The following is a 72,089-nucleotide window of genomic DNA, read 5'->3' on the forward strand; positions in this document are numbered from 1 at the left end:
CAAGATAGAGAGGTATATCGCCTAGACGCAAAACCTACTCTTGTTAAGTTAGAGAGGTTTCACCTATATGGAAATCCTACCCTTTACATATTTCTTAGTTATTCTGTGTCTAGGCCGTAGTTGACCATTTAAAAACTTTCATGGTACTTTAATCCCAGTAAACTATAACCTTTTAATATATTCCTTACTTATTCCAGGGAAATGAAACTTAACCCTTTTTTTTTATTTACTCAGGAACTTTTCTCTCTGCTTGGCTGGCTGTGTTGTTAATCGTAGCAGCTCCGCTTGCCTACTTAGAAGCAGGACTCTCCCAGTTCAGCAGTTCGGCAGCCCTGGCCGTGTGGAGGCTTGTTCCTATAGCGAGAGGTAACAGATCCTGTTTTATACTTTTCCTGTAATCTTGATATTTACAAGTAACAGTACTGTACTTGTTTTTTCATTGATTTAACCACAGAGTTTGAATTGATAAGGGTCTTTTTCTCAGCAGGTAATTTATGGTTGTAGGCCCATGTATGCCAATCCACCAACATGTCCGGGTAGTTACCAAGTATTTTGGTGATTGCAGAATACAAATTTGCAATTCAAATTGCAGCTTGAAAGACGAAGAGATTATTGAATTAACTGTATTTCAAGGATTTTGTAGGGCTAAAATAATGATTCAGTTTTAATTAGCAGTATATCTCATAGTTTATTCTCTTAGAAGTAGAAAACAAAAAAGTTTAACAGCTTCCGTTTTTGTAACCTGCACATTCACATTGGTACATCTTCCTTCACTGCTGTGTCTTCTATTCGCAAATGAGCTTGTTGGCACACTACACACACTGGAACTCGGCGCTGCTGTCTCCCCCCCAATCCCCTGATCCCCTCCACTCGGGGTGGACAAACAGGTTTGCAGGGGGATGGTGGATGACTCCCATACCCTCCCATTCCCCTATCTACCCAGCCCCACCTGGGGCAGACAAACCGGTTTGCAGGGGGTGGGTGGCTGGGTCATGCCATTCCCCCATCTACCCAGCCCCCACCCAGGGCAGACAAACTGGTTTGCAGGGGGTGGGTGGTTGTGTCATGTCTCCCTTACTGTCACCTGGGGAAGGACAAACAAGATCAGAGCCACTCAGATTTTATTATTGTAGAATTCCTCTGCGATCTTCCTTACCTGACCTAGCTGTGTCGTTTTTAATTATCAGGTTTAATAGTAATCAGTTTTCGAGGAGTTTTATCTAGGCTACAACTAAGAATGTGGAATAGTTAACCTAGTTGTGGAATCTTCTAATCTCCAAATATTTAAGCGAGGAGTAAAAATTCACTCCTGCTGACGTCATGCCTTTGCTGCAGACATCTCCTGTATTTCATTGTATTGGTTATATTTTCCATGTTCCCTCATATTGATTGATTGATTTATCACCTTTTCCTCTCTCTCTCTCTCTCTCTTTCTCTCTCTCTCTCTCTCTCTCTCTCTCTCTCTCTCTCTCTCTCTCTCTCTCTCTCTCTGCAGGCTGATATTTCCCTTTGGGAGCCCTCTTGGGTTTATTTAGTCTGTTGTTGACTGTCCACAAGGGTTTTCAGGGGAAGATTTAAAGAATGAAGCAGAGATAAGTAATAATTTATGACCTATATGTAATTTTCTGCATTATAATTCATGTTTTCAGTGACTTTAACTATTTCCATACCTTTCCATCCAGGTGTGGGCTGGTCGTCAGTTGTGGTATGTTTTTACTGGATTGTGATTGTCATAGGATACCTGGCCCCACTGGTCCATTATATCCTCATAGGAATCGAATCTGATGTTCTGCGGGTGAGCCCCTTTATAATTATTTTGCAGAAGTCTTCTCAGTGATTTCAAACTACTGTATATTTTGTCTAAAATACATGATTTCTGAAGCCTACCTTCTACTGAGATGAATAAAGTAGTATTAGACCATGAGGATGAACTCTAAGCAGTCACAGTATATGTGACCAGAAGGTTGAGAAATGCCATAAACTTTGAAATTTATATTTGTGAATGCATTTAAATTTGCAATGTACTTTGCAGGATGCAATCTCTGACCAGTGCAGTGAGAGCATAGACAGCAATTTCACAAACAATGGAGACTGGGCTGTTGACTATTTTAGGTAAGCAGTGGAAGAGATTGTTAAGGAGTGAAGGCCAGTTTTCTTTTTGATGAAATGATGATTGTTTAGAATGAGTGCCTATCTTATTAATGATTCATAGTGAAAGGTAAATTGTCATATTTAATTGTTATGGATATACAAGTAAACTTTCTTAAGACATGCCCTGCAAAAATGTCTTTTAAGACATGTCTTCAATATACTAAATTCTCAGGTAAACAGCCAGGATTTATGTTAGCTAGATTTTCCGTACAAATCAGTAATGACTTTTCCATAATAAAATATGGAGAAAAAAATTGCATAATTGTTCCTAATTCACTTGGTGTAAGTCAGGAGTTTGTGTGACAACAGGAAAAGTAGATGTAATCGTCTTTTGAGCCATTCTGTATAAAATTTCCCCTTTGTTTGGCAAACGTAGCAGAGTAAGTACCCATTTCTTTATCCATATCTTGCGTTTTGTGTTTAGCAACAAGAGTCATTCTACAGTATATAACACTTCCAATTTTTTGGCAAAAGTAGCAGAATGAAGTAGCCATTTCTCTGTGTATCCATATTTTGAGAATTGTGTTTATCAGCAAGAGCCATTCTGTATAAAATTTTCTCTTTTTTGGGAAAAGCAGCAGAGTAAAGTATCCATTTCTCTGTATCAATTTCTTGAGTTTTGTGTTTAGCAACAAGAGTCATTCTGTATAACACTTCCATTTTTTTTTTGGCAAAGTCCGCCTATCTATATTCTGAGTTTCGTGTTTATCAACATAATCCTCATTTTCCTCTGTTATATTCCTGTAAACATTGCATTTATTTTGATAATATATGTATTTTCACATCCATCTTTCAGAGTTTGTGTATACAGTTTGCCCCAGACGTGGGAAATGGACCTCGACATGATGTTTACCTGGCCATTACCTGCTGGTGTAGCTGCAGTAGTGATTGTAGTAACGTTTATGTGAGTTTTAATTGGTCATGACCTTGCTTATCTGACCTGTAAGGTATAATTTAAATACGTTTTTTTGGATTTGGAACAGTAATATTCTATTTTTGTTTTATCCTTTTTATATGAGATTTTAGACAATTCAGACCTCCAATTTTATTATTATTATTATTGGTATGCAAGCAGTTAGCCTGCCAGGTAAAGCCTTAGGTACAGTGGTACTCAGGTTCCAACTTCTTTTATAACTTGTGTGGCTTGGTTGGAAACGGTCTTGTCTTTCAGTTGAAAGACCTGGGCTTGTTCCTGCTGTGAGTCAGAAATTTATTATCTGTTCCACACGTGATTATTATTATTATTATTATTATTATTATTATTATTATTATTATTATTATTATTATTATTATTATTATTCAGAAGATAAACCCCAATTCATATGAGACAAGCCGACAAGGGGCCAAATGACTTGAAATTCAAGCTTCCAAAGAATATTGAGTTCATTATTATTATTATTATTATTATTATTATTATTATTATTATTATTATTATTATTATTATTATTATTATTATTATTATTCAGAAGATGAACCCCTACAGATATTGAACAAGCCCACAGGGGCCATTGACTTAGAATTGAAGCTTCCAAAGAATATGGTGTTCATTTGAAATAAGCAACAGAAGATGATAGGAAACAGAAAGAAGAGATCAGTTGTTAGGAAAGAAAAAAAAAAGATAAATTGATAGGGCAATAAATAAGTATATAAAAATATAGATAAATTAGTAAAATACAAGGAATGCATTATTGGTCTAGAAGATGACCATATATATATATATATATATATATTATATATATATATATATATATATATATATATATATATATATATATATATATATATATATATATATATATATATATATTGTATTTATTTCAGATATAAATATATTCAAATATTTCCTGTCTCTGTATACAAGATATATTGTGAAAATTTTGTTATTGCTGTATTCTGCTCTGCTAATTCTCATGTATCTCTTAATTCTGTTGATTTATTTTTCTCTGCCGTATTTTATAACAAATACATCATATTACATATTAATATATTTTGCAATATAATCTTTCAACATAATTTTTTTTTTACCATTTTTATGAGATACTGAAAATATTTCGTTTATAATTTCAGTTCTATATGTGGCACCCGTGTCCTCGCTAGTATCACGGGCGTTATGACCATAATAGCTGTGTTAGGTAAGTCAGTACTGTATTTTATTTAAAAAATACGCAATTTTTAAATCTCTCATTAACTTAATAAAGCGTTGGAAGATGTTTTAATCTGCATTTTACACTCGGCAGGTTCCAGCCTCCAGTTAGCCATGAGTTTGACTGAGATATTCAGGAGAGACGTCGATGCAATTTGGAAGTTGGTTCAACCTTTCGTCATTCCCCAAGTTGATATCCTGTTGCAGCCGTGGGTGAGAGCCTGTTCCTTCAGTTTTCCCAATTATTTAGCAGCCAGTTTCAGTTAATTTTCAAATTATATACATCCTTTAGAGTCTGTTATAGTTTTTTTATTGTAGGCCTAAGCTTCATTTGTTTTATTTTGTGAGTTTGTTTGGATAATCCTAGCGTAATTTTTATTGTAGGCCTAAGCTTCATTTGTTTTATTTTGTGAGTATGTTTGGATAAGCCTAGCGTAAACTTACTATTTGAGAATACGTAGGTAACAGGGGCCTAGTGCCTGTTCGATCTGTTATGCTAAAATATCCTTTTATTATCGAAGGATATGCTTCGTCCATATGTCCCTGGGGACCGATAAACCGCGGGATAAAGTGAAAATAAAAAAGTTTAAATTTAATTGTGGATGTAGGACCTTCTTTTAGGTTCCCCTTTCAAGAATCGGGTTTTCTTTCGCTTAAAAGTCTCGTTTTCTTTACTTTCAGCCTAAGCTAATCCTTGTTCTTATTTTTTCTGTTGTTTCGTAGTGTTTACTCCTGTTATGTGTTTATTTTTTTTATCAAAGAAAATGCCCAGAGTATCAGAAAATAAGAAAATACTTCAAGAAATCGGCAGAAGAGTAAATAAAACCAGAAAATCTCCTAAATAGGAGACACACTGCATCTGGGAAGTTCACCACCTGTCTTTTGCCTGAAGCTTTGCAACCAGATACAGTTTTATCATTATGTCCAGGATTGCAGAAAAATTAGACTGAAGTGGAGATACAGGTCATACCGGCCCCAAATGTAAATTTCACCGTAATCTCCATCAGAATGAGAATGAAGGCTGAAGACTTGTATTAACGGAGTCGATTCAGTCCCAAAATTTAAAGAAGCTTACTTTTGTCTTTGAACTTTTTTATTTTCCTTGCATTCAGCAACCATTTAGCTCTTGATTTTTCAGTGTAAACTGTATAATGAATACAAGTTATTGAGAGCTGTAAATTTTTTGTGTGATGGGTACTTGTCTTTGACCTTTCATGAAGTGAAAGCATATATACAGGTGAGATAGGTGGCCCCCACTAGCAAGAAAACTTGTTTACATTTAAATTCCTTGTAATTAACAGGTATTTAGTACGTATAAAGAATATAAGTTATTCACAACTGTACAAAGTCGGATTTGCAGGTTTGGTGTGCAGCACTGGCCCACGTCTTTCTGTCCCTGGGCCTGGGTATTGGACTCCTCATGAATTTTTCATCGAGAGGGGCGTTCAGATTTACGCTAAGAAGGTAGAAAGTGTATATTTTACTTTGCCACATCATTACTTAATTGTGTTGTACTTGTGGTTTTCATACTTTTACATTCAAGTCTCTGATGTGCGCATAACAGTTGTCACTTGAAATCTCTGATGTACACATAACACTTTAAACTTGAAATCTCAGATGTGCACTCAATACTTTGAACTTAAGTCTCTGATGTGCACATAACACTTTTGACTTAAAATCTGATATGCACATAACACTTTGAACCTGAAATCTGTGAGGTACACATAACACTTTAAACTTGAAATCTCAGATGTGCACACAACACTTTGAACTTGAAATCTCTTTTGTGCACATGTAACACTTTGACCTTGAAATCTCTGATGTACATATAACACCTTGAACTTGAAATCTCTGATGTGCACATAACACTTTTGACTTAAAATCTGGTGTGCACACGACATTTTGAACTTGAAATCTCTTATGTGCACATAACACTTTGAACTTGAAATCTCTGATGTGCACATAAATACTAAATGTTTCTTGACGGTGCTTTTCACTGTTAAATTATGTAAAAACTTCTACTTATGACTGCAGTTTGTCATTTATAAAGTAATTTGTCAATACATATATTACAGCATTTAAAGGATAACTGTTTGTAACACGGCACTTTTTCGTAGGCACTTGTGGGGTCTGATTATATTATTAGCCGTGATAACAGCACTGGTATCTGCTGTCATCGTCCTTCAGCTCACTTTACTGGCCGATGACCGAGGTCTCAAAGTTGCCCAGGCTCTTTCTACTGTCATGTAAGTAGAGTCATGTTGATCCCACTCTTATATGTTATGGTGGTTATTTCAGCAGGTTGAAATAGCCCTTCTTAATTTGTCTCTGTCTTCCAAAAATTGTCAGATTTTTGGTCACTGATTTAGTCACTCTATCTTAAACTAAAACATAATGAGTTTTCCTGCACAATGGTATATCATTCCTAGTGCTATGCATTATTTACTTGCTTTGTTCATTTAAAAAATATATTGTTTAGTGCCATAAAACAATTCACCTTGTATTTTAATAATTTATTTATATTTTCACTGGTTTATTGATTTATTTATTAATTTGTCTACTTTTTTCAAGTGATTGATCTCTTCCTTTTGTGTTTCCTACTATCCTCTGCTACTTCTTTCATATGAACACCATATTCTTGTGAAGAGTGAGTTTTAAGTCAGTGGGCACATGCCATATGAATAAGAGTTTATCTTCTGTATAATAATAATAATAATAATAGAAATAATAATAATAATAATAATAATAATAATAATAATAATAATGATATATTCTTCTAATGAAGGCAATATACAGTATTCATAAGATCAATGTTTTCCTAGATACACTAAGCAATTGTTCACTTTGCATACCATTTTCGTTCAGTATGTGTATTCTCCCATATTTCTTGAATCCAGGAATATGCTTGGCGCAGATCTGGACTTACTTGACATTACAGAACACAGATGACCAATGTTTTGGAAATATGATAGAATTGCCTCCTCAGTATCAGGTTTTCTGATATGTTACGTGGGCTGTACACAGTCTTGACATCGGGATATTCACTATTTTCTGGGAAAAAAAAAAAAAAAAAAAATCCTTGGTCATGAATGCCTATGTTTGTCGTGCCCTCTCACACTGCTCTTGGAATACCTTTCTGATGAGCTCGAACACTTCGCCCAAACCCTGGTGGATAATGGATACTCTCTGTCCGGTCACCAGGGTTTTTGAGAATGGCTGTTGATAGTTGGTATCGTCAGGAGAACCAAGCCCCCGTGAGAATGAGAGAACCATCAGACTGTACTACAGGGGCTACATGAACACCAAGTATAAGAAAGACGAGGCACCCCTGAAGAAAATCATTGGCACCCATATAAACCCACCAATGCAGACAAAAAAGTTGACCTTATGATCTACTCCAAGGATGGGGAGACTGCTCAGTAGTATCTCATGAGGAACAGCTTTGTCTCTAGCGAGGATATCATGAAGAGGAGAGGATTGGTTTACCAAATATTGTGCCCTGAGAATGGATGCTGCCATTCGTACATTGGTATGACTACGACTTGACTCACCAAGAAGATCACCGTTCATGTACGACAAGGGGTTGGACACCAGCACCACATGAGGGAACATGGCAGTGCCTCCCAACACCAGCAGATCATACGGAGTGCAAAAATTCTGGATGGCGACAATGACCAGCGCTGCCTCCGATATAAGGAGGCCCTCACCATCCTCTGATGGAGACTGTCGCTAAATGTTACCCAGGAGACCCTTCTTCTCCCTACCATGGTTAGGAGAATGGCAAGATGGGCCCCTGGGATAACATTTCAGCATGCCCCATGACCAGAACTCCCAAGACCTGGTGCCAGCCAATTAGTGCCTACATCAGTCAGCCAGACTCTCAGCTCCCAGCCAATAAGAGGAGCCCCCCACCAAGCCCTTTGACAACCTATAGAAAAAATTGCCAAAAATTTTTGTAAGTCTGTTTGCGGGTAGAGATATGGCAGGCATAGTTGTACCTGTGGCTTCATTAACCTTTTGAACAAGTAAAATATGCGCCAAAGTTTCTTTGGTGCAATCGAGTTTTCTGCACAGCTGCTGCAGTGTATAATCAAGGCCACCGAAAATAGATCTATCTTTCAGTGGTCTAGGTGTAATGCTGTATGAGCCGCAGCCCATGAAATTTTAACCATGGCCTCCTAGCCTATATCGTTGCTAAAGGCACGATTTTGGCTAACTTTAACCTTAAATAAAATAAAAACTACTGAGCCTAGAGGGCTGCAATTTGGTATATTTGATGATTGGAGGGTGGATGATCAACATTTCAATTTGCAGCTCTCTAGCCTCAGTAGTTTTTAAGATCTGAGCGTGGACAGAAAAAGTGCGGGCGGACAGACAAAGCCGGCACAATAATTCTCTCTACAGACAACTAAAAATGGTAGAAAACTCTACCGAAACATCAAGAAACAAATGAATGTTGGCAGCTGCTGTATAATTTACCTGCTGCTATAAGGAAACTCATTTGGGAGACTGAGAAACCACGATACAAACTCAACGGCATCCAGAGGGCCACTTTATTCAATGGAATTTATTTAAGATAGGGTCTTCTAAGATATTATTATTATTATTATTATTATTATTATTATTATTATTATTATTATTATTATTATTAATGAAGAAACAAATCCACAGGTATTCATGGGTACATATATTTAAAAATAAATCTCTACAGAGAGCTTTCAGGAATCTGTTCAATTCCCTGTTTCTCCATTTCAAGACTTATGCCACTTAGAGTAATTTTTAATTATTATTATAATTATTCAGAAGATGAACCCTATTCATATAGAGTAATTTTTAATTATTATTATAATTATTCGGAAGATGAACCCTATTCATATATAACAGGCCCACGGGGACCATTGACTTGAGATTCAGGCTTCCAAAGAATAAGGTGTTCAGATGCAAGAAATTACAGAAGATAATAGGAAATACAGAAAGAGGAGATTAGTTATTTCATTTGTAACCTAATCTAAAGGTTCCAGCCCTATGCAAGTCAGTGTTTTGACTCAGTGGCCTGGTTAAACTGAATAATAATAATAATAACTAAAGTAAAGATAATTTCTATGTTTAAAATATTTCCACAATTAATTTTTAATTGTTTTATGTCTCTTGCAGCTCAGAGTTTAATTCAACAGGCAATACCTCGGACCTGATTATAACAGTAGTTCCTGAAGACGTTGGTGTGAGCATAGGAACTGCAGTGATTACTGCCTCACACTTGATAGCCATTTTTGTTCTGCCTTACAAGTGGCTTCAACAAGTTGTATCAACAATTGTGTACTTAGGTTAGTTAGAAACATTTCAAAAAAGCATTGTCTGAAATGAAATGACTGTTTCTTGTGTCACAAAGATTTTATATTGTCACAAAGATATTTTACATTGTGTCACAAAATTTTACCTTGTCACAAAGATTTTGTCTTGAGCCACAGATTTTATCTTGTGTCACAGAGATTGATGAATGTTTTATTTACAAATTACAGTACTGTTGATGTCTCAGTTCATCTACAGAGTTTGATGACGTTATGTCCTGTTATTTTTGTTATCAATTTTCATTTTGAGGTGTGCTTGTGTAGTGTCACAGTATTTATAATTAGCTTGATATTTATGCACAGACATTGTTCCAAGATTAGGTTAGAAATGGCAGTTACTGAAGGTATTCAAGTAAAGTATATTAAATTTTTAAATGTATTTTAAATAATATATTTCTTTCAGTGCCAACCTAATAACTGCAAATTTTCAAACTATATACAAGAAAGAAATCTTTAAAGGGAAAAAAGACAGAAGCTAATGTAATATTTATCAACTGGTCAAAACTGCTGATTCTCTCTTAATTCCAGAATCGAGATTGATTTTATTAGCAACACTTCAGCTTAGCAGACTTATGTACTTATCAGCTGTGATATTTTTATTATTTTTTTTATGTGCTACCATCATGGATCTGATGCGTTCTTGAATAAATCTCTCTTCAAATCAGTGTTAAATGTACAACACAAGTTAGTTTAGGTTATCAACTTTGTGGAATTGCTATTAACTGTAAGATATCTACAAAATATTCAAGTGCAGCCTATGATATATGATCTTTGTTACATAATGAACTTTGTTACTTATCAGAAGCCAGATCCCTAAAGTGCCTGTTAAGTTGAGGTGCTGTATTTCGGATTATTTCAAATTCCCACAAGAAAGGAGAATAATGAACCATTCTCTCTTTGAAGGGCTTTGGTGTGGAGGAGTGACGACTGCAACTATATGTATCCACGCCCTGATCGTGGCACTCAAGGATATCAGCGACTGTCTTCCAAGAGCTGTGGCCGCTATCATTCTGGCCCCTTTAATATTAGCTGGTGCTGTAGCCACGTCCATCAAGGTAGAGGTTCATGTTACAGTATTTCAGATTCTCAATGAGGGATAGCCTATAGATATTTATTTATTTATATATCAGTCTATTATTGTCTGCTAGATTGAGACTTAGATAACATTTCTTGACTGGTCAGAATGTGGGATTTTTCTTTTTGAAACGATTAAGACAAATAACCAAGTCTCAGTTTTGACTCAGAAGGCACAAGAGCTGTCCATTATTGTTATAAATATTATTTCATAATAATTCAAAGCTTTATCAAGAAAGAGAGAGAGGTAAACTAAGCATAAAAGCTTAATGAAAGTCAAAAGTAAAATGAGTAAAAAATAAGTTTGAGATTGAAAAACCAGGAAAGGATTCACTGGTGTTCTTTGTATGGCTTACTGCTGGCGCTGATGATTTTATTATTTGTGCAATAGTTTTATTTATTTATTTTTTTATTTATTTATTCATCAGAGAGGTAGAAATATAAGTGGTCTTTTAAATTATTTCCGAACATTAGCAGTTATTACTTGGACCATGGACGGATGGTCTCTTGTTTGTCAGTTTTTCATAAGTTGTATTTTACCAGAGATCTTTCACATTCACCATTGATCTCTGATCCTCTTTTCTGGTGAGAATGATCAGATTTGCTGAACAGCAGCACCAATATGCAGTAAATGTGCCATGCATTCAAACTTCTCAGTTCCAGAGGTCTTTTATTCTCATGTCATTTGACTGTGGAACAGTCTCCCTATGACTGTTGTGCAATTGGAACCTCAAAATTTCAAGTGAAGATGCAATGCGTAACTACCCTAAAACAATTCTCCTTGTATATTAATACTTTAATTACAATCATATCTATTTATTTATTAATTCATTTTTCCTTTTTTAATAACTGACTGCTTCTTTCTGCATTTCCTGTTACCTTCTGTTACTTCTTTCAAATGAACACCCCATTCTTTGGAAGCTTGAATTTGAAGTTAATGGCCCCTGTGAGTTTGATCCATATGGGTATAAGTTTGTCTCCTGAATAATAATAATAATAATGATATCATTAATGCTCAGGGCTAACACTGCACTACAATTTAATCTCTTTCTTTACCAGGGTGGAGCTGCAGTATTAACTTTGTTAGATTCCAGCGTATTAACCCCTGTAGTACTGTGGCCTCCCTTCACTCTCACCTTAGCCGTGACCTCTGTATACGGTAAGTAAAATGTTTTTTGTGTACAGTAAGTAAAATATTGTCTGTGGTGTTGGGAAACTGAAAATTTACTTGTAATGTAAGGCTCCTTTTCAGTTGGAAGTTTAGTATTTGAAGGCCTCAAATGGACACAGCTCTGACACCATATCTTAGATTTATGTGGCAAATTACAGTGGTTAGCATCACAACCACAGCTGTTACTAAAGATGTGTCCTCTGTAGTTGTATTTAACTCCAGCATCCAACTCATGACATACCTGTCTTTAGATATTGCCAGCATTTTTGTCTTTACTACTGCTGTTTCAAGATACAAAGTAATCTCTGCTGCTGTTTAAAGATGCAAAGTAATCTCTATTGCTGTGTAAAGATACAAAGTAATCTCTATTGCTGTTTAAAGATACAAAGTAATCTCTATTGCTGTGTAAAGATACAAAGTAATCTCTGCTTCTGTTTAAAGATTCAAAGTAATTTCTGCTGCTGTTTAAAGATACAAAGTAATCTCTGCTGCTGTTTAAAGATACAACTAACCTCCCGATGGATTCTATGCTCCTACTTTTTGCTGAAGCACAACTGGATTGTATCCCTTAATTCACTCTCCATATTATGTAAAATATTAGGATCTGTAATTGTATACAGTAAAGTTATGTCTAGTTTCCTAAAGCTTTCAAAGTTTTTCATGAAATACAAACCTGATTCCAATCTTTAATATGTCTGACTCTGCAGATTGGATTCAGACACAGCAGTAAACCTCTGCTGGTATGCCGTCTATGGTTTATTGTTTGAAACATTTTCAAGAATTTTATTCATTACAAAGAAAGGGCTCAGAATTTGAAGAGGTGATTATGGAATTTACATAAATTTTAATAGTATTTTTATAATGGCATTAATGCCCAATAATTGAATTATCTCTGTTTTTCAGGTATACACAAAGTAAGGAAGGATTTCACCTTCATGCTTGAAGCCACAGTTAGTCTACTTTGGATCCCAATATGGGGTTTCTTCATTCCTGCTGCCCTCTTGGTATGTATGGGAACCCAAAATTTGATTTTTTCGTGTGAATAACAGAGCTTTTAATCGTGTTAATGCTTTTCACTCTATTCCTCACACCGTTGGACTGTGAACAGTCTCCCTGAGGATGTTGTGCAGTTTGAATTGAAAAAGTTAAAGTGATGTTGCAATGCATTACTACCCCTAAAGCAATTCTCCTTGTATTTTATAATTTACTTACATTTTTATCTACTTATTCATTATTTTGTTAATTTATTTTGTACCTTTCTAGTATCTGATCTCTTTATGTATTTCCTGTTGCCCCCTGTTACCTTTTAAATGAACACCACATTCTTTGGAAGCTAGAATTTCAAGTCAGTAGCTCCTGTGGGCTTTTCCATATTCATCTACTGAGTAATAATAATAATAATAATAATAATAATAATAATAATAATAATAATAATAATAATAATAATAATTCAGGTTATGAAAAGTGAAGAAGTATTGGGTGCCTGGGGAGAGACCCTACACTGTATTTGACCTTGTGCTTCTAAGACATATTACTAGTTATGTGGGCCATTTTAATCTAACATTCCTATATTTTCTTTAGTCATTCACACCCTGTATAAATGAACTTGAAACATGTAGGATTATCGTCCATGTATGAAATAATTACCTTAGAAAAACACCTCAACTTAACAGACTTATGTACTTATCAGCTACATTATGATTATTTTTTGCTATGCTTCCGTTTTAGATGAGGTGCATTTTTAGATAAATCTCTTAAACTGAATGTTAAGTATAAAGTAAAGGTAAGTTTAGGTAAGGAACTGTGTGGAATTGCTGTTAGCTATAAGATATCCAGAAAATATTAAAGTATAGGCTGTAGCATGGGGTCTTTGTTACTCAAGAGACTTTGTTACACATGGAAAAGTCAGATTCCTAAAGCATCTGATCAGTTGAGGTGCTTCTGGATTGAAAGTATAATGAGAGGTAATAATTTCACGGGTATTTTCATGTTGGTGATTTTGTCAGTCAGGTAACATTATTATAGCATAAAACAGTAATTTTGAAACTAGTGTAAGAATCGTGAATGTTTGTGAAAATGTGTCCTCTTGATACGTCTCTTCCACTTTCAGGGTGTTGTCATCTGGGCGTGTGTTATCAATTGGGCTGAGATCATTGTTGCAGATGGTCCTGTCTGGAGAACAGCCTTGATCTGGGGACTGAGAGCCTTGGTTTTACTGCCAGTACCCATCACTGCTATATATGTTGTCAAGTCACAGTTAGCCTATGGTATTATGGATGTAAGTAAGAGTGCAAGGGAATTATTTTATATTTTATTTGTTACTGTTTTGTATGTCATTGTTGCATTGTCAGGTGTTATCAGAAATCCTTATTTTTGGTACTTTTAACATTAATTTTTAGTTTCATGTTCACGTTTTACTGCATTCATACTTTTTTTATTAGTTTGGATGAGAAATTTGTTTCCAAATGTTTGTTAAATAATAAAAAAAAAAGGTAAAATTTATGAAACTAAAAAATGACTTGTAATCTTAAGTGGTTTTGCATGGGATTCCCATTTTTCTTAGTAAGTAAGTAAGTTAAAGTATGACCAAGCAGTATGAGAACAGCAAAGTAAAATTGAAACTGTACCTAAACTTAGTCACCACAGTGGGAAAAGAGGATCATATCTGATCATCCAGCGTGCAGCCACCATTTGGTTTAGAGAATAAGTTTTTAGGTATTTTTGTGAGATCTCTTTGCATCAGAAGCAAAAGGGGGACTGGCATTACCATTTTGCCAAAGGAAACCATTAAAGAATAATTAGTATTGGCTAAGTGTACACAAGAGCAGGGGGGTTAGACTTCAAGTTAGTATTCAAAGCTGTTGTGGAAACTATAACCAAAATTACAAAGAGAATGATCCCACAAAAGGATGGATACAGAAGCCTTTGTCTTGCTAGATTGAAGGGTGATACTTGGGGTGTTCAGCTGAATAGTTTGGTACTCTTGCCCCTACTGATAGTAGGTTCAGTTAGGCAATAGTTTGCCTGACACGTATATTTTTTATATTGTACCCACCCAGAAGTGAACTGTTATATGTGAAAAAATTGACATACATTTGATGAGGAAATTCTCTATTGCATTATGAATTTGTATATTACTGTATATGCTGTATTATTTTTTGCTTTTGATTAGTTGTATAAAAAGCCTTTCAGGTATTGACTTATTTATATTTATTCCATATCCATCAAACAGAAAGTGGCATCATCTTTGCAATCGTCAAGAGAATGGGGCGACTGGGGTCCACAAGACCCCATCGAGCACCACAACTGGAGAAGGTGGAGGGAGGACGAAACCCGTCCCATCACCTCCCTGAAACGGCGCTTCGCAAACCGCCCCCTAACCTACACCCATTCCACCCTCAGCAGCGAGTCTTCCTCGACCCTAACGAGGCTTCGCAACAAGTACCAAAGGAATGGCACTGCAAGTATCCTTTGATCTCCTCCTTTCATTGTATCTGACATTAAAAAATGTTTTTTGTCACTTGAACAGAAATGTCTCAGTAAGTTCACAGGCAGAATTGTACGTCATGTCACTTGTTTTTGGTTTTTATGTCTATAAGACAACTCACAAGAGAGAGTACAGTACTTCTACTTGTTCATGTTGACTGTTTTTAAGCTTCGACACAAATCTTTATCTGGAATTTTTTGAGTTTTAAAAATCCTGGCTGGAAAATGACCACCATAATACTTTCCCCTTTTTTCTTCAGGTCTCTTCAAGATTTCCAATTGATATAAAAGAGTACACTGATCTCAACTTAGGTTATATTTGAGTTTTCTTCACCCATCTTTCTTGGGAACTATAAATATATTTCCTGTATTGGTAGTGGCCAACATCTACATCAGTTGGCTTTCATAATCAAAGTACTGTAAAATGTATAATTTTTCTTCGTACATCTATCTGTCTCGCGAGAGTACATATGATATTCTGTGTATATATATAAGCTGAAGTGATCAAATTCTCATTTTGCTATCTTTCAATGTAAATAGATAATAACATTTTTTTGTGCAGAGTAATTATTTTGTAGCTTCAGAAGAATTTTCATGTGCAGAAAATATATACAGTATACAAGCTCAGAATTCTAATGTAGTGGCTAAAGGCAACATATCTGAAAATAAGGACCATGAAATACCCAGGAACAAAAAATGCACCATATCAATTTTTCCCCTTTTTATCTGAGTTTTAAAAACAAACTTGTGAGGTCAAAACATATTTTGGAAAACTGTTAGATGTTTGTTTATGAGAAAACAACAATGTAATTTCTTTGCAACACAGGCATAGTTTATATCCATTAAATAATAATGTATAATCTTCAAGAAACATTGACTTAATTTCATGTACACAATTTTTTTCAAGTGGTAAATTCTGTAAGACAAATCCTGTAGGTGTCTGTAATCTCACTGATGGGAAATAAAATTGATGTTTACCAGTTTCAGTGGACTGAGCAGAGAATACCTGTGATCACTGGTATAAAAGGCGAGTTACAGCAATTAAAATAGAGGTTCGTACTTTTTGTAACATGGCCAGAATATTATATTGAGTAGCAGAGAACACAAGAATGTCTAAGTATGAAATCAGCATTTGACAGATAGCCAAGAAGTTTTCCAAAAAAACAAATTTGAGGAAAGTGTCATTTGCAAGATACTGAGTTAAAATCAGTGCAGTTAAAAGACAAAAAAATTGTATAAGAATAAGTCAGCATTTTGTGTCTCAATATTTATAATTTTCCAGTAACATTCCTTTTGAAAGGAGAATGTAAAATAATTTAGGAATTAGGAGAAATGCTTAGTTGTAAATAGGAGTTACAGAGTCTTGTTGTCTTTTTAGACGATAGAAAAGCCACTACTGAAAATAATGGAGTAAAGTTTTTAATTTTGCATAATTTTTCATTCTAGCTTTTCATGATATTGTGCGAGAAAAAGACCATTGTTATTTTCTCCTTGAATTGCTTTCAGTCTTATGAATTTTATTTCACCGGACATTTTCCAAACTAGATCCACTCTCTGGCTTCAGATAACTTGATAGCTTTAACTCCTGATGGTACGTGCATCTTCAGGCAGTGCTCATCCGTGATCCTATGCTTTTAATGTTTGGCCAATATAGAATTGGAACCACAGAGAACCTCAGTAATACAGAAGATTCAAAAGAAGGGATTCTTTATTTCCAAGTTTTCAGAGGCTCGTCTGTCTCCGTCTTCAAGGAACCATCTTCCTTGAATATGGAGGCAGACAATCCTCTTAAAACTTGGAAATAAAGAGCTCCTCTTTTGAACCTCCATATTATTGAGGTCCTCAGTGGAAGTAATAACTTTATACACTGAATTTGTGTTGTTTGGAGTATAGCACTGGAATTTATCTATCCCTCTGGGCTGCTGAGCAACATATTCGAAGGCATTTCGGAGGAAGCATCCAAATTTTTTTTTTTTTTGCATTGTCTCTGCTCCAACTCCTTGAGTTTCCCCGAGATAGTTCCATTCCCCCCTCACTGTCTTATAAGTTCCACTATTGTGTATAAGCTTAAACTCAGGTTGTATTTTTCACATTATCCAGCAAAAAAATTGAAAAAGTTGTTTTATGAAGCATGACGAAGCCGCATGAATGCAATTGCCTTATATTGTGCCCCCTTAAAAATTAAGTTATTTTGCTTGCAGTGTATTATTATAAAATGCTGAATCTGTGATGTGTTTTATTACAAGTATTCCAAGTGTGAGACGGGTTATACTTAAGTCACAGCTCAAGAGAGAAGCCATGTTTGCATCGTTCATAAGTATTGTAGGTTGAGTGAAGATTTTGGTTTTGTTGCCATAATATGCATTGTATGCAGAGCAATATTTGCATGAAGTTGTAAGGAATCCCCCCCTCCCCCAAAAGAAAATCAGTGATGCATGAGTATATCTTGAATTCACACAAAGAGAATTTTGTTAGCTAAACAAAGAAGTATGAACACTACATTTTAGAATTACAGGTAAGAGCTGCATTTTTAAAAGGTCGTTTGAGTATTAACAGAGCTAATAAATTGCCTACTGCAGCATATAGGCTTGGCTGTTCCAGTATACATGCTAGATCTTCCCAGGTTAGAGTCTTACCGTACAAATTTTGGCCTTTGCAAAGGTGTCCTGCTTCTTAACTGAGTTTCATTGGGCTTTACCCAGAAGTAATTACAGTACTTTGCAGTCACTGATTTTAACGCTTATTTCATCCCTTGTTGTATAGAATATTTTTTAAGTGAAGAGATTGAGTTCACTTCCTTTTTGCAATACACATTTCAGTTGTCGTTTCTCTGTATTACTGGCTAATATTGAGAAACAACTATTACTGTGCAGTGTTGTCACATTTCAGCTGCATTTTGTACCATATGTATGTGAATGTTGTTTTACACAGCAGAATGGAACGCAAGGATTGTAAATTTTGTGCATTGTACATAAATAATGTATATATAATATTCCTGAAATGAAGAATTAGTGTTATGTGCTTGTATAATCATAATGTATAGTGTTTCATTAGTATTTGGACTGTATAGTTGAATATACATCCTGTTTTTCAGCAATGTTATTTTAAGAAAGTTTTGTGAACCAGAGCTGCGATTAAAAAAAAAAAGTACTAGTAATTATATTCAGTTTTTACTTGGAAATGCACCAGCAGTAATATAAGTTTGGAAGTCATATCCTGTAAACTTTATTTCAAATACTTGGCTAATTTTTAACTACAACTGAATCTTTAAAAAAGGATTTCAAAACATACAGTATTCAAACAGACATATTTTATGACAGTAGTATTGGTAACTGCAAATAATGTTTGAGAGTTCAGTTATCAGATTTCATTATGTTCACATTTTTTTGATACTTGAGGTCGAAACTAGATAAGTTTTTTGTGTTTGAAATTGTTGTTCTCAGATCTTTCTTTCGTATTGTGTCATCTTAGTTCATTCACGAAAGTTCAAAGTTTATTCAAATCTGATATTTTACCATTTTTTTCCAGCACTTGTAAATTGTTAAATAACTTTGACAAACTAAGCTAACCACATTGTAACACCTGATTCATGGAAATTTGGGCATACTTTTAATATTGTTTAGAAATTTTATGCAAAGTAAATTTGAAGTGGTTGAAGATGTTATTGAAACTATACAAATCTGGGATACATCTTCTCACACCAGCCTTACAGATCTAGAAATCTTTGAAAAACAGTAAAAAAATAAATTTTTCATTTAACATGTTTAATATTCAGATGTTTTACTGGCCCTCTCTGACATGAAATAATTGTTTGCTCAATTTTGTCCCAGTATCACTGTGATACGTATGTTTTCCTTCTTAGCTGTTGCTAAAACACTGTCCCTTGAGCTGTGTGTAGATATTTGCATCAGATCCTGTCTAAAGAATTTGTATTGTTTGAGCAAAATCCACTTGAAAGTCCTAAGTGACATATTTAACGTTACAGCTTCTGTGCCTCTGAAAAGGCCAGGCATTGGCTCACATGATGCAAAGATTTTTTGGGGGGAATTAAAATTTTGTTATACAAAGTAAGAACTTATGAAATGCCATCATTGCTCGGTATAAATTACTGTACAACGATAGTCTGGCTTAATTAGGTAACAGTAAAACATTACTCCTGTGAGGGAGCAAGAAATGTAGTTATCTCTTATTAACTATAAGTGACATTTGTTGAAGGACAAGTGATTTCCACCTGTGTTTTTTTAATCAGTGCTTTAAAATGTGTATATGATTCTACCAGTCATTGGTTACCTGCTTTAGTTATAGGCATCTGTTGTTTATGCTGTGTATTTAGTGTCGTGTATGAGTTCCATTACACACTAACCTGTGGAAGTCATATGAATCCACACTTACAAGCCTGTGATAACCAGTTTAAAAGGATGTACTGTATAGGTTGTTTCATCTCTTCCAGAAGAAAGTTGCACTTTCCTTTTTGTGCGTAGATATTGTCTCTGGCCTCGGTATGATTCAGAAGTGTTTTAGCACTGTTGTCTATTTGTCTCTTACTTAAAGTACATATATATTATATATATAATATATATATATTGTATATATATATATATATATATATATATATATATATATATATATATATATATATATATATATATATATATATATATATATATATATATATATATATATATATATATATATATATATATATATATATATATATATATATATATATATATATATATATATATATATATATATATATATATATATATATATATATATATATATATATATATATATATATATATATATATATATATATATATATATATATATATCTCCACACACACACAATATTAGGCTAGATAAAAGGGAAGTAATATTCAGTACCTAATTTAAATAGTTTCTTTGTTTATGTACTTAGAGTGAAGAGAAGAATGCTTTTTTTTTAATAGAGGTCAGTATTTGACTTTGGCGAGAAGAAGGGCATTACCCCTCATGAATACAGCTGTACATAGTATTATTACTTGCCACTTTTTACAGATACAGGGCAGAAAAGTATATTGCAGTAAGATAAAAGTATTACACCTCAGTTGGTTCTACTGATTAATCAGATTTTTCTGAGAATAGTACAGTATTTCTCAGATAGTGGGGTGTCTTGAAAAGTCCCCGGACAGAAGTGGTAAATTTGCGAGTACCTCTCTGACCTTTTGAACCATGATGTGATGGGCAGAGTATGAGTGAGCTTCAGATTTGTAAATTTGCTTACCTGTCAGAACTTCACTATTGCACTGACATACAGAAACAAAACCTTTTCCATGAAATTAGTAAAATATTTTCTGTTCTACTTTATTGAGGTCATTGTTATGAGAGGTTCTGCTATTTCCTTTCTGTCCCTGTGGACCCTGTTATATGTACTAGTTGTTTGGGCGTACATTTCTAGAGAAGATCGTACCCAGCTTCGTGTATATAAGTGACTAGATACGTAATAGACTTTGATGTTGCTGAGGACATATTCGGATAAAGTGGATATAAATGTGTATTGCTTGCTAAAATTTATACTTGTATAAAAAAATGTTTGAGGTTATTTTGAATTTCCGTATATTTCTTAAATAACAAGATATTTGTAAGGGTTATTTTATTATAAAAAATACAGTATATTGTTGACACTGCACTGGTATAGCGTAGACGATTGTAATTACTGTACTGTATCTTCTGAAGGAAACTTCTTTGGACATTGAGAGAGAGAGAGAGTTTGCTAGATTTTTAAGTTAACTGCATTATTGTAAAGATATCGAGAATTATGATGTACTTACAGTAGGATATGGTCATATGAAATTTAAATTATTGTCATTCAAGTTGCTTTCTTTACTGGTCTTGCCTTGATTTATTAGACCAATTCCAAGAATCATGCCGCCTCTGTGATAATGGTTTGTTGCAAGTGAGGCATCATGCTGAGAGCCCCTTCTGACATCTTTACTTTTTGCTTCATTTTAGGGAAGACACATTTCTTTGTTGCTGTATCTGACCACACCTTTCTTTAAGGACCTAGTAACTAATAAACAGATAATGATACATTTTCCCAGTGACAGAAGTACAGTTCCATATGGTTATAAAACTATCATATTTTTGTGACCATCCAAATTCTCTGGAAGATTTCCAGTTTCCTTAAGTGACCAAAGAGTGATATGGGACAGCTCTCTGTTCAAATTCCTATAGAGTTCTTTAATCTTGAAAGAATATACTATGGATTCAGCCTACTCAGGTGAAAATACTTCAGAACACAAATATATTACAAAAATTTCATGAAGACTGCTGTTACCTCATAACAGGCCATGGCCTGTGACTTGTTGGAGGACGAAGTCAAGTTAAACAGTACCAAGGTCATTGCCATGCTATATTACAAAGGATTTCAATTATGAGATTGTGAATTTGACAGTGTTCAGGCTGAGACCAGGAGTTTTACCAGTGATGGGCCATCACACGGACTGTAAATGAAGACCATGGGCTGAATGGACACCATATCAGTCAGTAGATCTGAAGATTCTGGTTAGTTACTAAAGAGATTTCCTATTCCTTTGTTCCTTAGTCTAGAGATAGCAGGCACTGTCTCAGGACCAAAGATGATTCCCCTTCAGTTTTTACACAAAATGGATTCTTCTCTGCACCCCCAAACTATTGTTGAGCTTGTTAAGCTTGTGTCTACATATTCTGAGTTTTAACCCATCAGAAACTTATATAATTGCCATTTTTAAACCAGTGATTTGTTTTTCACATGCGACCATAAAAATATAGAAACTATTTATGGCACCATCGACGTAAACCATTGCTTTTCCAAATTCGCTTTCACATGCCCTACAAAGCGACAGTAGTATATCTGAATCCCCAATTGCAAGAAATGATATAAGTGGCTTCTACCCTTGTTATGCCCCACTGAATGTCTACATGACGGCTTGAATTCTGGAACTGGTCAGTCCTGGCAAGAACAGAGTTAGAAAGGCATTTGTTTAAGCAACAGTTTATACTTGTGAAACAACAGTTGTTTTGATTTTTTATATGATTATATTTATTATTGCTTTATTTTCTTTGAGATTGCTTGTTATCGAAAAGTATTTTATTCTTAGGCTATACGATAATAATGTACTCTGAATTACATACAAAAAGTATTCAACGAATTTTATCAAAGGCACAATAAATGTGTAAGTTTATGCTCAAGTAGCTTTTTTGTTTTATTAAACCTTAAATATGCTTTACTAACTTGCAAAGTTAATTTTAGTATTCATAACTTAATTGTTCGTTGCAAAACTTGAGAGTCTTAAGGTAATTAGTGGAAGAAATATTAGCTGTGAAAATTGTTATAAAAAGGTAGATGTGGCCCAGACATATATATAAAAAATAAAAATATATTAATATTCAAAGATTGGGACAGTTTAGATGATGTGGAAGGCGTGAAATACACGAATAGTGAAGCAAACACAGTGTCTGAGTCTTGAAGTCGGTACAGTAACTCGAAAGATTGCTTGGGAGAACAAGTGAAAATGGCTCAGATTAAGGCAAAACAGATGGAAAAAACATGGCTAACCCAATCATACTTAATATCTGCAGCAAGTTGACGATTGTGAAGTAAAAAAAAAAAAAGAATAAAAAAACATAACTAAGTTCATAGCGGAATAGGCCGACTGAAAGTCCCAAAGTGCAAAGGCCGCCATGTTTTGAGTTATGGAATAGGGGCTTCAACCAGCCACTTAACGGATATAAAGTAGATTTAGAGTCAACGCTGAAAAGTTAATGAAAAATAAGAGAAGAATATGAGAACTATTATAAGCAATCAACTGATTTCTGAAACCAACTTGAGAACCGTTACAGGTTTTCTTACTAATCTCTTAAGCCCTCTGTTGAACTGGCATTCGCACAGTTTACTGAGATTTTTATGAGCCCCACCAACCGCCATCTTTGTGTATGAAGAAGCTTCGGACTTTGTACCACTGATTTTCATGTTTATTTCTTCGTACTCTACCGAGAAATTTCTCCCGTGGGTGGACTGGAGAGTCATTTATCTATACCGAGTGAAAAATGCAGCTTCCTGCACAATTTGGGTCATTTTTGGCTAATTAGCCAGCTCAACCTGTGTTACTCGACGTCATTGTTTTAGTTCGTGACACCCAAGCTTTCAAGGTCTGTTCTGTGTTGCATATTTACGGCATTTGTTTACATACCAACGTATTTGAGCTACTTTTTGCTGATATATTCATTTATTCTGTGGATACTTATAAGCCAACTCAATGTTTGTACATTTCAAAATAATCAGCATAGTAATATACTCGCACAATTTGGTCTTGATAAACGTATGTATATGGCGACAATTCCCAATTTCCCAGTGATGTGTAGAACTTTGCCAACAATGCATTCAAGCAAACACCATGATATGCATAATGTATCCCTTATCATTCACATTAAAATGCATGAAAATACACTGAATTACACAATTCTCGTATAGTCTACTTACTGCACGCTCATGCGCGCGTTTGCAAATACACTCACACGCTTTGAGTGAAAAAATTAAATAAATAATATAACTGGCAACGCTCCTATAGTCTTTGGTGAGGGTGAGGGCAAGTGGATCTTCCATGACTTCCCTCCGTATTAAGGTATGATTTGATAATTATTTCATAATTGGTTTACTATTAATTGGATTATTGTAGTCGTATGTTGTAGGTCTAGCCAAGAAAAGGCATATTTCCCCCCCAAAAAATCAGAGACAGTCTTGAAAAGCGAAAATGAAGGCCGGGTATAGGCTACCGGTAGTAGGTTGGCAGGGATTGGCCATCTTATTTTGGTAATTGATATTTTAAACCGACAGTTTTAAGTGAAATTAATTACCGTTAGTAATACGTATCAGTTTGCTATTGCTTTGCGTGTTAAGTAACCTTTATTAACCGCCTTGTATCCTATTTTATAAAAAGCAAATGGCCGTTGGGATGGGATTGATATCAATTAAGATGTACGAGGAGTAATTATGGCCGTATTTTTTACCCGATTTTTTACCCCCATTTTTGGCATAATTTTTTTTTTTTTTATTAAATATTGACCCCAGTCTTTGTGCAATATTGCATACACAGGTACAATATTGCGTACACAGGTGTGTTGTATGTACACAGGTACAGTATTGCATAAGCAGGTGTAAAATTACATAAGTATCATATTGCACACACGTGTCGTATTGCATGCACAGGTGAAGTATTGCCTTCACAGGTCCAATATTACATACACAGGTGTGATATTGCATACATAGGTACAATATTACATACACAGGTGTCATATTGTATATACATGGGTACAGTATTGCATAAGCAGGTGTAAAATTGCATACACAAGTGTCATCTTGCACACACAGGTGTCATATTATGCATGCAGGTGTCATATTGCATGCACAGGTGTAATATTGCCTTCACAGGTCCAATATTGCATACACAGGTGTGATAGTGCATACACAGGTGTAATACTGCATACATGGGTGTAATATTGTGCATATGGGTGTAATATTGCAGGCAGATGTAAACTGCATATGTTGCATTCACAGTGGCATATTGTATATGCAAGTGTAATACTGCATACACTGGTGTAATATTGCATACATAGGTACAGTATTGCTTACACAGGTGTCCTATTGCATATACAGGTGTCCTATTACATATACAGGTGTCATATAGTATAAAAAGGTGTAATGCATCCACAAGTGTAATAATGCATACACAGACATAATATTGGATACGCAGGTACAATATTGCATGCACAGGTGTCCTATTGTATAGACAGGTGTCATATTGAATACACAGGTGTCATATTGCATAGACATGTATAATATTGCATACATGGGTACAATATTGCATACATGGGCACAGTATTGCATATACAGGTATCACATTGTATACACAGGGTCTTTATTATATACACAGATGTCATATTGCATACACAAGTATAATATTGTATAGACAGGTATAATATTGCATACACAGGAACAATATTACATACACAAGTACAGTATTGGATTTTGACCTGCTACAGTTAAGGGGTAGCCTAGGTCAGTCCACAGCTCTGAAAGAAGCCTTCCTTCCCCCATCCCCCCCTTCCCTTTGGAACTTATGAGGTAACTGTTAGGCCGATCTAGACAAAATTTGGAAGGTGGCCATCATTTGACCTAACTTGGATAACAGGGTAGGTTTCAAACCTGTACACCCTTTCCTCCCCTTCTCCCATCCCCTTTTCCCATCCCCCTTCCCTTTGTAACTTATGTGGTAAAAGCTTGACTGATTTAGACAAAATTTAACATGTGGCCATCATTTGACCCAACATGGACAATAGGGTAGGTTTCAAACCTGTACCCCCTTCCCTTTCCCCATCCCCCTTCCCCCTTCCCTTTGTAATTTATATCATAACCAGTTGACCAATCTAGACAAATTTGGTATGTGGCCATCATTTGACCCAACTTAGATAATAGGGTAAGTTTCAAACCTGTACCCCCTTCCCTTCCCCTCCTCCCATCCCCCTTCCCCCTTCCCTTTGTAACTTATGTGGTAACTGCTAGACCAAGCTACACAAAATTTGTGATGTGGGCATCATTAGACCCAACTTTGATAATAGGATAGTTTTCAAACCTGTACCCACTTCCCCTTCCCCTTCCCCTTCCCCTTCCCCCTTCCCTTTGTAACTTATATGGAAACCACTAGACCAAGCTACACAAAATTTGGGATGTGAGCATCATTAGACCCAACTTAGATAGAAGGGCAGGTTTCAAACCTGTACCCTCTTCCCCTTCCCCTCCTCCCACCCCCTTTCCCCTTCCCTTTGTAACTTATATAGTAACCGGTTGACCAATCTAGACAAATTTGGGACTTGGCCATCATTTGACCCAGCTTAGATAATAGGGTAGGTTCCAAACCCATACCCAATTCCCCTTCCCCCATTTCCCCATCCCCTTCCCATTTCTCCCTTCCCCCTTCCCCTTCCCTTTGTAACTAATATGGTAACTGCTTGACTTATCTAGACAAAATTTGGCATGTGGCCATCATTTGACCCAACCTAGATAATAGGGTAGGTTTCAAACCTGTACCCCCTTCCCCTTCCCCTTCTCCCATTCCCCTTCCCCTTGTAACTTATGTGGCAACCGCTAGACCAAACTTTTCAAAATTTGGCATGTGGGCATCATTAGACCCAACTTAGATAATAGTTTAGTTTTAAAACCCATACCCCCTTCCCCTTCCCCATCCTCATCCCCTTCCCCTTCCCCTTCCCCTTCCCTTCCCCCCCATCCCCTTCCCTTCCCCTTCCCCATCCCCATCCCCATCCCCATCCCCATCCCCATCCCCATCCCCTCCTTTTGTAACTGATGTGGTAACCACTTGACCAATCTAGACAGAATTTGGCACGTGGCCATCATTTAACCCAACTTAGATAATAGGGTAGGTTTCAAACCTGTACCCCCTTCCCCTTCCCCTCACCCCATCCCCCTTCCCTTTGTAACTTATGTGGTAACCGCTTGACCAATCTATACAAAATTTGGCACATGGCCATCATTTGACCCAATTTAACTAAGAGGGTAGGTTTCAAACCTGTACCCCCTTCCCCTTCCTCATCCCCCCCTTCCCCCTTCCCTCATCCCCCTTCCCCTTCCTCATCCCCTTCCCCTTCCCTTTGTAACTTATGTGGTAACCGCTTGACTGATGTAGACAAAATCTGGGACGTGGCCATCATTTGACCCAACTTAGCTAATAGGGAGGTTTCAAACCCAAACCCCCACAACTTCCCCTTCTCCCTTCGCTTTGTAACTAATGCTAAGTAAATTCTATGGGTTTATCATTCCTCATTTCATGTACTCACTCGATACCAAGAATTATATAATTGAAAATGTTTTTCTTTCCTGTGATTAACAATTCTGTAACAAGGTTTGTGTTTAAGTTTAGTGGGGGTGTGTGTTTAGGTTTGGTGGGGATATGAATAGGTTTAGCAGGGGTGTTTTTAGGTTTAGTGGGGCTTGTGTTTAGGCTTAGTGGGGTTGTTTCAGTTAAGGGGGGGTTGTTGAGTTTAGGTTCAGTCGAGGTAAATGTTACCGTCACCACAGTAATACCTGGATGAAAGGGACAGTCACCACAGTAATGTCTGGATAAAATGGACAGTCAGCATGGTAATTCTTGGATAAAAGGAACAGATCAGTGCAGTAATACCTGGATAAATGGCACAGTCACCACAGTAATACCACCTAGATAAAAGAGACAGTCAGCACAGTAATACCTGGATAAATGGGCAGGAACCTCAGTAATATCTGGATAAAATGGACAGTCACAACAGTAATACCTGGATAAAAGGGACAGTCACAATGGTAAGTAATACCTGGATAAATGGACAGGGACAATCATCCGATAAAATGTAATACCGGTAATGCCACCTAGATAAAAGAGACAGTCAGCACAGTAATACCTGGATAAATGGACAGGAACCACAGTAATATCTGGATAAAATGGACAGTCACAACGGTAATACCTGGATAAAAGGGACAGTCAGCACAGTAATACCTGGATGAAAGGGACAGACAGGACAGCAGTGCATGGATAAATGGGACAGTCACCACAGTAATGTCTGGATAAAATAGACAGTCACCACAGTAATATCTGGATAAAAGAGGCAGTCAGCACAGTAATACCTGGATAAAATGGACAGCCAGCACAGTAATACCTGGATAAAATGGACAGCCAGCACAGTAATACCTGGATAAAAGGGACAGCCAGCACAGTAATACCTGGATAAAAGGGACAGTCACCACAGTAATATCTGGATAAAAGAGGCAGTCAGCACAGTAATACCTGGATAAAATGGACAGCCAGCACAGTAATACCTGGATAAAATGGACAGCCAGCACAGTAATATCTGGATAAAAGGGACAGTCAGCACAGTAATACTTGGATAAAAGGGACAGTCACCACAGTAATATCTGGATAAAAGAGGCAGTCAGCACAGTAATACCTGGATAAAAGGGACAGCCAGCACAGTAATACTTGGATAAAAGGGACAGTCACCACAGTAATACCTGGATAAAAGGGACAGTCACCACAGTAATATCTGGATAAAAGAGGCAGTCAGCACAGTAATACCTGGATAAAAGGGACAGTCACCACAGTAATATCTGGATAAAAGGGGCAGTCAGCACAGTAATACCTGGACAGAAAGGACAGCCAGCACAGTAAAAGTAATGCCTGGATAAAATGGACAGTCACCACAGTAATATCTGGATAAAGGGACAGTCAGCACAGTAATGTTGGATAAAATGGACAGTCACCACAGTAATACCTGGATAAAATGGACAGCCAGCACAGTAATACCTGGATAAAATGGACAGCCACCACAGTAATACCTGGATAAATGGACAGCCAGCACAGTAATACCTGGATAAAATGGAAAGGGACAGTAATGTCTGGATGAAATGCACAGTAATACATGGATAAAATGGGGACAGACGGATAAAATGGACAGTCAGTGCATAATGTCTGGATGAAAAAGTAATGCCTGGATAAAATGGACTGTCACCACAGTAATATCTGGATAAAATGACAGTCACCACAGTAATGTCTGGATAAAATGGACAGTCACCACAATAATATCTGGATAAAATGGACAGTTACCACAGTAATACTCGGATAAAATGGACAGTCAGCACAGTAATGTCTGGATGAAATGGACAGTCACCACAATAATATCTGGATAAAATGGACAGTTACCACAGTAATACTCGGATAAAATGGACAGTCAGCACAGTAATACCTGGATAAAATGGATAGTCACCACAGTAATACTGGATAAAATGGGCAGTCAGCACAGTAATACTGGATAAAATGGATAGTCACCACAGTAATACTCTGATAAAATGGATAGTCACCACAGTAATACTGGATAAAATGGACAGTCACCACAGTAATACCTGGATAAAATGGACAGTCACCACAGTAATATCTGGATAAAAGGGACAGTCACCACAGTAATGTCTGGATAAAATGGACAGTCACCACAATAATATCTGGATAAAATGGACAGTCAGCACAGTAATATCTTGATAAAAGGGACAGTCAGCACAGTAATACCTGGATGAAAGGGACAGTCACCATAGTAATGTCTGGATAAAATGGACAGTCACCACAATAATGTCTGGATAAAATGGACAGTCACCACAATAATATCTGGATAAAAGGAACAGTCATCACAGTAATACCTGGATGAAAGGGACAGTCACCACAGTAATGTCTGGATAAAATGAACAGCCACCACAATAATATCTGGATAAAAGTGACAGTCATCACAGTAATACCTGGATAAAAGGGACAGTCACCACAGTAATGTCTGGATAAAATGAACAGCCACCACAATAATATCTGGATAAAAGGGACAGTCAGCTCAGTAATACCTGGATGAAAGGGACAGTCACCACAGTAATGTCTGGATAAAATAGGCAGTCACCACAGTAATATCTGGATAAAATGGACAGTCAGCACAGTAATATCTTGATAAAAGTGGCAGTCAGCACAGTAATACATGGATGAAAGGGACAGTCAGCACAGTAGTTCCTTGTTGGACGAGTTGGTAGAGTTCTCAGCTAGCACTCTACTAGGCCCGAGTTCAAGCTTCGGCCGGCCAAGGAAGAATTCGAGGAATTTATTTCTGGTGATAGAAATTCATTTCTCGGTATAATGTGGTTCGGATTCCACAATAAGCTGTAGGTCCCGTTGCTAGGTAAGCAATTGGTTCTTAGCCATGTAAAATAAGTCTAATCCTTCGGGCCAGCCCTAGGAGAGCTGTTAATCAACTCAGTGGTCTGGTTAAATTAAGGTATACTTAACTTAGTCAGTACAGTAATACATGGATAAAAGGGACAGTCAGCACAGTAATATAGAACAAGCCCACTACAGGGGCCATTGACTTGAAATTCAAGCTTCTAAAGAATATGGTGTCCATTGAAAGAAGTAGCAGAAAGTAATGGAAAATACAGAAAGAGGAGATCAGTTATTATAAAAACAGATAAATTAACAAGTAAATGATTAAATAAATAAATAAAAATGTAAGTAAATTATTAAAATACAAGGAGAATTGTATAGGGTGGTAAATGCATTGTCTCCTCACAAGAGTGAAGACTCGGCCAGTCTGTGAGGGTAATTAACTATCAAATTCTTTTACAGACCCATTGCTAGTGCCTCCTGAATACACTGTCAGGAAATGGTTGTTTTTAGAATTTTATTTTCATTTAAGTAATGTTTTCGGTTCTCTGCTTGTATTTTAATATTTTGCTTACATTTTTATGTATGTATTGATTTATTTATTTGTTAATTTATTTGCTTTTCTAATAACTAATCTTTTCTTTCTGTATTTCCCATTACTTTCCGTTACTTCTTTCGAATGAACACCATAATATTCTTTGGAAGCCTGAATTTCAAGTCAGTGGCCGCTATGTTGGGCTTATTCCATAAGAATAACGTTCATCTTCTGAATAATAATAATAATAATAATAATAATAATAATAATAATAATAATAATAATAATAATAATAATAATAATAATAATACTGATTATAAATAAATAACACGTATCCCTTTCCTTGTAAGTCCCTCACAGAGGAAATGAATTTCGTGGAAATTGGAATAAGGTTATGTTGAAGAAGTTGAAAAGCAAAGTGGGAAGAGAAAAGGAGGAATTGATGTAAAATTAAGGGAAGATACTTTATAGGTTTACTTGCCCTCAGAATGACTTGGTCGCTTATGAATAGCCATGTAAAGTATCTGTCATTTCGGGGGACTACTGAATATTCGAATAGTTATAGAAATCGAAGAGTTTTGTTTCAGCTTAGTGACAAGCCTTTTCAGTCAGTATCAATAGTTAAGTTGTAAAATTTTGTAGTTTTTTTTTTTGGCCTTATAAGTGAAAATGGCTTCATAAATTCGCTTTACTTAACTTAAATTTGTAGGTTTTGTAAATTTTTACAGTTCCCAGTGCCTACAATGTCATGCCTTATGGAGATTTTTTTTAAACATAGCCCATACCTTTTCTGTTGAGTGTATATATATATATACACATGTATATTATATACATATGCATACATATGTATATATACACACATACATATGTATACATATATATATATATATATGTATATGTGTGGGTGTGTGTATATATATACATATATATGTACATGTATACATATGTATGTATATATATGCATATATGTGTATATAAATGTATATGTGTATACATATATATGCATATATATGTATATATATATATATATATATATATATATATATATATATATATATATATATATGTATATATATATATTTATATGTAAAAAATATATATATATATTTATATGTATATATATATATATATATATATATATATATATATATATATATATATATATATATATATATATATATATATATATATATATATATATATATATATATATATGTGCTTATATGTCACTAAATGGCGTGTGACAATATATTTTTCCTGTGGCCTTGGCTAAATATATATATATATATATATATATATATATATATATATATATATATATATATATATATATGTATATATATATTATATATAGTATATGTTATATACATATGTATATATTATATATTATATCTATATATGCATGCATATATATACAGTATATATATAAATTTACATATATATACATTATGTATATATAATTATATATATATATATATATATATATATATATATATATATATATATATATATATATATATATATATATATATATATATATATATATATATGTATATATATATATATATATATATATATATATATATATATATATATATATATATATATATATGCTTATATGTCACTAAATGGCGTGTGACAATATTTTTTCCTGTGGCCTTATATATATATATATATATATATATATATATATATATATATATATATATATATATATATATATATATATATATATATATATATATATCTGCCCCATCTGCTGCTGTGGATGCCAGTATTTTAAGTCCCAGATCTTTTAAGGTCTAGTCCTATTCATAACTATTGATTCCAACGGTGATATTCTACCTTGTCGTGGTCCCGGTTCACGTTACGAACCGGTACAACAGATCCCGTGATGGGTAGACTTTCTCTCATGTCCCCCAACTGCGCAGAACCGACCCCTCTGCGCCATCCAGCTCCGAATTTCCCTCCATCCCACAAACCGAATCTCCCGTGCTCCGAAAACAGGCTGATCCAGTACTTGTCGCTCTTGCGCTTCAGAACCATGCACCTCCTGACGTAATCGACGGTGACCCTGTTCTCGTGGAGGAAGTCCAGCCCAAGCATGACGTCCCCCTGTCCGTAAGTCACACTCTCAAGGACGTGGATCCCCACCGGCTTCAGTGTGACGTCATGCCCGAGGATGATGTGGAGCATGTTGAATTCCAGTCGTTTGTCCGCTTCCGTGGGATCCTTCAGGAGAGGGTACAGTTGCTTCCCGTCCAAGAACTTCCTGGTCACGTACGTGTTCGGTCTCTCGGTGACGTTGATCAGAATCCCCCCGTAATACGGGCAGCTGTAGGCCTTCGTCAGCAGAGGAAATATCGGGAGGTAATTGTACTGCCAGCAGCGTTTCTTTTCCTTGTTCTTCAGGCACAAAAAGGATTCGTCTTTCTTGAACTTCCTCGCGGCGCCGTATTCGGCCAGGAGATTCCGGCCTAGAGATATCTTCGGGTACATCCGTCGGTCGTGAACGAGGACATCAGTCACGATAGTCACGGCGCCGAACTGGATCTCCAAATCGGGAATCCTTCCTATGACAGCTGCGCGTCCGTAAGTCGTCTGGTGATTGAACTTGCCGACGACCTCCATGGAATGATGAATGCGCAGGTTCAGCGCCTCCTCCAGGGTGATTGTAGACTCGTCGAACATTTCGTCAGTCGTGATGCCCGCTGTGGACTCGAACCCGTTGACGTGAACCTGTAAGTAACCTGTGGATTTCAGAGGAATCCACTCCCGTTTCTTTATTCTTTTCAGAGCGTCTGGTTGGGGGAGGACGTAGTTCCTCTGGGAGTAATTCCCGACGTTGTACGGCATGTAGACGTACCAGCCTCCGTCTCTGACCATCAGCAAGTTGTTCTTCAGCGCCGCCGGTGGCCTGTGGGCCATCCATGGCGGCCTCCATCTCTCCATCGTCAAGCTTGGAGGTTTGTCCCTGTGACGTTTTTTCACCGTCTTGTATCGCTTGATGAGTTTGTCAGCTAAGGCCAACGTCCTCCATTGAAACACGAAGTCGCTCTCGGAGCCTTCGTCTGCGTCCGACGCTTCCTGCTGCTGCTGGGTTCGATGCATGCACTCGTCCCCGACGTCTTCTTGTAGCGTCTTCTTCAAGTTCGACAACGCGTTCTCGCGTGCTTGCTTCCTGTCGTCCAAGGAAGATTGAGGATCCTGGAACTCGAGGTCGTAAAAATCCTCCAACCCTTGCAATCCTCCAGGTAATCCTTCGTCCTCAGAGACAGGTAATCCTCCATCCTCGGAAATGTGTAATCGTCCATCCTCGGAGATATGTAATTCTCCATCCTCAGAGTCAGGTAATCCCCCATCCTCGGAGATACGGGTCCATCGAGGTAGAATGCCCTCTAGTAGAATTATAACCAGTATCATTATCATCATCAACAACGCCGCCATCTTGATAACCAATATACCTGCAAGGCATTGGCTAAGACAGCACCCAGTTACGAAGGAGAATAACATTTTCAATTTTTTTTTAAATGGTAGAGAAAAGAGAGAGAGAGAGAGGGCTGTTCTTTGTATATAATGTATTGATATAAGGAAAATCTATATTTTAAATATATATATATTTTTCTATGCTTCGGAGTGTTTTTGTGAATTTTAAAATATTTTTTTAAGCTTCTTTTCCTAGATTCTTGTTTTACGATCTTTTTCTTTGGTTGAACCCTGCTCGTGTTTTCTGTCTCATGGAGAGAGAGAGAGAGAGAGAGAGAGAGAGAGAGAGAGAGAGAGAGAGAGAGAGAGAGAGAGAGAGAGAGAGAGAGAGCAGAGTTCAACAAACAAAAAAAGATCGTAAAACAAGAATCTACGAAAAGAAACTTTAAAAAATATTTGAAAATTCACAAAAACACTCCGAAGCATAGAAAAAATATATTTAAAATATAGATTTTCCTTCTATCTACATAATATCTAAAGAACAGCTCTCTCTCTCTCTCTCTCTCTCTCTCTCTCTCTCTCTCTCTCTCTCTCTCTCTCTCTCTCTCTCTCTCTCTCTCTCACACATTTAAAGAAAAAAACACTGAAAATGTTATTCTTCTTCGTAACTGGGTGCTGTCTTCACCAGTGCCTTACAGGTATGTTGGGTATCAAGATGCCGGCGTTGTTGATGGTGATAATTATATTGGTTATAATTCTACTTGAGGGCATTCTCCCTCGATGGACCCATATCTCCGAGGATGGAGGATTACTGAGGATGGAGAATTACATTATATATATATATATATATATATATATATATATATATATATATATATATATATATATATATATATATAAATTAATATAGAAGATAAGAGAGAGAGAGAGAGAGAGAGAGAGATAGAGATATATTATATATAATATATATATATATATATATATATATATATATATATATATATATAAATTCAATCACAAGAGAGAGAGAGAGAGAGAGAGAGAGAGAGAGAGAGAGAGAGAGAGAGAGAGAGAGAGAGGGAGAGAGAGAGAGAGAGAGAGAGAGAGAGAGAGATAATAACCTTAGGAAAAAACTCAAACAAACAGTATCCTATGCTAATAACTTGAAATAGAAATTCCGATTTTGTTTTATGGTGAAACTGCTTTCATCTTGACGTGGTAATGAGAGAGAGAGAGAGAGAGAGAGAGAGAGAGAGAGAGAGAGAGAGAGAGAGAGAGAGAGAGAGAGAAAGAAAGTTACAAACTCTCTTAAGATTATTAGCCTCCAAGTAGATGCAATTCCCCAACGAGATAATATTAGTTTCATTGATCACAGGCGTAGCATTAATCACTGTGGTAGGAATAGGGTTAAATTCAGCACAAAATATACAAGTATTTTGTTGTTTTCTCAGGTCTGTGGTCGTTGTGAATGATGAGTCTTGTCAGTTCGACTACAAAACAGCTTGGGGTAGTAACGCTCTTCTGTGATAATCATCAGGAATTTTCCACAAAGTTATCTTACTGGGAAACAGTACTGTTGAAGGGTAAGGAAGTGTTTATCACGTATCTAGACATAATTGAAGATTAAGAATCATGTAATTTATACAAAGTAGCATATTTACAACATAGTTTGTACTTGGAATTGTTCCAACTTCAAATTGGACACCTGTTTTTAGGGCTGCATTGTTTACAATAAGGTGTAATGTAGGTAAACTGTTTTGACCAACCTGTGAAGGGAACTCATTGTATTCAGAAAGGTTGTAGGCTGCGTCAAATATTCGAGTAAGTTTTCTGTACAGATTATTTCGTTTCCAGGTCCGTAACTTCATCTGTTGCAAGATTGTCGCATAATTCTTGTCCTTCAAACAGAGAAAGGCTGCAACGTGGAGGACACGAGAGAAGGACAATAAAAAAAAACATGCTTGAGAATCTCTGGAAATAAATGAAACAAAAGCTCTTGAGATATATAGAAGAAAAGGAAAGAACCAGCCTCCCTGTAAACTTGCAAAGAAAGATACAGTAGTGCAACCTAGATCAAATATGATAATTTCAAAGGAGTATGTAGATAACCTCTGTGACTTACAGAAGGAAGATTAGGTCACAGCTGAACGAGTATTTTGATGTAACGAACTGTTTTGGAAAATTGGAATGTGTGTGGAAACTAAAAGGGCGTAATAAAGAAAATTCTTTGTAACATAGGCAGTGAAGCCAAAGCCATAAGATGTATGAGCAGTGTTGACTGCCAGAACCAGAAATAGCCCTCTACCTGGAATGGAACACAAGAAAATAAGCTAAAGGAGAAATTTATTGTAAATACGAAAGGTAAACTTAAACCTTCTGGCCCCATCCCAAGGGAATCATATTCCTGCAGAAGAGTTTGAAGAGCGAGCTGTGAGGAAACCGAAACACGGGTGTTTCACAGCTGTTGTTGATGAACAGAGTATCATCAGACTCATACAAGACAAGACCCTTTGGCATACAGGTCTGATACATGAAGAACTTCTAGGATTTACCTCCTAGATAACTTGGCCTCTTGTAAGTCATATGTAGAAAGAGCTAAATGTATGTAACACCCATGAATTTTGACATGTACCACAGTTAAAAAAGCCCAGATATCTTGTGGTGAAGGAGGAATTATCCTGATCAACTAAAAGAGAAAAGGCAAGTAGATATATAAATGGGAAACTTTTAAGTGTCAAAATATGTTGATGTAACCAACATTGCAATTTAGTAGTATTAAATATTATTGGAACCTCTTCAATCAACACAGTATTCCACATCAAGTGTAAGCAAAAGTAGGGGCATGTGAAGTTATAATGTTTAACGGAACCAGGTTGCAACAGAAATGTCAGTCAGATATTGCGGGGTCTTATGAGAAAGAAGAGGTAGTTTTTCCAAGAAATTTAAATGAAGTTTGAAGAAAGGACCCACGTGATGGACCAAATGAAGGCTGATAAGTGTGCCTCCCAAATATAAATGTAAAGAAGAGAGAAACCTCTTAGTGGTTTGTGCCACTGAAACCTACGTTATTATGGGTGAGTATTGAAAAATTTAATGTGAAATCCTGTTATACCTTCCCATGTAGGGGGATAGTGCTGTCAGTGTACCTCAAGTGGTGCACTGCAGGCATTACTAAAGCTGCATTCTAATTTAGCCTTTTACTTTACCTCTGTTCTCAATTCCTCTCTTCCATCTTGCTTCCAACCACTCCTTTTATGGTACTGTCAAATCTTGGAACATAGCTGAATTTCTCTGGTACACTAATGTTGAATGAACTATCCTCATAGTAACACCTCTGTACTTCTCGGCAACGTTTTGTAGTTATTTGTTTGCTATGTTACAGTTTTGGACATGATACAGTTTTACATAAATCTCGTAAATTGATTGTTAAGAGTACAGTACAGGTACTACGTGAAATTACTATAATGTGGGAGATATCTATCTATGAAATATTCTTCAAGTGCAGCCTATGATATAGGGGTCTTTGTTACGTATCAGAAAGCCAGACTCCCAAAGAGTTCTTTTAATTCGGGTACTAATGAACTGAAAGTTCATTTCAGCACTGAAATAGCCTTGGAAAAGTGTCAAAATAGTACTGAATTGACCATAGTCATGTACAGTTTACCTTTCATGTTAAAGTGACCATCTGTTAATTATGTGGGAAGCCAGGCCTGTTTTAGTGTGATGACTTTATGGTATGACTTTTAATTTTATTTACTCTGATTTTTTTTATTCTGTTGATGTAGTGATGTTATTTTAACTGATATTAAAAGGTTTATGACTAGCGTTATGTGCACTCATAACATTTGATAGATGTTGGAAATTACCTTCAGTCTTCTGTCATCAACACTGAAATTACAGTACATGTATTTCAGGCTGAAAACTGCATTGCAAGTGAAATATCTGCATTCAGAGCCCACTTTTGACGTGAAGTTTGTTTGACTAAAATGTAAGGTATGTGTTCTTAGGAAGTGTAGCCTTTCCTTTGATATATAAAATGTTTTTTCAGTAAGAATATATTTAACAAATTCATAGGTTTGTGTAATTTTGCTGTTTATAAACCTGAAAAAATTATCAAGATTTTAACATTAATTTTCCAAAAATTGCTCATAAGATTAATTATAAAAGTTTAATTTCTTAGCTTATAAAAATGATTAAGTTTTTAATATTAATTTTCCAAAAATTGTTTGTAAGGTTAATTATAAATGTTTAATTTCTTGGCTGTTACAAGCGTAAGGTTTAGAAATGGTATCACAGAATTGCAATGCCTTATTTACATTACTCAGAGATATACATCTACTCTAAAGTAACCATTATTTTTTCCCATTTTCAAACTCCATGTCTCCCATACTGTCTCGTCGTGATGGTCTTCAGTTTATGAACCCAGTGAGGCAGCAGATATAATTGCTATAACTCCAATACGACTAATGAATTCTGTTAGCACTGGACCTGGTCTTAATTTATTTCAACAGCAAATTGGAATAGGTAACTGGTCAAGATTCCTTTTAAAATCAGGGAAGAATCCTGTTCAGAGTTTTACAGAAACAGCCATGATTTAGTGTTCAGGTTTATATGTTGTATACAGTAACTGATAAAATCTGAAGCATTTCAACATTGCAGCCTTGTGAATCTGTCTTCAATTACTTGTTGTACGGTATGTCCTGAAATGTGTTTGAAGTGTCCCTCCATAATACATGATCAGTTAAACTATTTGCATGTTCTTAGAGTTTAGTATCAAGCTTCAAATAGAATCTAATAAAGTGTGACAAACAATTTATACTCCATAATGAGTCATGAGTTCTTGAAAGATTTAGAACATTCTTTGATTCAGCCTTGTACCCATGGGCAAAATAGGCACGTAGGATTACCCACTGCCTAATCTAGGTTGGTTGAGAGTTTTTCCAGGTTTAAAAGATGAGTAAGATTTGAATAAAAATAAATTTTGAACTCTCAAAGAAAGCAGATGGATGGCCCTTAACTGTGGCCAACGTTCTTTACACAGAGAGAGTTGCTATGTCAGATGTCATTTTTTTCATTTTAGTGTGGCTAGATTGTAAAAAATTAATTGTCAAGTTTACAAGACTGAATCAGGTCACATAGGTATAGGGTTTGCAAAACTGTTTACTAAACATATGTTTGGGCAACAAAATTTATTTTGAGCTTAATATAAGTTATCACTTTTATGACTGATCTTTTAAGGAACATTCAGTTGTAAAGATTGATGGATTGAACTTAAAAAACTGGAAGTTCTAAACTGCAGAAGAGATTAGACATACTGTATTCCTCAGAGTAAAGACTTTCCAATGATGTAAATCATAGAGGTTTTTCTTGCAGTTGCAGCCTGCACTGGTAATGCAAACTGCCTTACTAGGACCCAGGTACTGTACATTGGGAGGATTTTGGACAGTTTCCCAACTAGGAATTTAGCTAAGAAGGAAAAGGTCACTTTACTGATACAAAGTGAGAGTCATAAACGGCTCTTTTTGGAAATGATTTTAGTCAACTAGGGGAGTACTTTGAGGTTTTAAGACAAAAATACTGAGATGGTACAGTGTTGATGCTAATGATTTTACCAGGGGAGAGAAATACGGGATCGAGAAGGGCGGGGGTAAAAATTTTGAAATGGTCGTAAAACGACACCGGAGGAAACAGCAACCAAAACTTCAATATCTCCGCACCCAGGCAAGGGGATGGAAGCAAACAAGCCTACACCACAAAATACCATCACACATAAACAATTAAAATCAAAATATGTTAATAACCTCGGGGAGCGGCAATAATAATAAAAACAACAAAATAATAATAAATAACTAAAAATACCATCAAGCAAAAATAATAATAGCCTACTTGAGACCAAAATAAAAAGGAACCCAACCTAATAATAATAATTCAATGAAATGTAATTCAGGAAGGGAACCAAGGTTAAAATTTTTATTGCAGTATGTAAATTGATACATAAGACACTGAAAATACGAGACCAAAACAGCCTCAAGAAGATGGTCTTAACTTAGAGATTTTAAGTGAAAATAATTTGCATTTTAAGCTGTAACGGGCTCACCGCTCTTTTCGGGGTTTTGATAAGGAGAGATCTTTCGAGTATATTTCCGTGGTAGTGGTATTTCACTCACCCTTCCTTATACCGACGTCTTCCAATTTCAATTGCTTTTAGCTCTTTTTTATTTACCATTAGCTGTGACCTAGAAATTCGTGCTGTAATGGAAATGAAATTTGATTCAAGATACACTGAAAATCCTCTGTCCCTTATTTTAAGTGAAATTTGCATTTTAATCCAAAATTGATAGCTGTGACAAATGAAATTTGATCAAGTCTGACAAAAGATCCATGAGTTTCCTTTCGTGCCCCTCGTAATTAAAGGAGCTTGGGTATAGGATGCTCGGGACCTGGATGTAACTAATATTTTCTGTTCTACCTTGTAAACCAGAAGAAGACCACAGTTTGAAATGTTGTCATTAATATCTTCCTCGTCTTTTCAGGAGAATCTGTACATCTGTGAGTTTCACAGCTTGCAATGATAAATGGGACAGGTTGAGGAACAAGACACCAGTCTCACTTTGGGATTCATGGAGTATCTGCTGTGAAAGAAGATTGTAAACTTGAAGAAATTGCCTCATACCTATTTAGCAAATGTGTGTAACATGGCGGAGTGTAGTGGATAAGTGTTAAGTGCCATTAATGACTGAGATGAAGTTAAAAAAATAGTGAAGTTGAACAAATAGTCCCATTAGCATAAACTTTGGCAAGAGCCATACTATGACTTAGAGAGGTTATAATCTTAGCTCCTTTCACTATTTAAACTAGGATAGTGTCAAGTTTATAGGACTGTGGAAGAGTAAGTTTATCAGGGCCATAACAGTGCCTGTTGACCTCAGGCTAAGTGAGAGTTCAGCTTTGTCTCTTGTAAAATATCATAATGGGGTCATAATTTATTTTTTAAACCTGCTGTTGGTTCAGTATTTCAGGATATGTACATTTCTCACATTCATATCTTCTCAATTTAATCTTAGCCATCATGGAATTCAGTATTATTTAGGGTACATAGATTTTTTTATACAGTACATAAAATTCCTATTGGTTAAAAATAACTTAAAAGTGTTTGCCTAAGACTTCTTGTAAGTTCTGTATCAGCTAATATAAAGCTTAGTATGTTTTAGGTTATGTTTTAGGTTACAGTTTTCTTGATAAGATGTCTGATCACATTAATTACTCTGTCAGTTAGTACATTGTATTTCAGGTAGAATATTTTAGTTTTCACTTGAATTTCTGAAATTTGCCATCAGCTAGAAAGTTACTTGGTGTTTCAGGATATGTATAGGTTAACATAATACAGTATTCTAATCAGTTTAACAGTAGTTCTGTGGTACCTGCGTGTATTTCAGGTTACTGTATAGTTTTTTTTTATATAAGATTAAGAAGTTAATTTTCATGTGGTTAAAAAATTCCCTCTAATTTGTATGAAGTTGCCATGAGATTAATGCATGTTGCTTAACACGAAACAAATTAATGAAAAGTGAATACTATAACTACTGAAGAGTATCTTAAAAAGAGTATTTTTATTATGGCATCTCTGCTTATTTCAAGACACTTATGGCATTTGAAACTTCAAAATAAAAAGTGTTTTTATAAGGGCAATTTGGTGTTGCAGTCACAGGATTTAGTGTTAACTGAAATTCAGAGTACTGCTTAAAAGGGAGTTTGATACTCAAAATTAATTTTGTTACTTTGAGTATAATTAGATTTTATTTTTTGAACGTGATATTTTAAGCAAGTGAATCTATAAGTAAACTCAAATTCAAAATGTTGTTGTATAGGAAGTTAGTTACTGTTAATTTGGTATCTTAAGTATATGAATATGTAAACTCAAAAGTACTCTTTTAAGTATTCTGAATGTAGTCTTTGAGGCAAATGAACCTATAAATAAACTCAAATTCAAGCTGTTATTATAGGACGTTAAGTATTGTTAACATGGTATTATTAATATATATATATGAATATGTAAACTCAAATGTACTCTTTTATGGGGATATTTTTGGGGGATGAATTGAAAAGCATTCTCATTTATGAGAATGGTTTATTTTCCTCAATGTTACATTGATACAGACTTTCCTGATGTATTCAAATCATAAAACTAAGTCTGCTTTTTACTGGAGCATCAAATAGATATTTTCCAGACTTGTTACAAAAGGAAAATTAACTTTTAAGTGGACTACCCAGCAATTATAGTAGCTATTTAATAGACTGCTATTTTTAGTGTACCAAAACAAGCAAGTCACACGTATCCCTTTCCTTGCTAAGGTTCTCACAAAGGGAATGATTTTTATATAAGTTTGAATAGGGGTAGGTTTAAGAAGTTGCACAGCAAAGTGGGAAGAGATAAAGGGAATTTGATTAAAAGGAAAGGGAAGATATTTGATAGGTTTATTTGCCCCCAAGAATGACTCATTATAAAGCTTGTAAGTAGCCGTGTAAAGTATTAGTCACTTAAGGGGAATACTGAATATTCAAATAATTACAAAAATGAGATTTTAATGTAAGAGTTTTGTTTCAGCATAGGAAAAGAGTCGTTAGTAGTTGTATTTTAAAATACAACTTAGGAAAAGTTTTTTAGTAGTTTTATTTTAAAATTTTCTAGATGATTTCTTCTCTAGAAATGTAAATGGTTTGATTAATCAACTTTTATTAACTTGAATTTTTATAGGTTTTGTAAATTTTAGAATTCTCAATGTTACAGTGTCTTGACATATGGAGATTTAATTATTTATTTTTTAATTTCTTGTTGGTAGGTTATGGTATACAACCCATACCTTTTTTTTTTGATTGTTAAAATATCTCATGCATTTCTCATTAAATTTCAATAATGTATTTTTGGTAAAATGTCAAATTTGCATTTTAAAGATATTTTGAGTTATCTGCTTAGACAGTGATTTTATCATTGACTTCTGTTTCAGCTAAATATAAAGTGTGTGTCCCTCACCATACAACCTGGATAGTGAGAGAGACAGACTTTATACCTGCTGAAACAGGAGGTCAGTCATAAAATGACCATCGATTCAGAAACTCAAAACAATGTGTAAATGCAAATTTGACACTTTGCCTAAAAAGGGATGATTTGTTCAAATCAAGATTCAATTAACTGTGATTTTTAGAAATTTAACTTTGAAAGTTTGTATCAAGGAGAACTATTGTAATATCAAATTTTACATTGATTTTGTTGTACAAGGACTTCTGTATTTCAGTTTTTGCTCTGTTCTCACAAAGTTTCTTAACTTTATTAGCTTTGAGCGGTAACTTAGGTCATTTTAATAGTCTTATGGTACCATAGAAAGAATAAAAATCAGCTAAATTCTAATGTCAGCAAAAATAGCTTAATGCAATTGTAACATTTTCCCTAGTCATACCATGTATCCATTGTAATCCAGGATTGAACATTTTTTTAATCTTACGACAGAGAACTACAGAACTATGCAAATTGTTTCTAGTGGCCCAAGTTTGTTGTAACCCAAAGTAGCTATAAATCTTTGCAGTGTTGTTTAGCCATAGGAACAGGGGTTGAGAGAATTTCCTGAATTGGTATCAATTGTCTAATAGTTGTTTCTGCTTTCAATACTCTCTTGTTCTTCCATTCTTTCTGGATTTCTTTCTTTGTGAACACGAAGGTACACACTACTGACATTCCTCTCCCTCCTTGAAAGAAATTTTGTCAATCTTTGAACGATTTCAGTTTCTCCTGTTATTACATTTTTAAGAAGAAATATAATCTCAAAAAATCACCAGCTTTATTGGAATTAAGAATGGTAACTCAGTTGCCTGAATAATAATAATAATAATAATAATAATAATAATAATAATAATAATAATAATAATAATAATAATAATAATAATAATAATAATAATAATAATTTTGCAGAAGTGACCCTGTACACTACACATTTTGAAGCATCCTTCATCATTAACACACTTTGAAGCACCTTTTATTGCATTTCTGAAGCAGACCTGTGCTCTTTGTGCTTTACTGAAGCATTTACTTGCTTCTCTGAAGCAGCATATCCTCTCCATACATTGCTGAAGTCTTCTTATACACTTTACAAGCTTAAAAGCATCAGTATCTTCTTGGCACACCTTGATGGATAATGCTTTTTCAAACTACTATTAAGGTGCTTTTGCTGCTTCATCTCCACACTGGAACTAAGTTCTCCACTCTTAATATTGTCACTCTTAACTTTTTCACTTGTAATATTGTCACACAACTTTTTCACTCTTAATGTTGCCTCTCTTAACTGTTCATTCTTAATATTAGTACCAACACTTAATAGCTGTCCAGTTGGCCCACAATCACAGATATTTGTATCTTAGGTTGTCATGGTATGAAATTGTGGTAAATCTTTAACCGTAAAGTAGTGTGTTATCATCAAATATTTAAGCCATTTGTCAAATTTTATTTCATAAATTTTGAGCAATTCATGTTTTATTCCATGATTTAATTGTGAGTTTCACATTGTCTTAATTTTTGAGGAGGGATGTTTTTTGTTTTTGGTGCTGAGGACAAAGTGAGAACTAGAGCTGTGTCTTTAGACATTAATCTGTAAACCTGGATAATTGGAAAGAAAACTAGGTGAATTATAGCTCATTAAGGGAAGTAAGCTAGAGTACAGAAGACCTTATACAGTGTATGTAAACACTTGTAAACAGAAAACTGGAAAGATTGTAGATAGTAGATGTTTGGAAAGACTTGAAAATAAAGAACCCCCTTGGGGTCAACATTGCAATGCCTCGAGGAGGGAGAAAGAGTGTGTGTCCTCAGCAGGAGGTATTATTATAATCAGTCAGTTAACCAGCTTTGACACCAACTCAAAGGACTGGTTTCTAAGCTGACAGCTGATTTTACTGAGATGAGAAAAGCCTTAAGTACTTCCCTTGTGATTTCCAAGGTGTAATGAAGTTTTGTCTGTTCCAGAGAATATTAGACCTTTCAGATATCAGACTTACTGTTATGTAAATGGAGTTCAAGGAGGTATTTGGCAAAGTATTACTGAGACAAATCGAAGTTATGATAACTCTTATGGCTGTATTTGTACTTAAGCAAAAAAGTAAATGCTTACTTGACTTGTGCCTTGTGATATGGTGTAGTGAATCCATAGGTTTTTACCGACAGAATTTTGTACCAAACGAACTTACGATGGCCAGAAAAATCCCAAGTTAATTTTTTTAAATGTAAAAAAATCTGTGATTTTTTTTTACATGCATTGACAGTCTGGTTTTTGGTGTTACCTGTATATGAGATGTCAGCCAGAATTTTCTCCTTGGGCTTGTTACAGAATCTGGGTCTTGTATTGAATCTCAAATAATGAGAAACAATTAAACGAAAGACTTGTAATTATGATGTATGTATTTTTGAATGTGATGACCATCGTTGGCTTTGTAACTGAAAATTCTTTCCTCAGAGCTGTGTATAAATTTACTTATAAACATTTATGGATAGGGTTATTTGATCTGTCTTCAGAGAAGTTTATATGTAGAATTGACTCGTTTTTATTATTGACAGTTGACTAAAATTTCTCCATGGAGTTAGGTGTAAAAATCTTCTATATATATGACTTAAAATTCTCTTATTATTTTCTAAGAAAGGCTTATATTGTGGGGGAATTTTTTTATTTTGATAATTCTTACCAAGATTAGAGGATTTACTTTCTTGGGCAAAATTTGTCATGATTTGCTGATGTTGGATTTGATTGACTGTATCACAAGCTGGTTTTTAAAGGTAGTTAACATGGAATCGTTTCACAAGATTAGTTTTAAAGTATTAAATACAATTTATATCCTGCCAGATATCTTAAAAGATATACAGTACAGTATCAAGACATAAAGTTAAAAGTTTTCTGAAGCAATAAAAAGAAATTTAAAGAGAGAAAAAAGTTATCCCTTCTGTCTAGTAAATTACAAAACTTTTAATTGTATTTTGGACACACACAGTTGTTTCAAAAGGGGGTACCAGCTTGGGGCTCAAACACCTTCTCGTCTTAGTCTTGATATTTCATTCGTGTACTTGAAATAAAGAAGGGATAAATACCACACTGGCCAATTTTTGAATTTTGTGTGAGAAATCTTGCAAGTTCACCACACAATCAGTGATTAGATAAAATGGTGTGTTTTAGTCCTGGAGTGATTTTGATGGAGTCTTTTAGCCCTAAAATGATAGTAGCAAAACTACTTGACAACTCTTTTAACAAGTATAATGTGTATTGTTTAGTTATGTGGCCTTTGATATACTGGGAAGGGTTTTATACTATCGCCAGATACCTTACCCGAAGGTGGGCTGGGATTTTGAGGCTGTGTGAGGTAACATCAAGACCACCAAATTTGAAAAGTGAATTTAATCAATGTTTTCCCAGTCATTTATTGTGATAAGGAAACTGTCCTCATTTTAGGTTATAATTTTAATGGAAATTTCATTGACAAGATAGCATTCCCATGAAAAGCTCAGTAAGTTTAGAAGAATCAGATGTTAATGTAGAAGTTAGTCTCCAATTCCTTACAGAAGTTACAGGAACCGTAATGTAAATTTTGGTAATGTTTACGTCAGTTTATGATAGAATTGACTTTTAAGTGTTCACAGGTTTCCTCTGAAGATTTGTAGACAGTGAAAGAGTCGTATGAGTTTACTGAGATTTTTGTAAGCTCTTTGAATTGGAGATGCCTGTCTCTGATGTGAAGTGCTTAAGTAATGGTGGTTAGAAGTACTGTTTTTGTTGCTGGGAGATTATATGATATGGGATTTGATTGTGTTGATTCATGGCTATGTAGATATATAATTGGTGTTAGCTTTTCGATTTTGCTCCAAATCGGTGTTGTCACGCCGCACGAATTAGGGTAACTTGAGAGTCACTAGAATATCAACAGATTGTGTAGTAAATATATACTTGATTTTGGGCCATACTGAATCTTGGTAACTTGAAAAATCTTGAGAATATCAACAGATTGTGTAGTAAATATATATGTACTTGATTTTGAGCCTTACTGAGTGTAGGTAACTTGAAAAGTCACTAGAATATCAACAGATTGTATAGTAGATATATACTTGATTTAGGGCCTTACTGAGTCTTCATACTTGAAAAGTCTTGAGAATATCAACAGATTGTGTAGTAAAATATATTTCGTGGTTTTAACATTGATTTATGTTTGAAATTTCTACTTACTGGATTGCGAAGAATTTTTCTGAGTTTGGAGCACTGGAATTTTATTGTAAGATAGAGTTGACTATTTATATAGTAATGTCACTCAAGAACCCTACTGAAAATATGTAGCTTAAGATTAAGGTCTCTTTTTATGATGGTATTTTTTGTTATAATCAAGTCCTTACTCATGGTACTGTGGTGTGTGTATAGTATTGCTTAGAATAATTTTGGGTAGTGTAAAGAATTATGCTTAAAGGTTTTCTAGAGTTCGTAATGATAAATTTTGGTCTGCAGGAAAGCTTGTGATTTTCAGAGGTACATCGTATGTGGGATTCTCAGCAATCTATGATGGTGTAGTTGTGGACTAAAAATGGTTTGGTGTATGACAGTGGTGCATGGAATACTGACAGAATTAGTCTGTGATAGAGGTACTGTAAATTTAACTGGCATTAGTTTAAGTTGGTGAAAGTGGATTTGGCACTCGCCAAGTCATAGGTGACAGTGGATGTGGTACTCACCAATTTATAGGTGACAGTGGATTTGATACTCACCAATTTATAGGTAACTGTGGATTTTGAACATAGCAATTGTTGGTGACAGTGGAGTTTGGCTTTCAGAAATAAGTTCATGACTATTTATTTATTACCTTTTCCTATAACTAGAGTTGATGGTTTGTTGACTCGGTCCATAAGGGTTTTCAGTTGAAGACTTCAAGAAAGAAAGAAAGAAAGAAAGAAGTGGTGTTTGTCAGTCAGTGAGTGTGTTGGTCCACACCAGCAAAGTTTAATGTTTTGTGTTTCTTCTTAGTAATTTCAGCTCCAGGCTTTGTTCGTGAAACTTAGGGCAGTCTTCTTATTCCACAATGGTAGACTCAGGATTCATCGTAATTAGTATCAGTGCAGTACATGATACAAAGTTCATAGCACAGGGTGTGTTTGTTGGAGGGTTTAGAAAAATGGCCAAGATCAACTGGGATTCAGGAAGTCTTTGTATTTGTTAGACTCGGATTTCAGAAAGTCTGATTTTTGAGGCAGGTTTTAGAAGGTCCGTTAGTCTGATACCTTCACATTTCAGGTTATGAGTTACTTTTGGTAAACTTTGAGGTTTTGGGGAACCTTCTTTTGATATTTTGCATTCAAGAAGTTTTTCTTGTGTTAAACTTTAACTTTTAGAAAGTGTGTTAATTTGTGATACATTGTCAGAGAAAGTCTGACTCTTTAACTTTTAGAAAGTGTGTTAATTTGTGATACATTGTCAGAGAAAGTCTGACTCTTCATGATGCTTTGCCTTTAGCAATTCTCTGGTGTTTTCTAACAGTTTTGTGTTTAGAAAGTATACTGGTTTGTGGTATTCTCTCCAAAGTGATTGTGAAAGGTGGGGATATGAATTCATTTATGATGTTAATGTGATACTTTTATCTTCGTGTAGTCTTGTTAATTTGAGGTCGTTTAGCCTTCAGAAAGGTTGTGAACTTTAATGGGTTTGCCGTCAGTTAGTCTGTTAAGTCTTGGTACTTTGGCTTGCGAGATGTGTTTGTGTGTGTGCGTGTGTGTATGTGTGTGTATATATATATACATATGCGAATTTTTGCATTAAAAAATGCCTGTTATTGTTTTGGCTAGAAAGTCTGTAAATTTGTGATTTTTGCTGGAAGTCTGTTTAGTTACTGTTGTTACTAGATACTTTGTTTTTTGCCTTAGAAATCTTGTTAGTATGTATTTTTTGAGTTAGTTCTGTGGCTTGAAATGTTTTTGTTAGACTGTTAGATATAGGTGTAAAGTTCATTCTTTTATGTTTTTCATTTTTTTGCCTAGAAAATTTGTTAGTTTGTGACTTCTTCTAAGAAGTTTTCCATTTTTCTAATTTTTACATAGAATGTCAATTAGTCTTGGATTTTTTCTTAGGACTCATGAGATACTGGGCAAAAATGTCTTGAATCTTGTCAGTTTTGTGCTCAGGAAGTTTGGTAGTTCATGAGTTTTTTACTTGAAAGTCTGTAAATGTATGATAGTTTTGCCAAAAAAGTGTCAGTTCTGGAGAACATTTTTGCTCAGAAAGGGTGTTTTTTTTTTTTGGAAGGTTTGAGAAAAAAAAAGTTTATATCTGGGAGAGCATTATTGCCCAAAACGTGTCTTGAGTTTTGGGCAAGAACTTTTTTTGCCCAAAAAGTTTCTAGTGTTGAGCAAGAACTTTTCTGCCCAAAAAGTATCTTGAGACAGGAGTTTCTTTGTTAAAAAAGTAACGTGTTTTGGAGGATTTTTTACATGAAAATGTTAGTTGGAACTGTACCTAGAAAGTGTATATTTGGCTGAGTTTTTTTTGTCCAGAGAAAGTGTTAGCTTAGGATGGCATTTTGCCTATGAAGTGCACCAGTTTTGGAGTTTGTTGTCTAGAAATTGTGCATGTCTGGTAGAGATGTTTTGCCTAAAAATAGTGTGTTACTTTGGGGGAGTTTTTTGCCTGGAAAGAATATTAGTTTAGGTGAAGTTTTTGTCAAGAAAAACTGTTGATTCATGGGAGATCTTGGTTTTGCTAGTATTTTATTACTGTAGTTCATGATTTCTTAGCCACAAAATCTATTGGTTTGCAAGTTTCATTGTTTGTTTTTGTTAATCCTTTTGAAATAGATAACACTTGTTTGACACTTTTGATAATATCAATAAGTTTCAGCACGTTATGTCGCTTGTGTAAAGAGTGCGTGAAATTACATGACTTTTATAAAAGGTTTTCAAGTGGTTTACTATTATAATTGAAGTAATAAGATAACAGGCCAAGATTTAGAATATCCTAAGCCTAAGCACTGATAAAAAAACTTGAAAGATATGGAAATTTAAATGGCCAGTAGTTAGACATTAGCATTTTAATGGGAGTTCTTGAGGTATAATGTATAAATTTAAGACAGTTTGTAATCTTGTAGCCTCTCTGTAAGGAGTATGTGTAGGCCAGTTCTAGTGTGTAACATGAAATTCTACTTTTCATCTTCAAAATTAAGCAAATGCTTTCGTTTGTAGGTAATTTTTAATCTCGTGACCCTATTCTAATAGGCAAAACTAACATGATGTTTAGTCTTGTATTTGGTGAGCAGTATGAAGCTATTCTTAGTCTTTCACTCTTAGTCTTTAAGCCTTATCCTTGTGATCGTTGCAAAACAGCTTTCATAGTCTTGTAAAAACCGGAAGCTGAAAAATTTGAGAATGTTCCAGTCAGGTGCTAGACTTTTCTTCGTAATTGATGTGGCCGATTTTCTCCCTAATTACCTGTTAGACTAATTTCTGCTAATTACTTGTTAAGGAGGCTAATTTTCCCCTAATCTGCTAAGGAGGCTAATTTTCCCCCTAATTACCTGTTAATGTGGCTAATTTTCCCCCTTAATTTCCAGTTAATGAGGCTGATTTATCCCATAATTACCAGGTAATGAGGCAGATTTTTCCCTGATTACATGTTAACAAGGCTAAATTCCCCCTAATCACCTGTTAATGAGGCTAATTTCCCCATTAATTACATGTTAATGAGGCTAATTTCCCCATTAATTACCTGTTAATGAGGCTAGTTTTCTTCCTAATTACCTATCAAAGAGGGATTTTTTCCCTAATTACCCATCAGAGAGGATGATTATTTTCCATAATTACTTGTTAATGAGGTTAATTTTTCTTATTACTGGCAATGGGGTGGATTTCTGCAAGAGATATCACACAGAACCTAAACTGGCCTGGTGGTCCACGTGTACGGTGAAGGCTGACGTTAGTCCGACCTTCTGTCCTGCTGGGGGAAGAAGAACGGGGCAGGAGGACAGTAGCTTTGCACGTCTCTGACCATTTACCTGACTCAATCACTTACATTGAATGGTATCATTAGGCCTATAAGACGAATTGGTGGTTTGTTTTGGGAGGGGGCAGTGTACCTCAAGGCACACTTATTCCATCTGAAGGGGTTTGGGTCACTTGTCTGCTTTTGGGGGGACTGTATGTGTCTCGATGCAATTAATTGCTTTTGTTGTTACAAAAGACTGGAGGATGACTTTTAATTTGAAATACAATAAAGTTTAGTAACTTATTTTTGGTTTATTTGTGAAATTCTTGTAATTAACTTAATCCAAAAAGTCTGAGAAAATCAATTAATATCATGTTATACTTTGCAAATTAATCTTGTGGACGAATATATCAAGTAGACTGAAAATAGCACCAAATTAAGCATTAAATTTAAAAAGTTATGAATCAGTTCAATTTAAAGAAATTTAGCCCAGAAAAACTTCAATATTTTGGTGCATGTAATAATAATAGGCTAAGACTTAAAAGTGTAAAGTAAACAATTATATGAAATATGAGAGAGCAAAAAAGATGTGATTTTGAAGAAAAATTGAAACTGTCAGCAAAAACTGCTGTAAAAATACAGCAAATAATCAGATTTAATGTGTATATATATTTTCTTGTAAGAAATATGCCCCTCTAATCATGTAACTTCGTGCTTTACAAGTTAGAATTAAAATCATTGTCTCATCAAACTTGCATGAAAAAGTTTGCCAGAGAAAGGTATTTGAAAGAACGAAATCAGATGACAGAAGTAACAAGTTAAAATTGACAATTCTAGTATTAAAATGTTCAACTAAATTAGACCATTTTGAAATCGAGGAATTTAAAGTCACTCTATAGAGCATTGCTACATATGAGGTGTGACAATACCATGTTTCCTGACATTTTACTATTTTGCCGTCAATTTTTACGTGAGAAGCCAATTTTGTGGTAAATTGAAGTCTTTCATGTTCATACTCATGATAAGACTTTAATTTCGCCACAATTATTGACGAATTGATGTAAAATTTGACGGAAAAATTCTGAAAAATGTCTGAGAACAGGATGCGTTTAGCCCCTGAAGTTTACAAAGTTATTTTAGTCAACTCCGAAATAAGAAAGACGTCAGTTTTCTTTATGAATATCTCTGAAAATGACGATAGAATAGCCTTATAAATTAATATTTACGAGTAAATTAACGTTTACTGCTCTAAGTCAAGAATTCTATCAAATACAAAGTCCACGTCAAGTGCCGAATACTCGAGAATATATGTCATAGTAACCGATATATTGCTTCTCGTTGTAACGTTTTCTATGAGGTTCAATATATGCTAGAAGACCCATTTTCTATAAAATGACGCGTGTGTGTCTGAGAGAGAGAGAGAGAACTTGACTTAGGATTTTTTTTTTGGCCACTGAAGTCGTGCGAAATTTTGGTGGCAAAACTTCTGCGGGATTTTTACGCCATGTTGCAATAGACTCTATGTCTTGTCAAGCCAGGCTCAAGCTTAAAACAGTACTAAAGCAGAGACCAACTTCAGTCACAGCCATAAGAGTTGAACGTAAACCAACGCTTTGTCTTAGTGGTAAACAAAACCTTTACCCCGACACCATCTTGGACCCCCGTCATAACTTTTTGATGTTTGAAAAGGGTCAAATATTCTTCGTGCGTCAGAGATATTTAGGCACCATCTTGGAAACCACAAGGAAAGTACATTGAGGCTTTTTCCCATCTTGGCAATCAAAAGCAAACAGCTTTAGAAAACAGTCCTATCAGAGACGGTTTCAGAAATGCTGGTTAACTGACTACTTATGATAATACTTCGTGCCGAGGACACGCGCACGTGGCATTGCAATGCTGGCCCAGAGGGGTAAATGGAAAATTCCTTTAGTTTCTTTATCCTTACGAGTAATTTCCCAAAAAATATTTTATTGGAATTAAATAAGACAAATATTGATTGGTTGTTTAGCATTTAATATACATTTACAAAAGTCACGCCTACCACGAGGTCATTAAAAAAGCAGTAACCAATAAGTATTAAGCATTGTAAGGACTCCCTGAGAGATCATAACAGGGCGGACGTCATTATGGAGGGGGTCTGTACCTTAACCGCTTTTATGGGATATGGATTATGACGCCATCGTTTCAGATGGATTAGCACGGGTTGAAACTGGCAATCTATGTTGTTCATCTTCGTGCCATCATAGTGGTAAGGAACCTACGTTACCGGGAAGGGGAGGGTTTCCTAACCGGTGAAGTCATGGTTAAATCTGCTTGTGTCAGCACGACACTTTGTTTTTAGGTACACTTACTCAGTTATATATATTTGTAAGATATCGTTCAACCATACTTTTCAGTATACCGAAATTTTGGGTACCTTTTCACATCTACGGTTGCGTACACAAGATCCTGCTTTGTCCGACGAACTTTCCCCGATGTGACGTCAGAAGCGGGTAAATTTCTGCGTCACATCGTACAAAATTCGACGAACCTTGTCCGGTGTGACGTTGGAAACGGGCGAAGTTCTGCCTGTCGTGCGGGACAAAAGTTCGATCGTGTGGACGCAGGGGCTTTAGGCTGCGTCCTAACTATCGAAATTTGTTCGATGTGATGTCATTAGCAGAGAAACCAATGCCTTGGACGGCTGTTTCTCGGCTCCCGACTTCAATTTCACATCGAACAAAGTTGCATCGTATGGACGTTGCCTTCAGAGGGTAGGCTACAGACTTTTCAATGGGTAAACTCTATCACAACTTAAAATTGGTCGTTCAGCTATAATTTTAGTCGTGTCAAAATACAATTAATTTGGCTTGTTATGCTACAATTCCGCATTGTACTGGCCATTAATAATGCTCATTCTTGGCAGTAGTGTTTTTTTTTGCATATGTGTAATACTTTTCCACATCTCGGGTGTTTCAGTCATTTATGACCGAAGTAATGCGTGTTACGCATTTCTCTCTTTACCATTGAGTGGTTTCAAAATGACATATCTTACAATCCTGACAAACCATATTTTTGCCAAGTTTTGTAGCCATCAAATAACTCCGGATTTCCAAATTACCCAATACCTAGCTGGCAAGAAAACCATCGCTAGAGATGACACACCTTTAAAAAGGATTACCATCAACGAAACAGGTTAAAAAGTGAAGTTTCAGAGTACTATCTTCAGAAGTTATACTTCAAAGAAAACTATTGTCTTCATGTACTCATCCCCTGAAACAACTAGTAGAAAAGTAGATGAATCTATTAATCTGTGGCCTTACACTATTGAAAATATTGAAGATTTCGACCAAAGCCATGACACAATAGGGAAAAACAATACTTACGCTGGAGTAAAGTATCTGCTTATAATCAGCATGTTTGGCCTTAAACTTCTTTACACAGTACAGATATTAATAACAATTAAGAGTTCAAGATGGGAAAGTATAGAGATCACTAACAGTTAACAGTTCAAGATAACTGTATGGTTAAACCCAGCGCCTCCTCGGTTATCTTATAGAATACTAATATAAGTCTGAAAGTTCTCTAACAGAGATCAAATGCCTTACAGAGGATGACTATCTAACAAAGAGGATGAGAAGGACCATCCTTCAATAATGAGTATCACCTGATGTTGGAAATCAGTATGAAAGTCACTGGTGGTACAATCTGAAATGAAGATGGAGGGTTTGAAATCCCATCAAAGGCTATTCAGGACGAGAATCAAAAGCATGAAGCTAGACTGATGATATATAAAGAGTAGAGAGAGAGAGAGAGAGAGAGAGAGAGAGAGAGAGAGAGAGAGAGAGAGAGAGAGAGAGAGAGAGAGAGAGAGAGAGCATCCTGCTCCCTATGAATCCTAGACCATGGAATCTCAAGACCTATGGAAATGACAAAATTGTTGGTCAAAGTACCCAACACAAATTCCTCCAGTCAGAACACACTTGCAACACCTCCAATTAAACACTAGAAAGTGAGAATCTGACCACAACCATTATAGCTCATAATCTACTGAAAATTCTTACGAAAAAAGACAAAAGGATACCAAATCCAGTGGTAAGCTCCAACAGAACACAATACAGTATACCATATGTCCTAAACAATAAACAAAACCAAGAGGTGATGCAAAGCAAATCAACAAAACTAAACATATATAAATAAACGGCTTCAATGAAATAGTAGTTCCGAAGCTGCAAGCAAGGAACTTAGGAGTTTTACAAGCAGTTACTAAGACTCCTCGATTTAAACTTACAAGCAATGTCAAACAGTTTTAAGTCAAGTCTGCTGAAAGTTCAAGTGTTATCCAGTAAAAAAAGTTGACAAAATATTGGGTGCTTTTTCACAAAGAAACCGAAAACGAAGAACTTCAAAAATTTTACAGCCACTTACAAAGATACTTCCAAATTTAAACTTACAAAAGTGCTGTCAACCAGTTTTAGGTCAGGTCTGTTAAAAGTTCAAGAGTTATCCAGCAAAAGCTGATTAAACAACTGATGATACTGTACCTCACAAAAGCAAAATGCTGAGGTAATGGAAAACCAAAATTCTAATCACCACCTTAAATTTCAAGCATTTAAGGGTCAACCCATCAACATTATCTTAAAAAACTGAACTTATCACTTGTATGTTTGACCAAAACACACACTAAACTTTACCCAATAATGTGAGGTTTAAGAAATCACAATGGTAGTTTATAAAAAAAAAAATCAAAACATCAACACAATGACTAACATTTGATAAAATTTAGGAAATGTGTTACTGTTACGTCTAGTATTTACAACGTGTAGATTCCTCCAAATATATGGCCAATTTGTGAATCAATAAACAAAATTGTAACATTTAAACGAACTTCACTATTTACAAGTTACCTGACCTGCTACAATACAACAAAATATTCTTGAATTTACTATCAATTCAAATATAACAATACAGACTTTTAACAGCATGAAGTTAATTACTTCAGCATTATACCAGATTCTCCAATATTTTCAACAAACCAAATTGCAAAATTGTTGAGCTTGAATTTAGGTAAATAAAATAAAAACTCTATCATTAATTTGGACACATCCTTTGGGTTAGGCCTGTCGAGTTAAGTTAGCTCAGTGATCTGGTTAAATTACCCAATAATATAATAATAATAATGACAACATGAGTAGCCAAAGAATTTTAATTCATTCTATTATGAAGTGGGGAAAAAATCCAACTCATTTGTGAATATGCTCAAAAATATTAAAAATCCCACTGTCAAAGGCAGAAAATTTTTCTTTTATAAGCAAATAATATTATAGCTGAACAAAAATAAAGTACTGTATAATCCTCGTCAGTGTAAGAATGGGCTTAGGCTAAACTTTGCTCCCAAATAATACATTGAATGAGGCCACTGTTTGATATATGGAAAGTGAATATAAATCCTTTAACTTTTCATCAAACTTCCAAAATCCTGAAACAATACAAACTGGTTGAAATAAAAACTTAAGAATATAATTAATGAAAAATATCCTTTACATGCTAATAGCAAACATTATCTGTAAACAAAAAAATTTAGTAGGAGGAAGTCAACTGTAATGAATTTTTGCTTTTTATAGTTTTTGAAACTCGGGGTCCCAAGCTAATCTAAAAAAGATTAGGTGCTCAACAACTGTGGGATGAGTTTCATGTTTCATGATACTGTACTTTCAAGTACTAAAGCACATCTGTTGAATTTTGTGGAAATGAAAGCTTGGGAAATGTGATTTCAAGCCTACTTTGTATAATGTAAAAATGATTTCAATTCTGCGCAATGACATTTCTGCTGAAACCACCTGTTAAAACTGCAAGTTCCTCCTAGACTGGACATTTTTATAACTCCGAGCAAAGTGTCCACAGCCCATCACAGAAATGAATGGAGGAAATGTGTCCAAGTGGATCTCCTTCACTGATGGTGATACTCTCTTGCTGTTCAAGAACAATCTGTAATACAAAAAATGCTGTCAATACAGTGGTAACATTTATGCATTCAAATTTCATTCAATGTTGAAGTTTAAGCATACATTGCTTTTGTTATTTTTAAACTATTATTCACAATGGGAAACCATTCACATGGAACAAGACAGGGCCAATTAATTCATCATACAAGCTTGTATATTGAATTTTCATATCTAAACAAAATTAAGAGGGTTTTGATCAAATATGGAACCCAGATCAATAAAATGACAAATGTAAATACAAATAGCAATGGTAAAAGAAAAATATGGCAATGGTATACAAAACTCTTTATAAAACCCTGAATTTCAAACTAACAGGACTGAAAACCATTCAGCACTTTTACGGAAACATGAACAACCTCAACAAAAACATGACGTTAAGGCTTTGCACAGCGAGTAAATAAAATGTTGGTGGCATAGCAGAAACCCAGTTATCATTAACAATTTCAAAATAATTCTCTTTTCATATGTCTATAAGCACATATCTGCTCAGAACTAGCAAATATTCTGTGCAAGATGTAGAAAAAGAATTTTGACAACTGATGTCACCCCTCACAAAAATCAATACAAATTTATAGAAAGTTACAGAGTTAAATTCTTAATGCCCAGGTCTGTGTTAAAAAAAAAAAAAGATGAACACTTGGGAAACAAAATGTGTAGACATTACATTTGTTCTTGTACACTACAGAGCACGAAAATACAAACAGTCTACGAGTATTGCAGTCAATATTACACTAACTAACAAATCAATTGTTCTTTAATGGCATCAGTGGAGTAACAAGAAAATCAAATTCAAAATTTATCAAAAGACATTCTGATTAAAGTCACTGGCCCTTATTTGTAATGCCAGTAAGGATAGTATCCCCTGGGTTATCTCAATATGCCTACTGTTTTGCTTGTTAACTTCTGTAACAATTCTATTCAATAGTTACTATATAGAGCAGTTATCTGAATAACTGCACACTTTTCATGTTCTGTATTTTGCACACACGGATGCTGTATAACTGGAACTTCAAAAGTTCATGAAAAGATGTAAAGCATTACTACCCTAAAAGCAATTCTCCCTTGTTTCACAAGAGAACTATTCTTTCAATACACTAAATCTTTTACAAAGCTGTCTAGAGTTATTTCCAGCATGTTAAGAGTCTTTTAACCTTTTTGATAAATCTGGTGAGTTCTAAAACCACTCTGTGGCAAATCAAACACAGACTGCTTACAGCCACTCAAATACTCTTCTGTTTTGATGAACTGTAAATTCATTTTTCATGATGTAATCCTGTTGATGTCATTTAAAAGCTTAATACTTTTAATTCATAGAAGTACAGTACATTTAAACAAAGGAAAATAAGAACACAAAAAGTCAAAACTGAGTTAAACTTATGTGAACAGTTTTCATGGATGTCGCATGACAACTAAAATGTCAAGAAGCTGGGATTATGATGACATCAACTGGTGTCTTCTGAACCTCAATGGGTTGATATCAGAGACTAAGTTACTGTCACTTGTTTTGCAAAAATGATTAATGTACCACATTTAATGCACTTAAAATTTCCAAGCTGGCCTTTTTCCAGTCTTCCACAAAACCAGTAACCTGGCAGGACTGACCTAGGTTGAGAAATAAGACACCATATTGCTTGGACCAGTGATGAGAAGAGGTACCAATGGCTACTTGGAAAAAGTACGTGAAAGGATGTTGTGCAATTGGAACTTCAAAAGTTCAAGCGAAGATGCAATGCATTACTAACTTAAAGCTAATCTCCTTGCATTTGATTACAATTTTATTTATCTATTAACTTTTTTTTTCTTTTTAATAAGTGAGATCTCTTCACTCTGTATTTCCCTTTACCTTCTCTTACTTCCTAAAGAGCACTATATTCTTTGGAAGCTTGAATTTCAAGTCAATGGCCCATGTGGGCTTGTTCCATATGAATAGTGTTCATCTTCTGAATAATAATAATAATAATAATAATAATAATAATAATAATAATAATAATAATAATAATAATAATAATAATAATAATAATAATAATACTAAGGCAGTGAAAAGTAGTTACTCAGAAAAAACTAAGTATAACTGCAGCAGTAGGTCAAAAAACCCATGAAAAGTGAGCTTAGAGAACTGGACCACCTGTAAATTCAGGTAGAAAGTGTTGAAGGCAGAGGAGATAAGTTATTTCACCTTTATCCTAACAATGGAAAAATGGCAAAAATATTAACAATGATGAAGACTGGTCCATGCCATGAGGGTGTCAGCCAAAACTCATAGATGGCAATAGGTCTTCGGAAGTTGATGCTGTGAATGCAATGCACACCCAATACATCCTAACCTATTTCAGGGTGCAAGACATAAGTAAATGAATGATGAAGACCAATACACCCTAATTTAACCTAGTTACCAGATTCTACTTGTAAATTTTTGTCTGAAATTGAATCCATCTGTTTCTGAAAAGTGGCACCAAAAGTTTTCATCTGCATTTTGCCCTAGGCTAAGAGAAGCAACAAGCACACATATAGAAAGAAGAAAGTAATGAAACAATATCCATCCTCAGATACCAGATTTATTTACCCTAACCTGAGCCACTGGCGACTTAGTCCTGTCAAGATACTTTAAAACACAGGTAGTAACTGAAACACATTAAGGTATGAGCTACTCAGTAATCATATATACTACAAAGGCTCTGAGAATATATGTAATACCCAAACTTCTTGCCACATACTCTGTATGTTCTTTGAGCCTCTTGATCATTTATAATGTTGTGACCTTTCCAGCAATTTTAAACACAACCTTTTGACGTTCAGTTTTGTGTTTGGCCTTCCTTCTGACATACCAGTTATAAAGTGTAAGTACTTTGCTTTGAAATGAGACTGAAATGAGACCAAAATGAGTGCCACAGCATGAATAATATGTTCACAGACAGCAATCAAAGTAGAACACTGGTTATCACAGCTCAGGGTCTGGGATATTCAGGATTATTATCATAATTTAAAAGTTTAACCACCCACTAAACTATAATTTATTTAACTATCATAAGGCTGGCAAAAAAGGAACTGTCTTTAATAATAATAACAGTTTAGATTTTATTCATCAAAGTACTGCTTTTCAAAATTTCACAACTGGTTTAATTGAAAATGGAAAATGACAAAATTTCTTCAATTTTTCAATCACTGCAAAGGTCTTGTGACTGGAAGGGTTATAAGCTGGGAGACACAAAACTTGCAGTTTGCAAAGTCACGTTCATTATCATTATTTACACTGTTACCTAGGGTTTTGAGTCCTGGAACAGAAGAATGGACACTGACCACTGAATACAGTAGTTTTGATTTTTCCAAAGTTTAGCTTCAGCCACTCTAAACTACAAAATTTACTGATTCATTCTAAAACTCTAATAATTATTAAGGTTAGCTGCTACACACTTCATTATGCATTAAGGTGGTAATAACTGCAAATTACTATGGAAGTAGCACTATCTGTAAACTGTATTATCTTATTTTCATGGCCTGAAGAGTATGACATGAGTAAATCCAAAAATCAATGTTGATCCAAGAACACTGTCCTGAGGAACACCAGATGTTTTGTACAAGCTAGTCAAAACAAAACCAACAACTTTCTTTTATTGTTCACTTCCTTAACTGTGAATGAATATTTAAGTGTGGCCTACAATTCGTAAATTACTAACTTGATATGATTCTTATGGTGAATCAAATCAAATTAAATGACAGTACATCAATAGACAATTAAGACATTTTGGACTCCTTTATGCTGTCAATTTTCTTGATAATGGCTAGTTCGATTTTAAAAGGCACTTCCTGTGCTTAACTGATTCCTGCAAGCATTTCAGCTGTCAAGGGATGTTTACATTCAAGCTACGGTACTTTACAGGTACATATAGGTCAATATTCTGGCAAACTCAGAGTACTGTAAGAATGGTAACTTGTCTACTACATTGTAATCAGCATCTTAAAATTATTAGAAAACACATCACTTCAACTTCTAATAACTTCTGACTAGACAGCAGTCAAAACAACAAGTACTTTTTAGCCCAAGGTACCCAACTATGGATGTCCAAGTAAATAAACGGAAAAATGTTAATTTTCAAGACAGTAGGGAGAACACCCCAACACCCTGGATGAACTACAAGGATAGTGCAACAACAAACAAGACTAAAGAAATTAACCATGACAATTCTTCACAGCTAAACAGCCTGGTAATATAACAACAAGGCAGGCCCACCACTTTTTTTCTAATGCATACCAATAAGATGAGAACCCAGTGCCCTTAATTTGCATAAGTCCAATGCAGGGATCTAGGAGTCCTTACCCTAAACAAACCTGAGGAAATGGTATATGACAGGGAGGGAAAACACTGAGGAAGCTTAACAGGACGTATTGACTACTTTGTAAAAGACTGAAGGTATAAGGTTGGGAAACAGAGAAGCATAAGTGAATTACAAAGTATGTATTTTACTCAGGATATGCTCAAGAAGTGAATACATCTGGATCATCAGCTAAATGTGCCAGGTGGGCATTTTAATCATTTTTCGTGCGTTATTTACAAAGAACATTGTGTATCACATGTTTTTCTATTCACAGGCATCAAGACTGTATCCATATTGTAGCTCTGTATGTTTTGTATTGTAAAGAGCAAGGTCACCAAAACATGGCTAAGCAATCTGTTGAAGACAGAAATTGTTACTATGCTAAAGGGTACCATTTTAAAAACAATTTTGGGTTAGCCCAAAGGAGGTGTGGCCATCATAAAATAAAATGAGCTACAGTTACCTAAGGAATCAGAACTCTGTAAAATCTTCAAAAATGGACAAAGTTTTAAAATGAAGCAGATTGGAAAAGGCTGAAGACTAATGAATTCTTTACAGTACTTGTATCAAATATAAAATCTGGGTATTCAAAAATGATACTGTAAATATAACAAATTAGAAATAAATTTTTACTTTTCTAAACATACAAACCTACACCTTCATATATAGATTCCCATTGCGCTTCGAGTGCCTTGGCTGAATGTAGACTTGCTCTACTGAAATCTACTAGCTTCCTGTTTGCCCTAGTCTCCCCTGGTTTGATCCTATCACTCATGGTCAATTGCTGAACCAGCCCCAGGGTAACTCTGCAACCCCTTCACAGAAGGAGCGAGAGGGGAGGAAGGAGGAGGGTAATTTATCCATATGAAGGTGTAGGTTCGTATGTTAGGAAAAACACGAATTTATTTCTAATTTGTTATTTGTTCCAATACAAATACTCCCTATACCTTCATATATAAGAGATTCACCTCTAGGTATGATCCATTATATCTAAACCTGTAAAACAACATTCAGTGAAATGTACTTGCTCTAGATTTCCCCGATTTTCAAGGAGCAAGTCACTACACTGATGGAGCTATAGTTCCAGCCCTAAGTCTTGTGATGGAGCTGTGTAGTGGCTCTATGCCTTAAACCACCTACTGTGCTGTCACAACTGGACCCAAGGTGAATGTGTCTACAGATTTATAAGTCCTTTAGGTAGAGAGAGGTAAAGGTCATCTGTCTCTTCCAAATGCCTGCTTGCAGGATTTGTCCAACTGCATAGTTCTTGTTGCAGGCTACTGAAGGACCTATACCTCCAATGTTGTGTGCCTTGCCTCTGGTTGGGACGGGACTTGCACTACCTTCTGAAATGTAAGCTCTTTTTATTATCACCTCTCTCATCCAAAAGGAGACCGTGTTCTTTGATATCTCCTTCTTTGTTTGGCCAGTACTAATGAACAACCTACGTTTCACGGGTCTGCAGGAAGCTGTCCATTTCAGGTAGGCTTTCACAACTCTGACAGGACATAGTAGAATTTCCTCTTGATTATTCCCCATGAAGTCCTTGAGAGAGGGAATGGAAAAACCATCAAACCTTGGGTCATGTGTGGAGGGGTTCCTTGCTGTGGAATTTAAACGAAATGGGCAAGGGTCAAGCAAGACTAGTGAAAGACTTGATAGCAGTAACAGAAAAAACAAACAGGACCTGCAGTGGTGCAGATATCTGCGGAACCGTCTGTGGGGACTGCAAATAAGCCAGTCAGCTCCGGAGATGCTAGTAAACTCAGACACACCATGAAGGGCCTGGGGTGCCCGCCTAAAAAAGTGTGTGTCAGGCAAGTGGTTGGGAAAGGAATGTCAGGAACACATCAGTGTCTTGGAGATGTAAGCACCCTGGTTGACTCTGAATCTTTTCAGGAGTGCCTAAAAGGTAGACCATGGTAGTCATGAGCGACAACACCTCAGTTATATACTTAAACAGGCGAGAAGGAACAACCTCCCGTGTGCTAAATCAATTAGCAGTAAAGATACACGAATGGTCAGAACTCAAGGGACTGATGCTAACGGGCAGATACATCCCAAGAAAGAACATTGTTTATCATCATACCAAATTATTTAATCTTTTGTGTCAGTATGAGGTCCGACTTGTTGGGGTTGATCAGAATTCCCAGGGTCTTGCCCAAATTTAACACCATGTCCCTGTCCCTCAGGGCTTGTTCTGCTTTCCATGCTATAATGAGCCAATCGTCCATGTATCTTCGTAGATGAATTCCTCTCCTGTGGGCCCATTCTGAAACTAGCTGAAAGACTGGTAAAAACTTGGGGAGCTGTTGCTAAGTTGTTGCAGTGAACCCTAAACTGGTAAGTGACTTTCCCAGAGGCAAACCATAGAAATTTCCTGGAGGAAGGATGTATCAGGATGTGGAGGTATGCGTCTTGAAGATCTAAGGAGACCATGAAGTCTCCTTCCCCGATTGCTGCCACGATTGACTCGGGCACCTCCATCCTAAACAGAGTTAGACACAGGTAGCTGTTCAAGGTTGACAGATCTATAACGGGTCTCCAACCCCCTAATGCTTTCTCTACCAAGAAGTGGTGGCTGTAAAAACCTGGTATCTTGTACTTCACTACTTCTACAGCCCCCATGTCTAGCATGTCCCGAACTTTTTGTTGAAGGGCTCTCTGCTTGGTGGAGTCTCTTCTGTAGGCGGGGAACTTAAGTGGAACGTATGTTAAGAGTGGAGCAAAATAAAAACAAACAGTGGTAAAGATTCCCTTAATTCTAAAGCAAATAGCTTCCCCAAAGTGCAGAACAAATACAAACCCTATCTGAATCCAGTAAACCCCCGACATTTAATGCACATCTAGTTACTGATGTAAATTACACTTACAACAAAAATAGTCTGAATGAAAAAATATTTTAATTTTCTTCTCTACAATCGAAACCACTAACCAAACAAAAGTTAGCTAAACTTTAAAATCTCAAACCATCACCATCTGAAGTCATGATGGTACGTACTAGATACAAGAAAAACTTCAAAGCTCTGTAAGTGATAAATATAAAACAGATCACAGTGAAGAATGTTCAAAGAACTTCAATACTCGGGACCAAACACCTTCAAGGGATGGCATTGTTGGAGAACTCTCCCACCTTTGAAGCTGGTCAGAACTTGGTCTCTTCACCTTAATTGACAATTTAGGCATATGCATAAACACATGCAATATGTAAGAGTATACAATGAGCATACTGTACTTAAGAGTACACAATGTGTATTGTACCTCAAGAAATCTTGGATATTCATGCTAGTTGTGTGTCTGGATACAAGGAGAGAGGAATGTAAGCTTCATATCTTTGTCCAGTAAAACAACAAGAGTTGCTGAAATTTATTACAAGCTTTAGTAGTCTGGTGCCAATAACAATGGGCTACAATGAAGCCCTGAAGCCCAATGCATGACAACAATAGCAATTTGATATACTGTACTGTACAGCATTTAAAACAAGTTCCTGTGGCCAATACCTTAGGCAAATTCCAAGAATAGCAGACATTACCATATATAAGTTGTCTTTGGTTATTCAAGCAATGGAAAGTGCATCCCCAATGTGTATATATTCTAAAACTGTACTAAAAGCAGCATACCATTCCCTCAAATTCAATTGCACTACACATACAGTGCCACATAACTCACACAGAATATCATGTCGAGCTTTTGGGAAACTGTAGCTCACGGCAGAGGTAAAAATCTGTTTGACTTGCTTAAAGAGGCTGATATACAAAGGACATCTTACTGTACTGGTTCGCATATGCAGTACACCTCTTTCCAATGATATGGCTCAACAATGCCCTGAATCCTGGGCGTGTATGTAGGCTCTCTAGCAAGCTGTTTACTAAAAATCACTATTATTCTACTACACTGAACACTATTACATTACTTCCCACGAAATACTATAGCAATGAGAGCTAGTTTTCTTGTCTAGAGTGGAACTCATGGGGAATAATTCTATCAGTACCAAAGTTATTAAATGCTGGAGGAGCATGTAGCCTGAAAGGATCCTTAACAATCATGAATATCCAATCTCTCCTCTCATAATGCCACCTGAAAAGGATCTTTTAAAAAATAAAGTGGGAAAACTGAAATTATGCACAACTACAGAAGTTGCATCCATCAAATGGAATGCAGTCAAGCCTCAGAGGGATGCCGCAATATATCTTTGGTACTACCTAGCTAAGCTGTACAAGGAACAACATGGGAAGTACTCCACCTGGGGAAGGGGTTCAGTACTGTTGCTGACCTGAAGATGGGAAATGAAGATCAAATGTATCAGGGGAAAAAAGGTGGAGGATGAGAGGATACTGTGAATACGATTGTAGCAACACTTGATTTCAGGAGATGAGAATTTGGCAGTGCAAAACAATATGCATATACCCAGACAGTTCACAGCATAATCAATTAGAAAGTACAGTGCTGTAAGGTAGTGATGCATGAAGCCTGTGTCATACAGCAAAATGGAGTCACAGCCTATGTAGCCATACAAAAAGAAGAGTACAAAGTGGAAAAAAATATAAGTGGAAACATTTTGATAATAGGTTAGAACACTATCAGAAAGCTATTAAAATTAGGTGAAAACTAACAATGTTACTATTTTGCCTCTCTTCTTGTTAGCCACAATTTTGCTGTACATAGAAACTACTCCTACCAGCTTCAGGAGCCTCCCCTCTACAGTAAATATGAGGTATTCACTTGGCAGACTGTCAGCACCTACCCTCTAATGAGGTGCCCTGAAGTCACACTGCCTTGTACCAGAGGTCTTTCATTTCTTAAACTTCAGAGCAATGGAACAGACCTTCCCCAAGTAGACCTACAGTATGCATGCTGGTCAGTGCTATGAAGATCAAGAAAGATTGAAAAGCTACTTAAAAGTGCCATATAACAATGCTTATATCTCAACATCTGTTTGTGTTATTATTTACCTACTTTTTGTTTACCTCCATTCTGGCTAGTGTCATGGTAAGGAACAACAGATAAAAGTAATGATGCATAACAAAAATTAATTATATCTAATGACTAAATACTGAATTCCAACCCTTATTAAGTCAAAGTAAGAGACCTCTACAACACCTGCACCTTTTAGGACACTATTAACTATGGAGAAGCAAACAAACAACAAAATGCCTCCAAGACACTCGTGAAGACAACTTATATAAATGGAGATAAGCAGCCCTTTACCTGATTAATGAGGTCTTAGAGACAATAAGGAATCCTACATTATACATTTAAATTAGTTCCCACCTACTTGCCACTTGCCATTTTCGTTCTACACTGCAATCAGGCATATTTCAACAGGCAATAAGTAATGGCCCATTCAAAATGGCTTTTAACTCCATGATAACTAATTTTTAACATAAAGGCAATATAAAGCATGGTCAATATCCTTCTTGAAACATGAAAAAATATACTATTTAATCATAAAATATATTTGTCACCTTATAGGCTACCAGAGTTTAAATGACAAACTACAAAAAATATGGCAGTTGTAGAGTCAACCAACACTGAAAGTACTGCTCCACCTAATTTACAACTTACTGGTACAATAAACAGAATGAAAAGTTACAACCCTTATTCTTTAATCAAAATGAAATTCAGGCTATAAGCCCAAGCACAGGGTCACTTTTATCCATTCACCACTTCTGAAGGCAGTGAAAAAGGAAGTTGGAAAGAGGTTGGCCAGCAAGATAATTAGATCCTGAAAATACATGAGATACAATACACAGATCTAATGGTGATATTGAGAGAAAAACCCCACAGTTAATGAGAGGTTGGACAGCCAGCTGGAAGGACACACAAATGGAGGCAAAATAATGGGCTAAAAAGTGGGTGCAGCCATGGCCCAAAATGATTCATTTTAAGTGCACTGACCTCTGAGGTTGTTCATCTAAGAAGTCATGGGTGAATAAGAATGGCTCTAAAAGTTCATTGAATCCTCTTTTTTGTATAACCATCAAATCAATCATCAACATAAATGTTTTGCATCAGCTTTTCTAATCAGGCCTGGGCTTTCATTTATCACCTTTTTTCCTGGGTCTCCTTACAGGTCTTAGCAGTTTTAATGCTTCCACATCTACTGCTTTTCTGACATGAATTCACAAAGGTTTCAAATTCTTGACGAATTCACAAAGGTTTCAAATTCTTGACGAATTCACAAAGGTTTCAAATTCCTGCTTGTTAGAGAAAATAAATTTATCTCAAAATAGCAACAGAAAACTTGAGCCCTTAAACTACAATGGGCACTTTTTAATTCAAAACCATATCATTTTCCAAATTATGTACTGTACCTTAAATAGTCCTTTACTAAATCTGCCCTTAACCATGATGACAAATGAGCATATTAAATATAACTTGTCCTTGGGCAAACAATTTTACAACCCTTGCTGTACAATGCCACTTGTCAAGATAATTTACCTATGTATGCTGATGAAAATCGACTAATTATTATTATTATTGTTCAGAAGATGAACCCTATTCAAATGAAACTGGACCCTATTCAAATGAAACAAGTCCACAGTGGCCACTGACTTGAAATTCAAGCTTCCAAACTATACGGTGTTCATTTGAAAGAAGTAACAGAAGGCAAATGGAGATACAGAAAAAGAAGAACAGTTATTAGAAAACCAGATAAATTGACAAATTAATAAATAAAAATGTAAATTATTAAAAAAACAAGAATTGTATTTGGGTAGTAATGCATTGCATCTTTGCTTGAACTTTTAAAGTTCCAATTACAAAATACCCTCAGGGAGGCTGTTTCACAGTTAAATGGTGTGAGGAATAAAGGACCTCTGGAAATGAGATGTTTGACAGCGAAGCACATTTGGTTGCTCTTGGCAAGACAGAGGGATGAGGGATGAATTGTGAATGTGATAAACAAGAGACCATCTGTCAATGGTCCAAGTCAACTGTCTAAAAGAGATAAATCTTTGCAGTAGCAGACATCTACACCAGAAAACAGTATTCTAGTAAAGGAAGGACACATGACCCAAAAAAGGTTGCCATGATTTTATTGCTGTTGTAAATATATGAAGCTGTATGAAAAATACCTGACTTTGGTGCAGCATTTGCTGAAACTTTCATTAGGCATTTCTCAAAAGTAACACCTACAATGGTTAAAGCTCCTAACTCATTCAGCGGAGTCCCATCCCCTGAAGGGGAGGGAAGGGCGGAAAATCTATACAGGGGCTGAAAACTTTAGTGACTAATGATAGACTTCAAAAATGTCTGATTGACCTTGGTATATGAAGTGGGGCATGTGTTTATATTCATAACTCACCATTTAACAGGAGGTTTTAAAACTTCCAAAATTGAAGCATGCTCCAGAAAGTGGTCCATCATTGCTGTAGCTTTCATTGTCTGCAGATCTGCAAATAAATTCAATAATTAATTACCTTAAAAAATTGGTTAATTACATACATATGGTATTTCATTTCAACATATAGTTTTGGTTAACAAATGAGTATTATGATGAACATTTATATAAAATGGCAATTTTTACATAAGGCCTTTTATAACAGAGCATTCCTTGTTGCTAATCTGTGCTCTTTTAGTGTATAAATGATAAATGTTTGTATATTTCATAGGCAGTAATGTACTATTCAACATGCCAAACTTTAAGCATCAAACTGGAATCATAACATAAAATCTGTTTTACAGGAATAATGTTCACTGAAAATTACAATAAGTGTTTACACAATCCAGCAACTTTTAAGAGACTAAGCAACTGTACCTTTAAAATCTTCCGCAAAATGAGGCAGTTCCGGGCTCTTTACAGTCATGGTGGCATTATTTTATTTGGCACTTCCAGTAACATATAATGTTGTCTTCTGTAATGCATAAATGAACCTCATTACCTTCATTTTCATCATAAGATTCTTAGTATATATAAAAACTTCAGTGATGTCCTTTTTGATGCCACAATGTTACTAAACAGGTAGATGTAGAGGAGGCAGCCACAAGAAGATATTGTTTAGTAATATAAATTTTTGTTCAAACAATGCAGAAAAGGGTGTATATAATACAGTACTGGTGAGATAATTTGTGAAATTTACCAAGATGTGAAATTTACTGTCTTTTGTTTATGTTTCTCCATTCCACCCCAAAATGGTGGTTAGTGCCAACCCCTTGGGGATGTTAGTAAAAACATAATAAACAACAGACTGTAAATTTCCCATTATCTCAGTAAATTTCTCAAATTATCTGACTTCGGACAAGGTTTATATTCATAAGCAATATCTTCATACAGCTGTCTCCTTTCCATATAAAAACAACTATTTCTGAGATGACATGTTAACAAGTGCATTAGGTATCTCAAGTTAACAAACCGGATTAAAAAAATTAAAATTGTCAAGAATGCAAAGAATTCCACCATTTAATCTTAAAACTACTTCAGAGGTCAGCACCAATAAAGTAGCCTAACCTAGGGCTGGAGTAGGCTATATTCAAGCCTACGCCTAGACCTTTGAACTTATGCTACAGACCACAGCCTAGCCTACCCGATGCTGATCTAGATCTTCACTCGACAACTTAATAATGAATTATTCCCTGAGGCACTTCATACAACACTAAATTTTTCGCTATGACGGCATCTTGAAACTTATGGGATGGGCTTTGGTTGGTAGATTTGTATGCATACACTGTGGCCTGATAAGCCTAGGCTAGTAAAGGATAACTTGGCAACAATATCCTGTTTAAAAACATTTTTTGCCCAAGATAATAATTTACGAACGTCTAACGTACATAGAAGGGACTTACATGTAGCATAATGTGGAAGAAATATCACTTGGACATAATAAAATGATGGTAACGACATCTGCCCAGGGACAAAGCATCAAGTCAAGTCACGTGACTTTTAACGTAGTGTTGCCAGATGGGTTAGTATAAAAATCCCCAAAACTCATGATAAAAAATCCCCAAAAACCCCAATTTCCACAAATATATTTTCTTTTGAATCTGTAGGCCTTACTAATACAGAAATTATTCACTATGCTTCATATAAGTGCATGCAAAATAATTGCAACAATATAAAGATTTACTCACCTTTGTTTCTTTTCATAGATGGAGTTTATTTTTCTTCTTCATAGATGGAATTTATTTTTCTTCTTCATAGATGAAGTTTATTTTTCTTCTTCATAGATGGAATTTATTTTTCTAGGAATCCAAAGGACATCCAGAAAGGCTTTTATTTAAATTCTATATCATTATTAATGGTTTTAATTCACTTTTCATACTACTATATACTGGGGTATAAAATAATGATGAAAATGGCAACAGTATTGTTCATAGTGAAAACCAATGATTATAGAATAATTCACAATATGGAAATGTTTTCATTAAACCTGTATTAAATCAAGTGCTAATTTTTCTTTATAAAAATGAAAATGGTTCATTCACTGATTATATTATAAGATATATACTTTTCTAGCCAAAAATCCCCAAATTTGTACAGAATAGAATATCCCCATCGGACACCCAATATCCCCAAATCTAGGATAAATCCCTATATCTGGCAACGCTGCAACTGAAAAAAAAAATTTCAGGGATGGATAACATAATATAACAAAGTCTCTTTGAATAACCAACGCAATGACGTTGGATTGAATAAAACAAAGTATTACACAAATATATATAAAAAACAAAGCGATTTTACCGAACACTTTCGAAATCCTCCTCGGCGAGCCTAAAATAAAAATATCATATAAAACAGAAACCGCCCATATAAGGGATGAACTAGAATTATGTCTATAGGTAATTCTATTCTAAGGCATGGGTATATTAGTTATTCAATCTATTTAATGGTCTCATAGCATTTTCGCATTAAACTTTAGGCTTTTCTGGACAATACCGCTGTAGACATCTATTGACACTTAAAGGAACTATAAAAATAACAAACATAAAATAGTAACTGACAACTTTATTTGCCTCACCGAAGATTTGATATTTGAAATTTTATGAAATTAATTTACGATATGAATCATAAATGCATTTTAGTTTCTTTAGTTCTGAAAATAAGTGACTGTTGTCACAAAATATGCTAGAATAAATCAAAATAACGACCTTACATGGCAGCTATCAAGATTTATGCGCTTTGCAATGTATAACTATTGTCTACACTTTAAAGCTTTGCATATATAAATATTTTTGTGTGACAGAAGGAATGTAAAAAATCTAAAATATATTACAGTTTAGTACAACAAGCACTATTAATGGTGTATTTAACCCACAGCTTAAAAATTTTAAAGGTTATGCTACGGGTGTTTGGTAACAGTAGCAACACCCGAATTATGAAAGTTGATGCAGAGTTAAAAGTAAAACACAATATATTAAAAGATAATTAAATTGACAATGGCGTAAAATTTAGTTAAATTAAGTATTCATAAGCATTAAACACTTAAGAAGTTAGATATTACTAAAACAATAGATATTTTTGGGAGATTTGTTAAATTGTCTCATAAAAACTTAAGCAGACAACATTCAAAATGGGGGACATGACTAAAAATTAATTACAATGATATTGAAATCGTTACATAAAAAATAAAGTCAACCTAGATGGAATTGATATAATATAGTCATTGCATCATAAACATAAACATACAGTATATGACCTAGGCCTGGATCATTTAAAAACATTGCATATATAATAGTAAGAATTAGTAACTGGCACTATCTTGCAGGCATATGGGATGTAGTCTATGAT

At 35.3% G+C, this 72,089-nt stretch overlaps 1 protein-coding gene and 2 long non-coding RNA genes across 17 annotated transcripts in view; 2 read left to right on the top strand and 1 right to left on the bottom strand.

Annotated features, from left to right (window-relative positions):
• Nucleotides 1–17,798, top strand: part of LOC136855094 (sodium-dependent dopamine transporter-like) — a 119,267-nt gene extending 101,469 nt beyond the window's left edge. For 8 of the 13 annotated variants that reach the window (XM_067131919.1, XM_067131922.1, XM_067131917.1 and 5 more), the window contains 15 exons: nt 235–366; nt 1,683–1,795; nt 2,033–2,112; nt 2,948–3,055; nt 4,219–4,283; nt 4,389–4,507; nt 5,655–5,758; nt 6,412–6,540; nt 9,449–9,618; nt 10,546–10,697; nt 11,776–11,875; nt 12,791–12,891; nt 13,998–14,165; nt 15,120–15,347; nt 15,634–15,704. In XM_067131919.1, the coding sequence (XP_066988020.1) occupies nt 235–366; nt 1,683–1,795; nt 2,033–2,112; nt 2,948–3,055; nt 4,219–4,283; nt 4,389–4,507; nt 5,655–5,758; nt 6,412–6,540; nt 9,449–9,618; nt 10,546–10,697; nt 11,776–11,875; nt 12,791–12,891; nt 13,998–14,165; nt 15,120–15,347; nt 15,634–15,696 (1,832 nt within the window). In that variant the 3' untranslated portion in view covers nt 15,697–15,704. Of the gene's footprint in view, nt 1–234; nt 367–1,682; nt 1,796–2,032; nt 2,113–2,947; nt 3,056–4,218; nt 4,284–4,388; nt 4,508–5,654; nt 5,759–6,411; nt 6,541–9,448; nt 9,619–10,545; nt 10,698–11,775; nt 11,876–12,790; nt 12,892–13,997; nt 14,166–15,119; nt 15,504–15,633 lie in introns of those variants that run through there. The other 5 variants (XM_067131926.1, XM_067131921.1, XM_067131916.1 and 2 more) reach the window with 3 other exon arrangements.
• Nucleotides 17,799–22,781: 4,983 nt separating this feature from the next.
• On the top strand, nt 22,782–48,007 carry LOC136855096 (uncharacterized). 3 transcript variants are annotated; one of them, XR_010857891.1, is made up of 5 exons: nt 22,782–23,545; nt 35,539–35,670; nt 35,942–37,161; nt 37,988–38,080; nt 40,621–48,007. It is a non-coding gene; the product is annotated as an uncharacterized lncRNA (long non-coding RNA). The 3 variants fall into 3 exon arrangements; XR_010857889.1 differs by having other exon boundaries at nt 38,002–38,080; XR_010857890.1 differs by lacking the exon at nt 22,782–23,545 and adding an exon at nt 23,935–24,018 and having other exon boundaries at nt 38,002–38,080.
• Nucleotides 48,008–55,781: 7,774 nt separating this feature from the next.
• On the bottom strand, nt 55,782–70,235 carry LOC136855097 (uncharacterized). The gene is made up of 4 exons (XR_010857892.1): nt 70,148–70,235; nt 69,123–69,219; nt 68,670–68,757; nt 55,782–57,033 (listed from the first exon to the last, which is right to left on the bottom strand). It is a non-coding gene; the product is annotated as an uncharacterized lncRNA (long non-coding RNA).
• Nucleotides 70,236–72,089: the final 1,854 nt, after the last annotated feature.

Source organism: Macrobrachium rosenbergii, chromosome 30, assembly GCF_040412425.1.
Source record: "Macrobrachium rosenbergii isolate ZJJX-2024 chromosome 30, ASM4041242v1, whole genome shotgun sequence".
Classification (NCBI taxonomy): Eukaryota; Metazoa; Arthropoda; class Malacostraca; order Decapoda; family Palaemonidae; genus Macrobrachium; species Macrobrachium rosenbergii.